The sequence below is a fragment of the Eumetopias jubatus genome, unplaced genomic scaffold, assembly GCF_037043125.1.
Source record: "Eumetopias jubatus isolate StellerSeaLion01/CBP00866 unplaced genomic scaffold, mEumJub1_p1.0 scaffold_8, whole genome shotgun sequence".
Classification (NCBI taxonomy): Eukaryota; Metazoa; Chordata; class Mammalia; order Carnivora; family Otariidae; genus Eumetopias; species Eumetopias jubatus.
This window is the reverse complement of record NW_028274814.1, coordinates 83886545-83958633: the sequence shown is the minus strand read 5'-3', so window position 1 is coordinate 83958633 and position 72089 is coordinate 83886545. Positions and strand designations below refer to the sequence as shown.

Genomic DNA, 72089 nt, shown 5'->3' with positions numbered 1-72089 from the left:
TGGAATTTCCTGATTGCTAAGAATGTCTTTTACTGGGGCTCCTGGGTGGCTCAGTTGGTTAAGTGTCTGCCTTTGGCTCAAGTCGTGATCTCGGGTGTCCTGGGATCGAGCCTCGTGTTGGACTTCCTGCTCAGTGGGGAGTCTGCTTCTCCCTCTCCCTCTGCTCCTCCTCCAGTGTTCATGCTCTCTTTCTCTCTCAAATAAATAAATAAATATAAATAAATAAATAAATAAAATATTAAAAAAAAGGAATGTGTTTTACCTTGAGTTTATCCTAATGAGGTGACTTGGGGGGGCACCCTAGAGAGTCTCAGAACGTGGCTGGTTATCAGAAAGACCACATGTCTAGAGGATTGGAACCTTTAGCTCTATCCACTGTTCACTGGGGAGGACAGCATGGGAGGAGGATGGAGATTAATCACTATTAAAAGGTTAAGCAGGGAGATTTGGGAAGCTTCTGAGTTGGTGAACACATCGAGGTGCTGGGAGGATGGTGTGTCAGGAGAGGGCACGGAAACTCCATGCCTTCCCATTCCCCGTACCTTGCCCCATGAATCTCTTCCATTTGGTTGTTCCTGAGTGGTATCCTTTATAATCAACTGGTAATAGTATGTACATCACTTGCATATTACTATGGACAGTATTTGGAAGGACAAAAACTAAAATAATGTTTATTTCTGGATGTTGCAGTTTCTATGAATTTTTTCACTTTTCATGTCTGTCTTTGAATTTTTTATATTAAATATTTATTACATATGTAATTTTAGATAAGAGGGCTATCCTTTTAAACCCTGCATTGTATACATCATGTGTAAACAAATAATTAAGAACAGATTTCTAATTTCTCAGTGGAATCTTCTTTTTATGCTTGGACTGTGTTGCTATTATTGCATTTTTTTTTCTCTCTAAGGACATTAAACCGGCTGTGCTTGGCTTAGGATTTTCTTTGGCAAAGTAATTACACTTTAAGTTCATTAGAGACTTTTGAATCAGGGCCTCCAAGGACTTTTTAGTTTTCAGCATGCGTGTTGTGGATGGAGGAAATAAACAGGGTTGTAAGTGTAAAAACTTGTTTGTCCAGAGAAAATCAGAGCATCCACTTTTGCAGAACTAGAGAGGCTTCTTAACTTTTCCTTGCTCTTTAAAATTTATTATCTTCCTTTCAGTCTCCCAGCATAGAAATATTTCCTAATTTTAAATTAAAATGATATTTTTTATAAATTCAGAAATCATATGTGTACATATATGGTGAATATAGGTTCTTGGGGGCAAAGGGCTAGGAATATACTTAGTTGATCTTATTAGTATGTTTTTGTTCAACTGTGAGTCTCACTAAGGTCATTTGAGATATAGCTTCCTGGTGGAACAATGAAGAATGTCAAAGGTAAGTACTGGGATGTTTTGCAGCTAACCTTCAGAGATCAAAAATGTGGGCAGGACCATTTTATGCATCATTAAGTAGGTGCAGCCCCATGTACAATGATTTGATTGACACACAGAAACAACTTTCTTTTTATTTTTATATTTTAAAAAGATTTATTTATTTATTTATTAGAGAGAGAGAGAGAGAGAGAATGAACGGGAAGGGCAGAGAGAATCCCAAGCAGACTCCATGCCAAGTGCGGAGTCCAACATGGGGCTTGATCTCATGAGCCTGAGCTTAGGACCTGAGTTGAAACCAAGAGTGGGAGGTTTAACTGACTGTGTCATCCAGGCACCCTTATTTTTTTATTTTTAGATAGGAGAGAGAGAGTGCACGAGTGGGGGGAGGCAGAGGGAAAGGGAGAGAGAATCTTAAGTAGGCTCCACGCTCAGCATGGAGCCCATGGTGGGGATTGATCTCATGACTCTGATATCATGACCTGAGCAGAAATCAAGAGCCAGACACTTAACCAACTGAACCACCCAGGTTCCCCTGAAATAACTTTCTAATCACTCTCTCTAGACCTTTCTGCTCTGCCTATTTCTGTCTCTCATTTATTTATCCAGTGTCTATCTATATATTTATATCCCATATGTCTCAATTACCATTGGTAAACATTCCATTTTATTATTTCCCCCATTTTTCAGTATCACCTATTTGCAAACTATTGGTCTCATAAACCCAGGTTAATTTCCCTTTTTCTATGTTGATATCTGTAACCTGGCAAGGCACCATAGTAAATCTGTACATGATGGGAGTCGATATTACTCATTTAAACCTCACAGTAACCTTATGATGTACTATTCTTGTTAACTCCACTTCATATTAGGAACTGGGAGTGCAGACAGATTAAATGACTTGCCTAAGGTCACTCATCTAGTAGATGACAGAGATCTGACTTGATCCCAGACAAACTGTTCCAAGGTCCATACACTTAATGCCTCTGCATTATTGAAACATGTATCACAGTTCAGTTGTCATGAAGGAGGGAAAGCAAAATATGTCTTGGTATCCTTCAGCTCTTTGTACTTTTTACCCATGGTTTTCAAATTAAATATTTTAACATAATGGCCCTCTCTGCTCAAAGCCCTTTCTGCTGAGCACAGATATGGAAAATAAAGGAATTACAGAGGCACTTAGAAAAAGTCTGGAGAAAGGGCCATTGAAGGACAATTTTCTGGGAGAAATCTAACTTGACCTTTAAATAATGCCTAGTTTACTAGAGGAGGGATCTGGAGAATCTTGGTAGGGCATAACCAACATCCTCCATATATTTTGCATTTTATCAGGTACCACAACTTGAAGCAAAGGAATTGTAGGATTTAGCTTCTGAATACAAAAGTTTTGGATTAAAGAGACTCTATGACCCATCAAAGTATAGCTCAAAAGTGCTCAATTCCTGACCTATTAGGGGAAATCTCAACCAAAGCATGGGCTTAAAAATTGAATTTGGAAACAAGTGCTGTGAATTGGGAGACCCTTGAATATTTAAAAACAATGGCAGTAGCAGTAATTTTCAAGAAAACTGCCCGTAAGCTGAGCTTCCCAGTAGTATATTTCAGTAGAGTTGACAGAATTACTCATTAAAACCCGATTATCAAGTTACAGAGGGAAATGCATGTAACTTGATTTGCTTGGTATTGGTAAACATTGTCTGATCCTGTCATATATTGACATTGCTCCTCAGATCCAATTTCAGTGACTTTTATGTGAAGACTGGGCAGGAATATGAAGTCAGTGATGAGAAACCATTCAGCAGTAACAACGTTCATCATACTGGGTTTGACAAATGACCCACAGCTAGAGATTTTGGTTTTTGTCTTTCTGTTTATCACATATCTGTTAAGTGTAATTGGGAATCTGATCATAATTTCTCTCATCTTCATGGATTCCCATTTAAAAATAGCTATGTATTTTTTTCTTCAGAATTTCTCTTTCTTAGAAATCTCATTCACAACTGCCTGTGTCCCCCCATACCTGTACATCATATCAAGTGGGGACAGAACCATCACCATCAAGGCTTGCTTCAGCCAGATCTTTTTTATTGTCCTCTTCGGAGCTACAGATTTTTTTCTCTTGGCTGTGATGTCTTATGACCGCTACGTGGCCATCTGCAAACCCCTGCATTACGTGACCATCATGGACAGCAGAGTCTGCAGGAGTCTCATCCTCTGTTGTTGGGTATCTGGCTTATTGATTATCCTTCCACCGCTTGGTTTGACCCTCCATCTGGAATTCTGTGACTCTGTTATTGACCATTTTGTCTGTGATGCTTCTCCGATACTGAGGAATTCATGTTCAGATACTTGGTTCATAGAGCAGCTGGTTATAGTCTGTGCTGTGTTGACCTTCATAATGACCCTTGTGTGTATAGTTCTGTCATACATATACATCATTAGGACAATTCTAAGATTACCCTCTGTCCAGCAAAGGAAAAAAGCCTTTTCCACCTGTTCTTCCCACATGACTGTGGTTTCCATCACCTATGGCAGCTGCATATTTATGTACATCAAACCTTCAGCTAAGGATGAAGTGGCCATTAATAAGGCTGTTTCTCTGCTCCCTATATCTGTTGCCCCTTTGCTGAACCTCTTCATTTATACCCTGAGAAATAAACAAGTAAAGCAGTCTTTTCGTGATGTCCTTAAAAGACTTGCATTTCTTTCACAGAAATATTAGATTGTCATATTGGGAATTTAAATTAAAACAAAAAACAATTTCTTTTTTCTTTATCCATTCATCTGTCGATGGACATCTTGGCTCTTTCCACAGTTTGGCTATTGTGGACATTGCTGCTATAAACATTGGGGTGCACGTACCCCTTCGGGTCCCTACATTTGTATCTTTGGGGTAAATACCCAGTAGTGCAATTGCTGGATCGAATGGTAGCTCTAATTTCAACTGTTTGAGGAACCTCCATACTGTTTTCCAGAGGGGAAGATGTGGTATATATACACAATGGAATATTATGCAGCCATCAAAAGGAATGAGATCTTGCCATTTGCAACGACGTGGATGGAACTGGAGGGTGTTATGCTTAGTGAAATAAGTCAATCAGAGAAAGACATGTATCATATGACCTCACTGATATGAGGAATTCTTAATCTCAGGAACAAACTGAGGGTTGCTGGAGTGGTCGGGGGTGGGAGGGATGGGGTGGCTGGGTGATAGACATTGGGGAGGGTATGTGCTACGGTGAGCGCTGTGAATTGTGCAAGACTGTTGAATCACAGATCTGTACTTCTGAAACAAAGAACGCAACATATTTTAAGAAAAAAGAAAAAGAAGAAGATAGCAGGAGAGGAAGAATGAAGGGGAGTAAGTCAGAGGGGGAGAGGAACCAGGAGAGATGATGGACTCTGAAAAACAAACTGAGGGTTCTAGAGGGGAGGAGGGTTGGGGGATGGGTTAGCCTGGTGATGGGTATTAAAGAGGGCACATTCTGCATGGAGCACTGGGTGTTATGAACAAACAATGAATCATGGAACACTACACCAAAACAAATGATGTAATATATGGTGATTAACATAACAATAAAAAATTAAAAAAAACAAAAAACAATTTATCTTATATCAATATGAAATCATATATTACAAACAATATATCAGTTCAGCATATAGGTGGAATGGGAATTGTGTAGTTCTCATAATAAAATGAGGAACAATAAAGAAAATTGAGAAGAAAGTCTGAGGAAAAATTCTGATAGGCCCAGCATTATGCAGATGGATACTTCTAACTTTTCTGGAACTTCTGTGTCTCCCTAATCTACATTTCAATCTGCTCTTTTTAATCTTGTTAGGTATACATTAGTCATTAGTCTTGTGTGTTGAATCTCCATCCATGTCACTGCTTTCCCCTCCTTGCAACATTGCCTCTTTCAAAGTATTTTCTCTTTTAAAGAGGATAAGAACATTGATTTTTAGGAAACGTAAGTTCCCTCTACTTTCAGCTCTGCTTTGTTAATGCTGCCTCACAATAAACGTGGATTTGAACAAAATTCTAATAATCATCCTTGCCTCTTCTAATCTGAACTCATTAAAACATCTGCAAAAAATCATTACATAAACAAAAATGTACCAAATAGTCTTTAATGATAATTGATAGGCTTTCTCTTCTGAGTAATTGTTCCAAAACCAACTACTAAAGCCAGGTAAAACACAAAAATCATTGACTTAATAACATCAGATTTGTGGCTGAAACAATGAGGACCAGAGGGGCTGAGATTATGCAAAGGGCAGAACTGTGGAAAGATGAACTAACTGTAAATAGCTGCTTTAGGTCTTGAGGGCATTTTCAGATTCATGACTCTGGTAGATTAAAGACACTTGCAAGTTCTTTGTATTTTCTGATCTGGAAAGTAACAGTTTCTTTCCTCTGTCCTTTAATCTTGATTATCTTTATGACTTGATTTTGACCAGAAAATGTGGTAGAAGTGAATTTATATCACTTCAGAAATAAGGTATTTGGAGACCTGTAGCTTCCATCTTCTTTTTTGGAACTGATGCTTTGGGGAACCCAGGTGTTAGGTGAGGAATTTGAATACCCTGAGATTACCATGCAGTGAGGAGAGAGACACTTGCAGAGAGGCTGCATAGAGAGCAATACTTGCTCAGCTCCCCATCTCATTCAGCCATCTTAGCTTTGCTGACATCTGATGAGGAAGCCATCTTGGACATCAGCTTTGATGAGCCTTCACATAATTCCAAATCCACTCACCACTGATGACAACTAAATGAACCACCCAGCTGTCCCCTGTCCACTCCTAGAACTGCAAGTGATAAAAACTTCTTTCATCCGCTAAAACTTGGAGTGATATGTTATACAGCAATAAGTATTCAAAAATAGTGTCCAGGGTAAGGGCTTTGCCAGGAAAACAGCAGATCTCTTGGTGGTCTTGTAAGGCGAGAAAAACCATATTGGACACTGGAGAGGCCTTAATGAAAAGTCTTCAAGCTGTAGAATTTTGAGGTTTTTTTTCCCATTCTGTATGTACAATATATCCAAAAAGTGTTAATTAAAAACTTAGGAAAGCTGGCTCTTTAAGCAAGAGCCTGCATCTGGGTTTGGTCCTCTTTCTTAAGGTTATCAGCACTGATTCGGTTCCGTTGTCCACAGCCCCTCTCCGCCAAGGCACTCGATGCATGGCTTTGATGGTATCTGTGAGATATGCCTCTCTCCCTGCTCCTCAGCTGTGCAGATCTCTGCTCCCAGCTCAACAGTGTGGTAACCCTGCAGCCCTACCCTCCTCTTCCTTCCCCAGCCTGAGGTCTGAGGGCTCATATCGGATCCCTGTTTTATATCTCTGAGACCTGGGGCCTATTACACTCTTTCTTTTTTTAAATTTTTTGTGTTATGTTAATCACCATACATTACATCATTAGTTTTTGATGTAGCGTTCCCATTCTGTCGGTTGTCTTTTGGTTTTGTGGACTGTTTCTTTTGCTGTGCAAAAGCTTTTTATCTTGATGAAGTCCCAATAGTTCATTTTTGCCCTTGCTTTCCTTGCCTTTGGCGATGTGTCTAGGAAGAAGTTGCTGCAGCTGAGGTCGAAGAGGTTGCTGTCTGTGTTCTCCTTTAGGATTTTGATGGACTCCTGTCTCACGTTTAGGTCTTTCAACCATTTGGAGTCTATTTTTGTGTGTGGTGTAAGGAAATGGTCCAGTTTCATTCTTCTGCATGTGGCTGTCCAATGTTCCCAACACCATGTGTTGAAGAGACTGTCTTTTTTCCATTGGACATTCTTTCCTGCTTTGTCAAAGATGAGTTGACCATAGAGTTAAGGGTCCATTTCTGGGCTCTCTATTCTGTTCCATTGATCTATGTGTCAGTTTTTGTGCCAGTACCATACTGTCTTTTTTTTTTAAATTTTTTATTGTTATGTTAATCACCATATAGTACATCATTAGTTTTTGATGTAGTGTTCCATGATTCATTGTTTGTTCATAACACCCAGTGCTCCATGCAGAATGTGCCCTCTTTAATACCCATCACCAGGCTAACCCATCCCCCAACCCTCCTCCCCTCTAGAACCCTCAGTTTGTTTTTCAGTGTCCATCATCTCTCATGGTTCGTCTCCCCCTCTGACTTAACTCCCCTTCATTCTTCCTCTCCTGCTATCTTCTTCTTTTTCTTTTTTCTTAAAATATGTTGCGTTCTTTGTTTCAGAAGTACAGATCTGTGATTCAACAGTCTTGCACAATTCACAGCACTCACCGTAGCACATACCCTCCCCAATGTCTATCACCCAGCCACCCCATCCCTCCCACCCCCAACCACTCCAGTAACACTCAGTTTGTTTCCTGAGATTAAGAATTCCTCATATCAGTGAGGTCATATGATACATGTCTTTCTCTGATTGACTTATTTCACTCAGCATAACACCCTCCAGTTCCATCCACGTCGTGGCAAATGGCAAGATCTCATTCCTTTTGATGGCTGCACAATATTCCATTGTGTATATATACCACCTCTTCTTTATCCATTCATCTGTCGATGGACATCTTGGCTCTTTCCACAGTTTGGCTATTGTGGACATTGCTGCTATAAACATTGGGGTGCACGTACCCCTTCGGGTCCCTACATTTGTATCTTTGTGGTAAATACCCAGTAGTGCAATTGATGGATCGAATGGTAGCTCTAATTTCAACTGTTTGAGGAACCTCCATAATGTTTTCCAGAGTGGTTACACCAGCTTGCATTCCCACCAACAGTGTAGGAGGGTTCCCCTTTCTCCACATTCCCACCAACATCTGTCGTTCCCTGACTTGTTAATTTTAGCCATTCTGACGGGTGTGAGGTGGTATCTCATTGAGGTTTTGATTTGGATTTCCCTGAGGCCAAGTGATGTTGAGCACTTTTTCATGTGCCTGTTGGCCATTTGAATGTCTTTGGAAAAATGTCTGTTCATGTCTTCTGCCCATTTCTTAATTGGATTATTTGTTCTTTGGGTGTTGAGTTTGATAAGTTCTTTATAGATTTTGGATACTAGCCCTTTATCTGATATGTCATTTGGAAATATTTTCTCCCATTCTGTCGGTTGTCTTTTGGTTTTGTGGACTGTTTCTTTTGCTGTGCAAAAGCTTTTTATCTGGATGAAATCCCAATAGTTCATTTTTGCCCTGGCTTCCCATGCCTTTGGTGATGTGTCTAGGAAGAAGTTGCTGCAGCTGAGGTCGAAGAGGTTGCTGCCTGTGTTCTCCTTTAGGATTTTGATGGACTCCTGTCTCACGTTTAGGTCTTTCAACCATTTGGAGTCTATTTTTGTGTGTGGTGTAAGGAAATGGTCCAGTTTCATTCTTCTGCATGTGGCTGTCCAATGTTCCCAACACCATGTGTTGAAGAGACTGTCTTTTTTCCATTGGACATTCTTTCCTGCTTTGTCAAAGATGAGTTGACCATAGAGTTGAGGGTCCATTTCTGGGCTCTCTATTCTGTTCCATTGATCTATGTGTCTGTTTTTGTGCCAGTACCATACTGTCTTGATGATGACAGCTTTGTAATAGAGCTGGAAGTCCGGAATTGTGATGCCGCCAGCCTTGCTTTTCTTTTTCAATATTCCTCTGGCTATTCGGGGTCTCTTCTGGTTCCATACAAGTTTTAGGATTATTTGTTCCATTTCTTGGAAAAAAGTGGATGGTATTTTGATGGGGATTGCATTGAATGTGTAGATTGCTCTAGGTAGCATTGACATCCTCACAATGTTTGTTCTTCCAATCCATGAGCATGGAACGTTTTTCCATTTCTTTGTGTCTTCTTCACTTTCTTTCATGAGTATTTTATAGTTTTCTGAGTACAGATCCTTTGCCTCTTTGGTTAGATTTATTCCTAGGTATCTTATGGTTTTGGGTGCAATTGTAAATGGGATCGACTCCTTGATTTATCTCTCTTCTGTCTTGTTGTTGGTGTATAGGAATGCCACTGATTTCTGTGCAATGATTTTGTATCCTGCTACTTTACTGAATCCCTGTATGAGTTCTAGCAGTTTTGGGGTGGAGTCTTTTGGGTTTTCCACATACAGTATCATCTCATCTGCAAAGAGTGAGAGTTTGACTTCCTCTTTGCCGATTTGGATGCCTTTGATTTCTTTTTGTTGTCTGATTGCTGTGACTAGGACTTCTAATACTATGTTGAACAGCAGTAGTGATAGTGGACATCCCTGCCGCGTTCCTGACCTTAGGGGAAAAGCTGAGAGCTTTTCCCCATTGAGAATGATATTCGCTGTAGGTTTTTCAGAGATGGCTTTTATGATATTGAGGTATGTACCCTCTATCCCTATACTCTGAAGAGTTTTGATCAAGAAAGGATGCTGTACTTTGTCAAATGCTTTTTCTGCATCTATTGAGAGGATCCTATGATTCTTGTTCTTTCTTTTGTTAATGTATTGTATCACGTTGATTGATTTGCGGATGTTGAACCAGCCTTGCAAGCCAGGGTTAAATCCCACTTGGTCATGGTGAATAATCCTTTTAATGTACTGTCGGATCCTATTGGCTAGTATTTTGGTGAGAATTTTTGCATCCATGTTCATCAAGGATATCAGTCTGTAATTCTCCTTTTTGATGGGGTCTTTGTCTGGTTTTGTGATCAAGGTAATGGAGGCCTCATAAAATGACTTTGGAAGTTTTCCTTCCATTTCTATTTTTTGGAACAGTTTCAGGAGAATAGGTATTAATTCTTCTTTAAATGTTTGGTAGAATTCCCCTGGGAAGCCATCTGGACCTGGCCTTTTGTTTGTTGGGAGAATTTTGATGACTGCTTCAATTTCCTTAGTGGTTATAGGTCTGTTCAGCTTTTCTATTTCTTCCTGGTTCAGTTTTGGTAGTTGATACATCTCTAGGAATGCACCCATTTCTTCCAGGTATCTAGTTTGCTGGCATAGAGTTGCTCATAATATGTTCTTAGAATTGTTTGTATTTCTTTGGTGTTGGTTATGATCTCTCCTCTTTCATTCATGATTTTGTTGATTTGGGTCCTTTCTCTTTTCTTTTTGATAAGTCTGGCCAGGGGTTTATCAATCTTGTTAATTCTTTCGAAGAAGCACCTCCTAGTTTCGTGGATCTGTTCTACTGTTCTTTTGGTTTCTAGTTCATTGATTTCTGCTCTGATCTTTATTATTTCTCTTCTCCTGCTGGGTTTAGGCTTTATTTGCTGTTTTTTCTCTAGCTCCTTTAGGTGTAGGGTTAGGTTGTGTATTTGAGACCTTTCTTGTTTCTTGAGAAAGGCTTGTATTGCTATATACTTTCCTCTTAGGACTGCCTTTGCTGTATCCCAAAGATTTTGAACAGTTGTGTTTTCATTTTCATTGGTTTCCATGAATTTTTTTAATTCTTTAATTTCCTGGTTGACCCATTCATTCTTTCGTAGGATGCTCTTTAGCCTCCATGTATTTGAGTTCTTTCTGACTTTCCTCTTGTGATTGAGTTCTAGTTTCAAAGCATTGTGGTCTGAAAATATGCAGGGAAGAATCCCCATCTTTTGGTACCAGTTGAGACCTGATTTGTGACCCAGGATGTGATCAGTTCTGGAGAATGTTCCATGGGCACTAGAGAAGAATGTTCATTCCGTTGCTTTAGGATGGAATGTTCTGAATATGTCTGTGAAGTCCATTTGGTCCAGTGTTTCATTTAAAGTCTTTATTTCCTTGTTGATCTTTTGTTTAGATGATCTGTCCATTTCAGTCAGGGGGGTGTTAAAGTCCCCCACTATTATTGTATTGTTGTCAATGTGTTTCTTTGCTTTTGTTATTAATTGCCTTATCAAATTGGCTGCTCCCATGTTAGGGGCATAGATATTTACAATTGTTAGGTCTTCTTGTTGGATAGACCCTTTCAGTAGGATAGAGTGTCCTTCTTCATCTCTTATTACAGTCTTTGGTTTAAATCTAGTTTATCTTATATAAGGATTGCCACCCCAGCTTTCTTTAGGTGTCCATTAGCATGGTAAATTGTTTTCCACCCCCTCACTTTCAATGTGGGGATGTCTTTGGGTCTAAAATGAGTCTCTTGCAGACAGCACATTGATGTGTCTTGTCCCCCCTCTGATACCCAGGAGCTCTGCTGCACTCAGGCACCCCTGGTGTTTCTGTGACTCCAAGGGTCCTGAGACCCCGTGAGGGTTCCACCCCCCACCTTAGCCACTGGAGCGATGTCCCTCAGCGGGGCTGACTTCTAAAAGTTCTGATTTTGTGCTCCGCGGCTCTATCACTTGCCAGAAGCAGCCGACAGAGGCCCACTCCCCCGCCGTCTATCCTCCCGAATATCGCCTCGGATTCACTTCTTCGCACGTCCTACCTTTCAGAAAGTGGTCGCTTTTCTGTTCAGAGAGTTGTTGCTATTCTTTTCTTCGATCTCCTGTTGAGTTTGTAGGTGTTCAGACTGGTTTGATCCCTATTCAGCTGAATTCCTGAGACCAGACGAAATCTAGGTCTCCTACTCCTCCGCCATCTTGCTCCACCCCCCTTTTCCCTCTTTCTTAAAAGGAAAATAATAAAACCTCAGCATTGTTGGGTACAGGTCCCTTTATATATTATAACCTACAGATTATGAACAGCTTAAATGCAGCTGATACTGCTGTGCATTTTGTTCAGTCCCGTAATTTTGAGGTTAAGAAGTTGGAAGTTATTATTATATATATAATAGAGTGGCTATCTTGTTAGTGGCAGGAAAATGAATTTGTCTCCTGTATCCTAATTACTATATCTTTTTAATTATATGGGAAAACATTTAGGCCTATGGAAAAAAATTTCAGGAGTCTATTTTTCTGATCTCCAGATTTTCCAACTCTAATATGTTCTCCAGCTCCTTCAATAAGTAGTCCACCCATTTCTGTCCTTTGGTCTCTATAATTGTTCTGGAAAACTCAGTAAGTGAGAAATTTTCTATATGAAAGTTTAACCACTTAAGTAAACATTTAAGTGTTTTATTATTCAGAAAGCTGCTCTCAGATAGCTTTCTTGTTACTGTAGAACTAGAAAAAAGGATCAATGCTAAGCTTTCCAAAGCTGGCAATGATTTTGAACTATCAATTCTAGAGATATTTATAATTGAAAAATAGACTTTTGATGATGAAATTCAATCATATAAGAGATGCTTCTGGATTGGAAATCCATTTTTGTATCTTCAAATTAATTTTCAAATCTTTCTAGGATAACAGCTAACATTTCTAGAACATTTACTATGTGCTAGATACTGTGCTAAACATTTTACATAGTTTGTCTCAACCAATCTTCACAGCAACTCTCTGAGCAATAGGCAGAGAGGACCCCTCCCAAGATCAAGGAAAACAGGCCAACATCCCAGCATGTAATAGTAAAACTTACAAATTTTAGAACGAAGGAAACCATCTTAAGGGCAGTTAGGGGGAAGAGATTCCTTAAGTACAGAGTGAGGAACATCAGAATAACGTCAGACCTATCCACAGAGACCTGGCAAGCCAGAAAGGGCTGGCAAGACATATTCAGAGAAGAACATGCAGCCAAGAATACTTTATCCAGCAAGGCTGTCATTTAAAATGGATGGAGAGATGCAGAGCTTCCAAGACTGGCAGAAACTGAAAGAATATGTGACCACTAAGCCGGCCATGCAAGAAACATTAAGGGGGGTTCTACAAAAGGAGAAGACCCCAAGAATGATATACAACAGAAATTGACAGAGACAATCTATAGAAACAAGGTCTTCACAGGCAATGTGATGACAATAAATTCATATCTTTCAATAATCTCAACGTGAATGGCCTAAATGCTCCCATAAAACGGCACAGGGTTGTGGATTGGATAAAAAGACAGGACCCATCCATATTCTGTTTACAAGCAACTCATTTTGAACCTAAAGATACATCCAGACTGAAAGTGAAGGGATGGAGATCCATCTTCCATGCCAGCGGACCTCAAAAGAGCTGGGGTAGCAATTCTTATATCAGACAAATTAGATTTTACACTAAAGACTGTAGTTAGAGACACTGAAGGACACTATATCATTCTTAAAGGGTCTATCCAGCAAGAAGGTCTGAAAATTGTAAATATTTATGCCCCCAACATGGGAGCAGCCATCTGTATAAGCCAACTGTTGACCAAAATAAAGAGTCATATTGCTTTAAAACTGGAACGCAATCACAAGAAAAAAATTGGCAGAAATTCAAACACTTGGAAGCTAAAGACTACTCTGCTCAAGAATGTTTGGGTCAACCAGGAAATCAGAGAACTTCAACAATTCATGGAAACCAATGAGAACAAAAACACATTGGTCCAAAACCTATGGGATACCACAAAGGCAGTCCTAAGGGGGAAATACATAGTCATCCAAGCTTCACTCAAAAAACTAGAAAAATCTTGAATTCACCAACTAACTGTACACTTTAAAGGACTAGAGAAAAAGCAACAAATGATGCCTAAGCCATGCATTAGAAGAGAAATAATTAAGATTAGAGCAGAGATCAATGATTTAGAAACCAGAAACACAGTAGATCAGATCAACGAAACTAGAAGCTGGTTCTTTGAAAGAATTAATAAGATCAGTAAACCAGAAAAGATGGTGGAGGAGTAGGAGACCTGGGTTTCGTCTGGTCTCAGGAATTCAGCTGAATAGGGATCAAACCATTCTGAACACCTACGAACTCAACAGGAGATCGAAGAGAAGAATAGCAACAACTCTCTGAACAGAAAAGCTACCACTTACTGGAAGGTAGGACGTGCAGAGAAGTGAATCCGAGGCGATATCCGGGAGGATTGATGGTGGGGGAGGGGGCCTCTGTCGGCTGCTTCTGGCAAGTGATAGAGCCGCGGAGCACAAAATCGGACCTTTTAGAAGTCGGCTCCGCTGAGGGATGTCACTGCAGTGGCTAAGTGGGAGGTGGAACCCTCACGGGACAGTGTCGTCTCAGGACCCTCGGGGTCACAGAAAGACCGGGGGTGCCTGAGTGCAGCAGAGCTCTCAGGTATCAGAGCGGGGAAGCCGGCTGCAGAGACAGAGCCAAGGCACGGGCTCTTAGCTCGGGGTGGCCATAAACTGTGATCCGCGGCCCAGTCGGGCCACTGCTCCTCCAGCAGGGACCCAACAAGCAGCAGAGCTGGGGAGACTCCCCTTCCTCCCCTGGGAGGAGCGGCGCGGGAGCGCACCGCAGGGATCTGCTGGGTTTGGAGACTCCACACAGGATCGGGTGCCAGAGATAGAAACATTCCGTCAGAGGCCGGGTTAGCACAGAGTGCGGCGGGAGACCGGGGACGCGGGAGTGACTGCTTTTCTCTGGGGGCACACTGAGGAGTGGGGCCCCGAGTTCTCAGCTCCTCTGGGTGGAGATTGGGAGGCCACCATTTTCATTCTGGTCCTCCAAACTTGTACCAAGAGCTTGGAGGGAACAACAGCACCGGAGAGCAAACCCGAGCAGCTTGCTTAGCCCGGACCGACAAGGGCGGGGCAATTCCGCCTCCGGCAAAGACATTTGGGAACCACGGCAACAGGCCCCCTCCCCCAGAAGATCAGCACGAACAGCCAGCAAGCCAAGACCAAGTTTACTGATCAAGGAGAATGGGAGAACTCCAGCGCTAGGGAAATACTGCACATAGAATTCATGGCTTTTTTACCATGATTCATTAGTTTTTTCAAAGTTGATTTTTTTAACTGTTTTTTTTTCTTTTTTTTGAATTTTTCTTTTTCCCTTTTTCAACCAACATCTTATCAATCCCTTTTTTAAAAAATAATTTATTTTTCATTTTTTAGAATCATATTTTATCCCTTCTTAGTAGTTACCCTTATTTTTGGCATATATATGTAAGTTCTCTCTTTAAAATTTTGAGATACAGTTTCTTCTAACAGATCAAAATATACCCTAAATCACTAGTGTATGGGTTTGTTCTAGTCTCCTGCCTGATCACATTCTCTCCCTTTTCTTTTTTTCTTTTCTTCTTTGTTTTTTAATCTTCTTCTTTCTTTTTTCAAACTTCTTATCAATTCCTTTTATAAAATCTTTTATAATTTTCATCTTTACAGTCATCTTCCATCCCTTCATTTTATCAACCATTATTTTGTACATATATAAGTCTTTCTTCCTTTAAAATGTTAGGAGGCACTTTCTTCAAACAGACCAAAATATGCCCAAAATCTAGTGTGTGGCCCTGATCTATACACTAGTCTGATCATATTTGATCATATTCTGTTTTTTTTGTTTTGCTCTGTTTTTGTTTGTTTTTATCTTTTTCTTTTTCTTTCTCTTTCTTTTTTCTTTCTTTCCCTTTCTTTTCCCCTGGTTTCAGGTCTTTTTTGATTTATATAGAGTATATTTGCTGGGGACATTGTTAACCTGTTAGCATTTTGTTCTCTCATTCATCTATTCTTCTCTGGACAAAATGACAAGACAAAAAAAATTACCGAAGAAAAAGAACAAGAGGTAGTACCGTCTGCCAGGGACCTACTCAATATGGACATTAGTACGATGTCAGACCTAGAGTTCAGAATCATGACTTTAAAGATACGAGCTGGGCTTGAAAAAAGCGTGGAAGTTATTAGAGAAACCCTTTCTGGAGAAATAAAAGAACTAAAATCTAACCAAGTCGGAATCAAAAAGGCTATTAATGGGGTGCAATAAAAAATGGGGGCACTCACTGCTAGGATAAATGAGGCAGAAGAGAGAATCAGTGATATAGAAGACCAAATGATGGAAAATAAAGAGGCTGAGAAAAAGAGAGATAAACAAATACAAGACCACGAGGGCAGAATTCGAGAGATAAGCGATACGATAAGACAAAACAACATTAGAATAATTGGGATCCCAGAAGAAGAAGAAAGAGAGAGAGGGACAGAAGTTATATTGGAGCAAATAATAGCAGAGAACTTCCCTAATGTGGGGAAGGAAACAGGCATCAAAATCCAGGAGGCATAGAGAACCCCTCTCAAAATCAATAAAAATTGGTCAACACCCTGACATCTAATAGTAAAACTTATGAGACTCAGAGACAGAGAAAATCCTGAAAGCAGCTCGGGAGAGGAGATATGTAACCTACAATGGTAGAAACATTAGATTGGCAACAGACCTATCCACAGAGACCTGGCAGGCCAGAAAGGACTGGCATGATATCTTCAGAGCACTAAACGAGAAAAATATGCAGCCAAGAACACTATATCCAGCTAAGCTGTCATTGAAAATAGAAGGAGAGATGAAAAGCTTCCAGGACAAACAAAAACTAAAGGAATTTGCAAACATGAAACCAGCCCTTCAAGAAATATTGAAAGGGGTCCTCTAAGCAAAGAGAGAGCCTAAAAGCAGCATAGATCAGGAAGGAACACAGACAATAGACAGTAACAGTCACCTTACAGGCAATACAATGGCACTAAATCCATATCTTTCAACAGTTACCCTGAATGTAAATGGGCTACAGGCCCCAATCAAAAGACACAGGCTATCTGATTGGATTAAAAAACAAGACCCATCCATATGCTGTCTGCAAGAGACTCATTTTAGACCCAAAGACACCCCCACATTGAAAGTGAGGGGGTGGAAAACCATTTACCATGCTAATGAACACCTAAAGAAAGCTGGGGTGACAATCCTTACATCAGACAAATTAGATTTTAAAACAAAGACTGTAATAAGAGATGAAGAAGGACACTCTATCCTACTGAAAGGGTCTATCCAACAAGAAGATCTAACAATTGTAAATATCTATGCCCCTAAAATGGGAGCAGCCAATTTTATAAGGCAATTAATAACAAAAGCAAAGAAACACATTGACAACAATACAATAATAGTGGGGGCTTTAACACCCCCCTGACTGAAATGGACAGATCATCTAAACAAAAGATCAACAAGGAAATAAAAACTTTAAATGAAACACTGGACCAAATGGACTTCACAGACATATTCAGAACATTCCATCCCAAAGCAACGGAATGAACATTCTTTTCTAGTGCCCATGGAACATTCTCCAGAATTGATCACATCCTGGGTCACAAATCAGGTCTCAACTGGTACCAAAAGATTGGGATTCTTCCCTGCATATTTTCAGATCACAATGCTTTGAAACTAGAACTCAATCACAAGAGGAAAGTCAGAAAGAACTCAAATACATGGAGGCTAAAGAGCATCCTACTAAAGAATGAATGGGTCAACCAGGAAATTAAAGAAGAATTAAAAAAATTCATGGAAACCAATGAAAATGAAAACACAACTGTTCAAAATCTTTGAGATGCAGCAAAGGCAGTCCTAAGAGGAAAGTATATAGCAATACAAGCTTTTCTCAAGAAAGAAGGAAAGTCTCAAATACACAACCTAACCCTACACGTAAAGGAGCTAGAGAAAAAACAGCAAATAAAGCCTAAACCCAGCAGGAGAAGAGAAATAATAAAGATCAGAGCAGAAATCAATGAAATAGAAACCAAAAGAACAGTAGAACAGAGCAACGAAACTAGGAGCTGGTTCTTTGAAAGAATTAACAAGATTGATAAACCCCTGGCCAGACTTATCAAAAAAAAGAGAAATGACCCAAATCAACAAAATCATGAATGAAAGAGGAGAGATCACAACCAACACCAAAGAAATACAAACAATTCTAAGAACATATTATGAGCAGCTCTATGCCAGGAAATTAGATAACCTGGAAGAAATGGGTGCATTCCTAGAGATGTATCAACTACCAAAACTGAACCAGGAAGAAATAGAAAAGCTGAACAGACCTATAACCACTAAGGAAATTGAAGCAGTCATCAAAAATCTTTCAACAAACAAAAGCCCAGGGCCAGATGGCTTCCCAGGGGAATTCTATCAGACATTTAAAGAAGAATTAATACCTATTCTCCTGAAACTGTTCCAAAAAATAGAAATGGAAGGAAAACTTCCAAAGTCATTTTATGAGGCCACCATTACCTTGATCCCAAAACCAGACAAAGACCCCCATCAAAAAGGAGAATTACAGACCAATATCCTTGATGAACATGGATGCAAAAATTCTCACCAAAATACTAGCCAATAGGATCCAACAGTACATTGAAAGGATTATTCACCATGAGCAAGTGGGATTTATCCCTGGCTTGCAAGGCTGGTTCAACATCCGCAAATCAATCAACGTGATACAATACGTTAACAAAAGAAAGAACAAGAATCATAGGATCCTCTCAATAGATGCAGAAAAAGCATTTGACAAAGTACAGCATCCTTTCTTGATCAAAACTCTTCAGAGTATAGGGATAGAGGGTACATACCTCAATATCATAAAAGCCATCTCTGAAAAACCTACAGCAAATATCATTCTCAATGGGGTAAAGCTGAGAGCTTTTCCCCTAAGGTCAGGAAAGCGGCAGGGATGTCCACTATCACTACTGCTGTTCAACATAGTATTAGAAGTCCTAGCCCCAGCAATCAGACAACAAAAAGAAATCAAAGGCATCCAAATCGGCAAAGAGGAAGTCAAACTCTCACTCTTTGCAGATGATATGATACTGTATGTGGAAAACCCAAAGGACTCCACCCCAAAACTGCTAGAACTCATACAGGGATTCAGTAAAGTAGCAGGATACAAAATCATTGCACAGAAATCAATGGCATTCCTATACACCAACAACAAGACAGAAGAGAGATAAATCAAGGAGTCGATCCCATTTACAATTGCACCCAAAACCATAAGATACCTAGGAATAAATCTAACCAAAGAGGCAAAGGATCTGTACTCAGAAAACTATAAAATACTCATGAAAGAAAGTGAAGAAGACACAAAGAAATGGAAAAACGTTCCATGCTCATGGATTGGAAGAACAAACATTGTGAGGATGTCAATGCTACCTAGAGCAATCTACGCATTCAATGCAATCCCCATCAAAATACCATCCACTTTTTTCCAAGAAATGGAACAGATAATCCTAAAACTTGTATGGAACCAGAAGAGACCCCGAATAGCCAGAGGAATATTGAAAAAGAAAAGCAAGGCTGGCGGCATCACAATTCCGGACTTCCAGCTCTATTACAAAGCTGTCATCATCAAGAGAGTATGGTATTGGCACAAAAACAGACACATAGATCAATGGAACAGAATCGGGAGCCCAGAAATGGACCCTCAACTCTATGGTCAACTCATCTTTGACAAAGCAGGAAAGAATGTCCAATGGAAAAAAGACAGTCTCTTCAACACATGGTGTTGGGAACATTGGACAGCCACATGCAGAAGAATGAAACTGGACCATTTCCTTACACCACACACAAAAATAGACTCCAAATGGTTGAAAGACCTAAACGTGAGACAGGAGTCCATCAAAATTCTAAAGGAGAACACAGGCAGCAACCTCTTCGACCTCAGCCACAGCATCTTCTTCCTAGAAACATCGTCAAAGGCAAGGGAAGCCAGGGCGAAAGTGAGCTATTGGGATTTCATCAAGATAAAAAGCTTTTGCACAGCAAAAGAAAGAGTCCACAAAACTAAAAGACAACTGACAGAATGGGAAAAGATATTTGCAAATGACATAGCAGATAAAGGGCTAGTATCCAAAATCTATAAAGAACTTATCAAACTCAACACCCAAAGAACAAATAATCCAATCAAGAAATGGGCAGAAGACATGAACAGACATTTTTCCAAAGAAGACATCCAAATGGCCAACAGATACATGAAAAGTGCTCAACATCGCTCGGCATCGGGGAAAGCCAAATCAAAACCTCAATGAGATAGCACCTCACACCCGTCAGAATGGCTAAAATTAACATGTCAGGAAACGACAGATGTTGGTGGGGATGCGGAGAAAGGGGAACCCTCCTACACTGTTGGTGGGAATGCAAGCTGGTGCATCCACTCTGGAAAACAGTATGGAGGTTCCTCAAACAGTTGAAATTAGAGCTACCATTTGATCCATCAATTGCACTACTGGGTATTTACCCCAAAGATAGAAATGTAGGTATCCGAAGGGGTATGTGTACCCCAATGTTTATAGCAGCAATGTCCACAATAGCCAAACTGTGGAAAGAGCCAAGATGTCCATCGACAGATGAATGGATAAAGAAGAGGTGGTATATATACACAATGGAATATTATGCAGCCATCAAAAGGAATTAGATCTTGTCATTTGCAACGACGTGGATGGAACTGGAGGGTGTTATGCTGAGTGAAATAAGTCAATCAGAGAAAGACATGTATCATATGACCTCACTGATATGAGGAATTCTTAATCTCAGGGAACAAACTGAGTGTTGCTGGAGTGGTGGGTGTGGGAGGGATTGGGTGGCTGGGTGCTAGACATTGGGGAGGGTATGTGCTATGGTGAGTGCTGTGAATTGTACAAGACTGATGAATCACGGATCTGTACTTCTGAAAGAAATAATGCAATATATGTTAAGGGAAAAAAAAGAAGAAGATAGCAGGAGGGGAAGAATGAAGGGGGAGTAAGTCGGAGGGGGAGACGAACCATGAGAGACGATGGACTCTGACAAAGATACTGAGGGTTCTAGAGGGGAGGGGGGTGGGGGATGGGTTAGCCTGGTGATGGGTATTAAAGAAGGCACATTCTGCGTGGAGCACTGGGTGTTATGCACAAACAATGAATCATGGAACACTACATCAAAAACTAATGTTGTAATATATGGTGATTAACATAACAATAAAAATTATTAAAAAAAAGAAAAGAATGAGAGAAATGAAACAATGGGGTTGAATGGCATCCTTGTGTTGAGTAGCCTGCAAGAGAGGTCTTTAAATTTTCTTTCAAATCCATCACTTAAGTAGCTTTACATTTTTTCAGCATGGAGAAAATAGTTGTCATTGAACTTGAGGACAGTATTTTTTAATAGATCTTATTTTTTTAGAAGAGTTTTAGACTTACAGAAAAATTGAGTAGGTAGTATAGCTGGTTCCCATACATCATATGCCCAGTTTCCCCTATTATTAACATCTCACATTAGTACGGTGCCCTTGTTACAATTAATGAACCATTACTGATATATTATTATTAAATAAAATCCATATTTAATAATTATTAAGATTTTCTGAGTTTTCACCTTTCAGTATCTTTTTTCTATTCCAGGATCTCATTTTAGGATATCATATTTAGTTGTTATATTATCTTAATTTTTTCTATTATCTTTAGTTGTATTACTGTATTTAGTTGTTATATTATCTTTAGGCTCCTCTTGATTGTGACAGTTTCTCAGACCTTCCTTATATTTGAAGACCCTGACAGGGGTTACTGAGGATTATATTATTGAGGATTACTGGCCAGATATTTCATGGAATGCCCCATTATTGGAATTTGTCTGATGCTATTGGGAAGAAGACTACAGAAGCAAAGTGGTATTTTTATCACATCCTGTCAAAGATACATACTGTCAAAATGATTTACGACTGTTGCTATTGACCTGGATCACTTGACTGAGAGATTGTCAGTTTTTCTACTGTAAAGTTTTCCTTTTCTTTAGGATGGAGTATCTACATAAATTATTTGGAAGACTTCTGCAGAGGAGATTTGTCTCTTCTCCCTCATTTATTAATTTATTCAATCATTTATTTATATCAGTACGAATTCTTGGATATTTATTTTATTCTTTGGGTTATTATCTACTACTATTTTATTTATTTTGTTACCCAAATTGTTCCAACTTTGGCCATTGGAAACTCTTTCAGTTGCTTTCTCTGTTCCTTGGACATACCTCATCAATATAATTGTATTTATTTTTATTTTCCAAGAAGGCCATACTTAAAGAAGGGTTCTAGAGACCAAGGGAAGGAGTGAATCTGGGAGGTCCTGTTTATTTATAAGCATTGTCTTTTTCCTTCTTGAGGGTGGAATACAAGTTCCATGAGGCCAGAAACCTTGTCCTATCTGTTCATAAAGAGTATCTGGCACATAGTAGTTACTCAGTAATTGTTGAATGAATAAATGAAAGAATGATGATATGTGTTGGATGCAAGCAGGAGAAATAGTGTGAACAACTATAGTGTGTGGTTTAAGTGATACAGATCAGATTATGTCTAATCAGGAAGGGAGAATTTGGTTTCATTAGAATTGTCGGAGCAAAGTTAAGGCAAACAATGAGGAAATAATTTAAAAATATTAAAAAATCCACTGTCCTATATTATTGAACTATGTGAGACTTCTTTAAAAAAGAGTTCAGTTCAGGCAGTCAGATCTGTACAACCAACACCTAGTGTAGAGGTGATAAACTGGCATTTATTATTAAGAAAATTTTAAAATACTTCCTTTGTCAAAGATGTTTGCCCTTGGAGAATTATAGAGACAAGATGAAACATATAGAACATAAACAATGCAAACCAATTGGGGAATAATGACAAAATATGTGGAATTAACAAGAATTCCTATGGGGTGTATGGAAATAGAAAATCATTTTGGGAAGAAAGGATGAGAGGAGGGAAATGGAAGATGGATTTGAACTGGGTTCTTAAAAATCACTTATGTTTGAATAGGATATAAATAGGTTTGAATAAGGGAAAATGAAGGATATTTCAGGTAAGTGAGTATTCTGTGAAAAGCTTAGATTTTGGTTTAGGGTTAATGTTGACGGGTTGCAGAAAATGTTTGGATTAGTGAGGTTGAACGTAGATGGCAACTATGAACATAGTTTGGCAACTCTGGATTGCTAAGAGAATGAGTTTCAAAATTAAGTACTAAAAGGCTTTAGAAGATTTAAAGGAAGAAGTACACTAATTAAAATAGTGTTTAAGGAAAATACATATTGTGATATTGCTTAGGCTGACTAATACAGAGAAGAGATTAGAAATAGGATATCATTAGGCAGTTGTCAAGATAATTCTGGTTGAAAGATACAATTTTAGATTAGAAGTATGGCAGGAATATGAGATGTAAACAAGAACTTTTTGATGGAAGAAACTGATAACACTGAATGACTGAAATAGGGGATCTAGAAGAAAGAGCTGAGGGAGAGCAGGCTGGTGTAAAAATTTGTCCCTTCTATGTCAAGGGAACGTACACATAAAATTAAGTTCAACAAAGTTCTGAATATTTTCATTGTTGAAGCTGGGAAAATGAAAAGCCATGATCAATTTCAGTAATATTTGAGTTATGTTTAGGAACTGGAGTTGGGTCCAAGTGTGACCTGTTATTTGATGCACTACCTCCAGCTCCAAAGACCTGACACAAGGCAACCCTTTTCCATTTCCTCTTACTGAGTCAGTGAAGAAGAGGAGACTATCTCATCATCTAAATCAGAAGGAGAGGATTACCTTTTATGAGCCTACTGAATTTCCAGTATTGGACCTATCCAGATGCACTTGATTGTTGAATGGCAAATTAGGAAGGATATTTTTTTGAATCTACAATATTCTTAACTTTCCTGTCATCATCTGAAACAAGCAATGAGATTCCTAGACAAACTCTGTTTGCTAAGGATTCACAATTCAGGTGAAGTAATCAACCCAACTACTAAGTAAAAACATACAACATATAGATGCATGCTTAAATTAATTATCAGAAGAGAAGCTTTTGAACATGTAGTGGGATTTTGTAGGTTTTTAGAAATTTTAAGTGAAAAAAGAAGAAAGGCCTTGGAGAATAGAATTCTATTTTCCCTGAATATTTTTTATTTTATTTATTAAAAAAATTTTTTTAGATTTTCTTTATTTATTTGAGAGAGAGAGACAGAGATAGTGAGAGAGAAAGCACAGTGGGGAGGAGAGGGAGAAGCAGGCTCCCCGCAGAGCAAGGAGCCCAATGCGGGACTCGATCCCAGGACCCCGGGATCATGACCTGAGCCGAAGGCAGACGCTTAACCGACTGAGCCACCCAGGTAACCCTGAATATTTTTGAAGTATAAAAGAAACTTATATGATGGCCATTACCTTGTATGAACAATTAAAGAGTACAAAATAAAAAATACATTTGAGCAACTGGATGATGTTTAATAAGCATAGATAATGGTTGTATATGTGCTATGAAAGCACACAACTTTACTTCCACAATTACTGTTTCTACATTTAATAGAAAAAAATTCCAATTATTTGGTCCAACATTCCTGAATGACTGTTACTTTTTTCCCACGTCTCTCCCTTTTTTCTATTATTTTTTTTCCCAACTATACCTGGATTTTGTCTTCAGTAGTCAGTCTGTGCTAACCAGTTGCCCCTTCTCAAATTAGTAACATTTTTGATGTTTTGATCAAGACTCCTAATCTCTAACATTCTTCTTTTTTAAAAAAATTGAGGTAAAATTGGTGTATAACATTATATAAGTTTTAGGTATATTGCATTATGATTGACATCTGTATATGTTACAAAGGGATCAGTACCACAAATCTAGTTACCATCCACCACCATGCACCTGACCCCCTTCACGGATTTCGCCCATCTCTCATTAACATTCTTCTTAAATTAAAGGATAATATAAGTCTGGATATTGAAGAAGTTATCTATGCAGGACTTAGTTGTTCTACCCCTAAATTCAGTCTTGTTCTCCTTGAGTCTATGTTTAAACACCATCAATGGCGATGTCAGTAGAACACATTCAGTACTTGGAAGTCTTGTTCTTTCTCTTCTGTAGTCATATTGTATTTCAGGATACAGTACACTCAAAAAATTGCCAGAATGGGCAGTAGAAACATTTCTGTGGGTAAATTGGCTTAAAGGAAAGAATACAGTTAATTTAAACCACTTATTTGGCATATTCATGAATGTTGCTCATGGGTTATTCAGATTTAAATTTAACTTAGCCTCAAAAAACATAAATGGTCTCTTACTTCTTTGTGAGAAATACAGTGCATTTTACTGTGTCTTTGAAGGCATTTTTCACTTGTTTGTTTTGAAGTGGATAAATGAATGGATTAAGCAAAGGGGCAACTGAAGTAATGATCACAGACACTATTAATAGCTACTCCTTCCTTTGCTGAAGGTTTGGTGTAGATGAAGATACAGCTGCCATAAGTGATGGAAACCACAATCATATGGGAAGAGCAGGTGGAAAAGGCCCTTCTCCTCTGTTGAGCAGAAGGGCAGAATGGTCTTAATGATGTAGGTATAGGAGAGGACTACACACACTAAGGCAATAATGAGCATCAGCACGGCAAAACTCAAAACAACTCTCTCTATTAACACTGTGTCCAAGCAGGCTATCTGTAAAATAGGAGATGCATCACAGTTGAAATGATCAGTCACATTGGAGTCACAGAATTCCAGCTGGAGGCCCATGCCAAGAGGTGGGAAGATGATTAACAGGCCGGCAAACCAGCAGCAGAGAATGAGGGCAGTGCAGACTCTGCTGTTCATGATGGTCGTGTAATGCAGAGGCTTACAAATGGCCACATAGTGGTCATAGGACATGGCAGCAAGGAGAAAAAATTCTCTTGCTCCAAAGAGGACAACAAAAAATAATTTGGTGGCACAAGCATTATAGGTAATGGTATTATCTCGAGTTGTCATAGTATATGGGATTCTGGGAATAAAGACAGTGGTGAATGAGACTTCTAAGAAAGACATTTCGGAGGAAAGAATACATGGGAGTTTAAGATGGGAATCCAAAAGTGTGAGGGTGGTAATGATGAGGTTTCCAGTCACACTCAACATGTGAGAAAGAAAAAGAAAAAGCAGAACTTGTATTTTTGGGTCATCTGTCAATCCCAGCAGGATGAATGTTGTTACTGTGGTGTGATTTCTCATCACTGCCTTGCACCAAGTCAAGAGGGATTCTGCCTGGAGACAGAAGTATCATAAAAAGCTAGTATTGGGCGCCTGGGTGGTCAGTCGTTAAGCGTCTGCTTCGGCTCAGGTCATGATCCCAGGGTCCTGGGATCGAGCCCCGCATCGGGCTCCCTGCTCAGCGGGAGGCCTGCTTCTCCCTCTCCCACTCCCCCTGCTTGTGTTCCCTCTCTCGCTGTGTCTCTCTCTGTCAAATAAATAAAATCTTTAAAAAAAATTAAAAAAAAGAAACACAAGCTTATTAAAACAAACAAACAAACAAAAAGCTAGTATTGGAACCTGAAGAAAAACATCCTGGCAAGCCGGCTCACATGCACTTTCTTCTTTTACTTAATTCCATTTGTTAACATAGAGACATCTATAGGAAATATCTAGTATGGATCTTGTGCTTTTAACTAACTAGAAAGCATATTTATGAAGATATCAAATAAGAACAAAACATAAATCATATGTCTGATTTGCCGTTTCTCAGCAATATTGCCTTATTGTACAGATTTTATTTGTCCTTATCCTGGAGATAGTTGTGTCAGTTTTCGATTCCCCCCATCCTTACTTTCCTTTGTTTTTCCACACCGTACTGAAATGGTCCATTTTCAAAACCAAGAAGGATCTGTTAATTAGTATTTTTGGTGTGTTTTTTGGTGTGTTTTAAAATTAAAACTTATTTTTTTTTGGGTAATCTTAGGATCACAGCAAAATTGAAGGGGAAGGTACAGATATATCCCATATACCTCCTGCCTTTACAAATGCATAGTCTCCTGTATTATCAACATCCCCCACCAGAGTGTTACCTTTGTTAGAAATGATGAGCCTACATTGACACATCAGAGTACATAATTTATATTATGGTTCACTCTTGTACATTCTATGGGTTTGGACAGATGTTTAACTAGTATTTTATGTTGATCATCTTATGTTGTTAAGCTGAATCTTAACAGCACATTCATTTATGTTAGTTCTGCTCTTTTCACTTTGAATTATTTCTAAATAGGGAGATAAAAAGTTTAAAACACAAAGATGTAGTTTTGTTTTTCACCCTATGTTTAGGCAAATGAGAGTATTTTTAAGCCAGTTTGGGACTGCCTAGGCAGAGGTTTCCTGAAGCGATATAAAGAAATGTTTTTCTGGAACTTGACTATAAACCCAATTTATATATACTTTAAATATAAGTCCTGTTGTGGTGCTTTGGGTCATGGATGGTGTCCAGAGGGAGTGATCTGTGGTATTTGTTTCTTTGCCAGCCTGATCAGCCTGACCAGCCCTGTGTTCTTCATAGCACTTAACCTTCGGAATCTGTCTTAGGGTTTATCTTAGTGACCTCTTTGAACAACTTCTGCTGCTTCCCACTTCAAATCAACTTTCCTCACTAATAAACCAGCTCCCTACCCTGCTGCTTATGTTTTCTGGCTTTTGACATATGTAACTTGGCCAAGCAACATCCAGAAACAAATGGACACATATGAGCCAATCTTCATAAGTGTATTATGAAGTACCTTACCTTTCTCAATGACATTTGTCACTGTCTACTTCTGCACCTCCCATGAGTGTTAAGCCTCCCTGTACTCCAATTTACATTCCCCACCCCCTGAAATCCCATTAGATAGGTGCTAAGGAAATTCCCTCGCTCCTTCATGTCAAAACAGCCTCACTGAGATTCGTATTTCAAGCAGCTGCTTTCAGGTATCCATCCTGTAAAAGAAGATTCAGTAAATGCATTCTCATTGGAGATATCAATGGTTAATAATAACTTAATATATTAGCCTATAGTAGGGTTTTATTAGGGGGAATTGATTGTTACATGAGCAAATTTAGGCATAACTCTAGTGTTTGTAGGGAAATCCTATACACTTCCACACGAGAGTAAAAACTAATCTCTTATGTTTTAAACAATTGTCCCTGTTTGTATCCAATGTATGTTTTCTGAATAGAGAATCAAAATTACATTAAGTTACTCTTGTATTGCTCAAGTAAATAATCGACATTTATTCATTCAACTAAATATCTAATAAGCCTGTTATTTAAAGAACATAATATCAGAGCCTGGAGCTCCTGTCCTTAACAAATTGCTCCCTCAAGGAGCTTTCAGGCTACCAGTAGGAGATAATATTGCATTTTGATGCACAAGATTAACAGTGAAAATAGAGCTGAGCATTTTGGGTGATAACTACTCCATGCTTGTTCCTTGGCCATCACTCTTAGTTATTAGATATTTATTAGTTATTAATAGCTATTTATATTTCCCTATATTTATTCAGTTTCTCTAGGTTTTTTTCTTTTTACTACCATTGGCTGTGAATCTGTAAGAGATTCACAGCCAAATAAACTGAGTCAGCAAGGTGTACTGCTCAAGGTTCGCAGACGTGATCTGGGAACAGAGACAGCTCCCTCCCCCCTTAGCTCATGGGAGAAATGACTTACTGGAGAAATAGTGTCTTGCCACCTACTTGCCAGGGGAAAGACTCTGATAGGCCAAACTGAATGATGGGTCAGATTCATTTCTTCCCTCTCTCCCTTCCACTGTAGAAGAGTGTAAATCCTTGTACTGGTTATTGACAATGTAACTCCATTTCTCTCTCTCTCTTATGAAGTTCTTAGGATCTAAAATTATTTCTTTCTCTTATCAAAACATGAATTCTTCTATATTGATAGGAAAGACTGATGAACTCAGTCATACTAGTATTTGATCATGAATTTAATGTTTAAAATGCTTAATATAATATGTGTTAACCTTCAGCGACACTGTGTTTTTAATTCAGGAAGCTTGTAAATAAACGCTACTTTTGATAATGCAGTTAAGCCTGTGGGGGCAGATCCTTTGGATATAAGACTGCTTCGTCTTGGCTTTTACCAGCAATCATACTGATGTTCTCTGTTATACTGGGAAAATTTCTCTGGGGGACTAAAACTTATTTAAGTTTGAATTCAGATCAATTAAAATTTGAAACAATTTAATCAAATAAATAATAAAATTTACCACCCTCTTCCTGTAAGTAGTGTTTTCAATTACCGTTCACAGATAGGCCTTGAAGACTTACCTATACAAAACCACTTACTTTCACTGGCACTTTGGGAGTTAGATGAGTGACTGTGAGTCAGTTTATTCTTTCAACGACTTCCTATGTAGTGAATATATTTGGGACACTTTGACCCTCCTTAATTTTGGAACAAACCTCATTTAGTCTTCATTTGGGTCAGAGGCTGTCCATGGACTAGATGGAAGAGATTCAAGAAGAGTAAATTCTGCCACCACTACCACCCTTCTCCCCTCCAAAGAAAAGTGGTGAAAAGGACCTAAATAACAGAGAATAAGGGGAGGTTCCTTGAAAGGTAATTTGTAATACTGATATTATTTGATTTCTGTGACACTAGTGGATATTATTGGGTGGCAGTGTCTTTTCTGTTGCCCTTTATTTTTCTATCTTTTAAGCTTCCTCAGCTTGGGGTGCCTGGGTGGCCCAGTTGGCTGAGACTGTAATTCTTGGTTTCCACTTGGGTCATGATCTCAGAGTTGTGAGATGGAGCCCCGTGTTGGGCTCTGCACTGGGTGTGGAGCCTGCTTAAGGTTATCTCTCTCCCACTCTTAATCTCAGGAAACAAACTGAGGGTTGCTGGAGTGGTGGGGGGTGGGAGGGATGGGGTGGCTGGGTGATGGACACTAAGGAGGGTATATGCTATGGTGAGTGCTGTGAATTGTGTAAGACTGTTGAATCACGGACCTGTACCCCTGAAACAAATAATACATTATATGTTAATAATAATAAAAAAGATTCTCTCTCTCCCTCTCCTTCTGCCCCCTGCTTCTAAAAAAAAAAATACAATAAAAAAAGAGCTTCCTTAACTCATAGTTGTAAAATAACCATGGCAGAAAATTCTAATTTCATATCCTTCAGAATAACAACCTATCAGAAATGATTCCTAAATACTTTTCTGCAGTATCAATTATAACGAACTGAATTCCAGATTTTAAAAATTGACTGTGTTCACCCGCTGCCTATGTTTGGAGAATTTGGAAAAATATGTCATGACAATTACTTACTTTTCTGACAGTTCTTTATCAGAGGCCCTTCAGAGAATCACAATTTGAGCAGCTTTCAGTTGGTGAGGAGTTGTGTGTGTACTTCTGTTCCCACTCTCATATTCCACCTATCACAGCCCCCAGCCTTACCCTCCACACAATCGTGTGTGCCCACACATACCCTCTCACAGGCAAGCCTGACAACTGACCTTTCCTAAATGTCCACGGCTCCTGATACAATGAGCCCAGGTTTAGTCTCCGCTTCTCTCACCAAGGCTATAAAATGGCACTGATACTAGATTTCACAGTTGCTGTGTTCATTTAAAGGAAAAAAAGCTGCAGAGGTAAGGAACTTTCTCTCTAGGTTTGTCAGAGGGGTATATCTGATCTTCTTGGGCAGGGAGGCAAGCTTCCCTGCAAATTCTATAATAGCAACATTTCTTTTATATGTTTAGTTTGTTACCAGTGCACAGGGAACATCTGAGTGAACAACAAAATAGTCCTTGGTGACCCAGTTTCAAAAGTTACTAATGAATTGGTCGCAGTCTAATCAACAATGTAAAAACGCATGTAGCAGTGGGAACAATGTCTTCAGAGACACTGAGGATGGTCTGATGCCATCTGAATTCTGTTTGGATTTCTCTGTTGAATCTCTATATTTCTCCTAGAATTAGACGTTCTGGCACTTTGGATATATTATGTATTACTTATCTTTGACATAAATCTTAAATTAAAAAAAAAATCCCAAACTATCCTGATTTTACAGAAGAAGTAACTGAGGAGCAGAGAAATGAGTGTTCAGAATGCCCTACAGAGTTGGTGCAGGGTTTGGGTAAAGGTTTATTCAAATATCAAGATTCTTCTTCTTCCTCCATGCTACCCTAGCTACTTGTCCCCATATTTAAGAGACTTACCCACATTTAATTTTCAAACTTGATGTTCTTTTAGTGCTACCTGGCCTTTATTTTCATAATTTCTCCTTCTACTTAAGACTTTTCGGCTAGGCAGTGAAACTACTTTTGGTATTTGAAGCAATGGAGTTTTGCCTCCCAAATACTGAATAAAAAAATTGCCTGGTTCTGGGATATGTTTCTGGTTTTGCTATGGTTTATTACTGCCCAGTGAACTTGAATAGAGCTTTTTCTTTGACTATCTCTGCTGTCATTTCTGGAGATTCTTACTCTTGCTGCTCATATTGATCCCGGTGTCAAGTGACAGAGTAGAGGTGTGTTCCTGCTGCCCCCACTGAAGCAGATGTCTTTACTGCCCCTGTACTCAGTCCAGCCGGTGCTCCTGTGCTGAGGTTTCTCACCCTGACCAGCCACATCACATCACACTTCTGTCATCCCATTGTTGGCAGAGAGTGATTGAAAGTCTTCCCTGGCAGAGGGGGTAGGCTGGGGGAAAGGAGATCTCTCTATTTAGAGTAAATTTTTGAAGAATGTCTTGATGGGCTATGGCAGGGACTGGTAATGTCCTGTCTGGTATTTCTCTTCCCTTATCCATAGCAACTGAACCTCTATTTTATACAGGGTGCAAACTGCCCAGATAAAATACTACTCAGTCTCTCTTATACCTGGTATGGCTATGTGACTAAAATTATGGCCAATGATACACATTACAATTATTTTAATCACTATTATTGCTACAGAGCCATTAATTTCCCTACAAATAGTGTTTTAGCTGCATCCCACAAATTTTGATATTTGTTTCCCAGTCATGGGTGTCTCTCAGGAAAATTTGTCAGTGATTTCTAATTTAATTCCATGTGGCCAGATAACATACTTTGTGTAATTTAAATCATTTAAAATTTAACAATGCTTGTTTCAGAGCCCTGAATATTGCCTAACTTGATAAATATCATTTGTGAAACTTACAACAGTTCTGCCCTTTGTTTTTGTCCTTGAAGTGTTCTGTAAATGTCAGATCATGGTGATAGATAATGTCTTCTGTATACTTAATGGATTTCTGGATAATGATTCAGTTAATTATTGAGACAGGCATGTTGACATTTTTTTATTATAATTGTGTGTTTTTTTCTTTTTCTTCTTGCTGTTTTATCAGATTTTGTGGCATGTATTTTGAAGTTCTTTATTATATGCATAAGCATTTACAGTAGTTAAGGTTTCTTTTTTTTCTCTTAAAGATTTTATTTATTTATTTGAGAGAGAGAGAGAAAGAGAGAGAGAGAGAAGGAGCAGAGGTAGAGGGAGAAGCAGACTCCCCAGTGAGCAGGGAGCCTGATGTGGGACTTGATATCCGGACTCTGGGATCATGACCTAAGCCAACGGCAGACACTTAACCGACTGAGCCATGCAGGCACCCAGTAGTTAAGGTTTCTTGAAGAATAAATAGGGTAGTTAAAGTTTCTTGAAGAATAAACCCCTTTGTCATTGAAAAATGATGTTTTTATCCCAATTAATATTTTTTGCTTTAATCTACTTTGATGTTAATATGGCCACTCCGACTTTTTTTGATTAGTGTTATTATTGTGTATATTTTTCCATTTTTAAACGTTCCCTCCCTTATTTCTGCCTTTAAGTTTTTAAAATTGTCTATGTGGTTTATTTATTTATTTAGTTTTAGGTGTAGAATTTAATGATTCAACACTTACATACAACACCCAGTGCTCATCATAGCAAGTGCCCTCCTTAATACCCATCACCCATCTAGCCCACTCCGTGTCCACCTCCCTTCTGGTAACCCTTAGTTTGTTCTGTGTAGTTAAGAGTCTGTTTCCTGGTTTGCCCCCCCCCTTTTTTTTTTGCTTACTTTTCTTTAGGCAGCAGAGTTGCCTCTCTTTTCCCTCCCAATGTGACAATTTTCTTCTTTTTCTTTTTTCCAGTCAAGAAACATTTATTTGGATAAGAAAGGAATCTGTAAGGCTAGGGGCTGGGAGTCTGGCCTGGGTTTCAGGCCTGGGACCCAGCAGCCGAACAGGCTGGGAGGGGCATGTCGTCTTGCTGAGAGTGGGGAGAATCTGGTCCTGGTTGGGCCGGTAGAGAACCACGAAGCCCTTTGGAGGAAGGATAGGACTTCTGTTGTCTTCTGCATGGCCTATCATCAGATAAATGGATTCTTTCTTCTGGGGAGGCACTGCTGGCAGGGCCTGTAAAACTTCAGGGGGTGTCAGTGAGTGGAGAGGGCAGGTCCAGGCTTCCGGTTTTGTAAGCACCAGTGAGACTGACAGTGACATCGGAGGCTTCCCCTGGGCCCGGAACCACAGACTTCACTGTTGCGGGCACCACCAGGTTGCTGGTACGGATGTTGGTCTCCAAGGTGCCTATTCATTGGCACTGCTTTGGGCAGGGGACACTGGGCACATTAGGGCCCCCCAGAGTTGCCTGGGCCTCAGAGGAGGCCTTTGGTTTCTCTGCAGATGGGAGTCCGGACTTGGGGCCTGGGTTGAGGAGGGGCGTACCCGACCGAGCATCTTCCCCGGGGCCCTGGACCTGCCCTTTTTTGGTGGTGCACTGGCAGGGTCTTGTAGGAGGTGGAGAAGCTATCGGCATGCCGTGATACTGAGGTCAGAGACGAGCTGATCCAAGAGCTCATTCCCTTCGGAGGAGATGGGACCCAGGGTTGTGTCGCCACAGAACTTCCCCAGCCACTTGGTGTCCTCGCTCACGGCTCTGTGGACCGAGTTATAGCTGCAATATGTGTCAGACTCCAGGGCAAACTTCCTGAAGGTCAGTGAGATCACCTCACTTTCAGTAAGACTTGTCACAGGTGTAATTTTACCTTTTTTGTTTGAGTGCAAGCAGTTCTGGGTCTATTTTTGCTCCGCACCAGGTTTTCAGTTCTTAGGACATAGCAATTGGTCAGTAAGTATTTGCTGGCTTCATGCTGGAGGACATTGCCTAGGTTCCTGAGGGCATCCCTGGCATGGGTTGGTACCTGGTCCCAGGGCTCAATGATGTCCAAATGTGACAATTTCTGACTTTTAAGTTTGCTGTTCAAATAATTTACATTTGATATGATTGTTGATATGCTTAGATTTGAATCTAATATACTATCTGTTCCCTATTATTTGTGTTCTTTCTTAGTTTCTTTTTTCTTCTTTTTCTACTTTCTTTGAGATTAATTCCATTTGATTCCCTTTTTTGACCTATATGCTATAAACTTCTGTTATTTTTGGATTTATTTATAGCATACATATTAAACTTATCACAATCTATCTTCAATTGATGATATATCCCTTCATATATATAATTAAGAACCATACAAGTGTGACTTCTATGTTTATCCTCCTGGCCTTTGCCCTCATACACTTAACATTTATGTATGTTTTAAACCCCGCAAAATAGTGGAGAAATTTTAATCTGCATTTCTGGGTGCAACGTAAAATGGTGCAACCATTGTGGAAAACAGCATAGAGATTCCTCAGAAAATTAAACATTGAATTGCCCATATGATCCAATAATTCCCCTTCTCAGTATATACCTAAAAAAATTGAAAGCTGCAGATTGAACTAATATTGGTACACCAGTACTCATAGCAGCATTCTTCACCATAACCAAAAGATAGAAGCAACAAAATGTCCACTGACAAATGAGTGGGTAAAGAAAATGTAGTATATACATGCAAGGGAATGTTATTCAGCCTTAAAAAGGAATGGAATTCTGACACATGCTACAACATGGATGAAACTTGAAGACATTAGGCTAAGTGAAATAAGCTGGGGGAAAGGAGCAGATATTGTCCCAAATGCAAGTCAAATGTCTTCTGAATATATTTCAAGTTTTCAAATGCAGAAGAATGAGGAAGGGGATATAGAGCTAAAAGAAACTTTCAATATATTCCAAATCAACACAAGATGCATGGTAGCCAATCTCCAAAAATGGGGGCAGTCTAACAGGATAGAGAAAAATCTTCTAGGATCCAGAAAGCTGGGAATGGGCTGAAAAGCAAAGAAAACTCACCAGTATGAAGACAATGGAATGGCATCTTTGTAATGCTGAAAGGGCAACAACAACAACAACAAACTAAGATTCTTATTCAGCAAAAAGCTCATCAGATGTGAAAACAAAATAAGACATTTTTACACAGAAAAAGCTGAGGTAAGCTATTTCCAGTAGAGTTCCACTTAAAAGAATGCTAAAAGTTTTGTTTCTTTTTGTTTTTTTTTTGTTGTTTTTTTTTTTGTTTTTTTAGAGAGAGAGAAAGAGAGTGTGTGAGCGTGGATGTGGGGGAGGGCAGATGGAAACGGAAAGAGATAATTTTTTTTAACAGATTTTTTAAAAAATTTAAATACTTTTATTTATTTGAGAGAGAGAGAGAGAGAGAGAGAGAGAGAGAAACAGCATGAGAGGGGAGAAGGTCAGAGGGAGAAGCAGGCTCCCTGCTGAGCCAGGAGTCCAATGTGGGACTCAATCCCAGGACCCTGGGATCATGACCTAAACCGAAAGCAGACGCTTAACCAAATGAGCCACCCAGGCGCCCGGGAAAGAGAGAATCTTAAGCAGGCTCCACACCCAGCACAGAGCCTGATGTAGGGCTCAATTTCAAGACCCTGAGATTGTGACCTGAGCTGAAATCAAGAGTCAGACGATTAACCAACAGAGCCACCCAGGCACTCCAGAATGCAAAAGTTCTTTGTGCCAAAAATGTATGATATCAAATGGAAACTAAGTACACAGAAACAAAAAATACCAGAAATCTTGATTTTTGGCTCAGGACATGATCTCAGTGTTATTAGATTGTGCCCCACATCGGGCTCCATGCTGAGCCTGGAGACTGCTTCTCTCCCTCTGCCCCTTGCCCTGTTTGTGCACTCTCTTTCTCTCAAATAAATAAATAAATAAAATCTTAATAAAAAGTATTGTAACATCACTTGCATTTATACCCAGAAATCTTCTCTATTCACTAATTGACTCTAAACTTCATAATCAGTTTTATGTTTTTGCTGGAAGTTTTGGAACTTGATAAAATGAAGCTGCATTGTCATTAAACAGGCTTTCTAGATCTGTTTTTGAAGTAAGGTTTCTGTTTAACCTACTGTTACCAAAAGTAGTTTTTATTTCTGTTTTGTGTGTGCGTTTTGAAAAGGAACTCCAATTTTCAGGCTCCCTCCTCTGACTCTTTCTAATGTTTCTCTGACAGTATACATAGACACAGAAATCATTTTATTACATAATTTACTTCAGATGATGTATATTGAGTGCACTGGCTTAGTGAAGAGCAAAAACTGCCTACTTCTTTCTAAGTTCTTCTTCAATAATTGCTAAAGTTTCCCTTTGGTTGATTTTTTAAAAATTTTTTTATTGTTATGTTAATCACCATAGATTACATAATTTGTTTTGGTGTACTGCTCCATGATTCATTGTTTGTTCATAACACCCAGTGCTCCATGCAGAATGTGCCCTCCTCAATACCCATCACCAGGCGAACCCATCCCCCCACCCTCCTCCCCTCTAGAACCCTCAGTTTGTTTTTCAGAGTCCATCATCTCTCCTGGTTCGTCTCCCCCTCTGACTTACTCCCCTTCATTCTTCCTCTTCTGCTATCTTCTTCTTTTCCTTTTTTCTTAAAATATGTTGCGTTATTTGTTTCAGAAGTACAGATCTGTGATTCAACAGTCTTACACAATTCACAGCGCTCACCGTAGCACATATCTTCCCCAATGTCCATCACCCACCCACCCCATCCCTCCCACCCCCAACCACTCCAGCAACCCTCAGTTTGTTCCTGAGATTAAGAATTCCTCATATCAGTGAGGTCATATGATACATGTCTTTCTCTGATTGACTTATTTCACTCAGCATAACACCCTCCAGTTCCATCCACGTCGTGGCAAATGGCAAGATCTCATTCCTTTTGATGGCTGCATAATATGCCATTGTGTATATATACCACCTCTTCTTTATCCATTCATCCGTCGATGGACATCTTGGCTCTTTCCACAGTTTGGCTATTGTGGACATTGCTGCTATAAACATTGGGGTGCACATACCCCTTCGGGTCCCTACATTTGTATCTTTGGGGTAAATACCCAGTAGTGCAATTGCTGGATCGAATGGTAGCTCTAATTTCAACTGTTTGAGGAACCTCCATACTGTTTTCCAGAGGGGTCGCACGAGCTTGCATTCCCACCAACAGTGTAGGAGGGTTCCCCTTTCTCCACATCCCCGCCAACATCTGTCATTCCCTGACTTGTTAATTTTAGCCATTCTGACGGGTGTGAGGTGGTATCTCATTGAGGTTTTGATTTGGATTTCCCTGATGCCGAGCGATGTTGAGCACTTTTTCATGTGCCTGTTGGCCATTTGGATGTCTTCTTTGGAAAAATGTCTGTTCATGTCTTCTGCCCATTTCTTTTTTTTTTTTTATTAATTTTTTTATTGTTATGTTAATCACCATATATTACATCATTAGTTTTTGGTGCAGTGTTCCATGATTCATTGTTTGTTCATAACACCCAGTGCTCCATGCAGAACGTGCCCTCCTCAATACCCATCACCAGGCTAACCCATCCCCCTACCCCCTCCCCTCTAGAACCCTCAGTTTGTTTTTCAGAGTCCATCATCTCTCATGGTTCGTCTCCCCCTCTGACATACTCCCCTTTTCTTCCTCTCCTGTTATCTTCTTCTTTTTCTTTTTTCTTAAAATATGTTGCATTATTTGTTTCAGAAGTACAGATCTGTGATTCAACAGTCTTGCACAATTCACAGCGCTCACCGTAGCACATACCCTCCCCAATGTCTATCACCCAGCCACCCCATCCCTCCCACCCCCAACCACTCCAGTAATACTCAGTTTCTTTCCTGAGATTAAGAATTCCTCATATCAGTGAGGTCATGTGATACATGTCTTTCTCTGATTGGCTTATTTCACTCAGCATAACACCCTCCAGTTCCATCCACGTCATTGCAAATGGCAAGATCTCATTCCTTTTGATGGCTGCATAATATTCCATTGTGTATATATACCACCTCTTCTTTATCCATTCATCTGTCGATGGACATCTTGGCTCTTTCCACCGTTTGGCTATTGTGGACATTGCTGCTATAAACATTGGGGTACACGTACCCCTTCGGGTCCCTACATTTGTATCTTTGTGGTAAATGCCCAGTAGTGCAATTGCTGGATCGAATGGTAGCTCTAATTTCAACTGTTTGAGGAACCTCCATACTGTTTTCCAGAGGGGTTGCACCAGCTTGCATTCCCACCAACAGTGTAGGAGGGTTCCCCTTTCTCCACATCCCCGCCAACATCTGTTGTTTCCTGCCTCGTTAATTTTAGCCATTCTGACGGGTGTGAGGTGGTATCTCATTGAGGTTTTGATTTGGATTTCCCTGATGCCGAGCGATGTGGAGCACTTTTTCATGTGCCTGTTGGCCATTTGGATGTCTTCTTTGGAAAAATGTCTGTTCATGTCTTCTGCCCATTTCTTGATTGGATTATTTGTTCTTTGGGTGTTGAGTTTGATAAGTTCTTTATAGATTTTGGATACTAGCCCTTTATCTGATATGTCATTTGGAAATATTTTCTCCCATTCTGTCGGTTGTCTTTTGGTTTTGTGGACTGTTTCTTTTGCTGTGCAAAAGCTTTTTATCTTGATGAAATCCCAATAGTTCATTTTTGCCCTGGCTTCCTGTGCCTTTGGTGATGTTTCTAGGAAGAAGTTGCTGCGGCTGAGGTCGAAGAGGTTGCTACCTGTGTTCTCCTTTAGGATTTGGATGGACTCCTGTCTCACGTTTAGGTCTTTCAACCATTTGGAGTCTATTTTTGTGTGTGGTGTAAGGAAATGGTCCAGTTTCATTCTTCTGCATGTGGCTGTCCAATTTTCCCAACACCATTTGTTGAAGAGACTGTCTTTTTTCCACTGGATATTCTTTCCTGCTTTGTCAAAGATAAGTTGACCAGAGAGTTGAGGGTCCATTTCTGGGCTCTCGATTCTGTTCCATTGATCTATGTGTCTGTTTTTGTGCCAGTACCATACTGTCTTGATGATGACAGCTTTGTAATAGAGCTGGAAGTCCGGAATTGTGATGCCGCCAGCTTTGCTTTTCTTTTTCAATATTCCTCTGGCTATTCGGGGTCTCTTCTGGTTCCATACAAATTTTAGGATTATTTGTTCCATTTCTTGGAAAAAAGTGGATGGTATTTTGATGGGGATTGCATTGAATGTGTAGATTGCTCTAGGTAGCATTGACATCTTCACAATGTTGGTTCTTCCAATCCATGAGCATGGAACGTTTTTCCATTTCTTGGTGTCTTCTTCAATTTCTTTCATGAGTATTTTATAGTTTTCTGAGTACAGATCTTTTGCCTCTTTGGTTAAATTTATTCCTAGGTATCTTATGGTTTTGGGTGCAATTGTGAATGGGATCGACTCCTTGATTGGTCTCTCTTCTGTCTTGTTGTTGGTGTATAGGAATGCCACTGATTTCTGTGCATTGATTTTATAGCCTGCTACTTGACTGAATTCCTGTATGAGTTCTAGCAGTTTTGGGGTGGAGTCTTTTGGGTTTTCCACATACAGTATCATATCATCTGCAAAGAGTGAGAGTTTGACTTCTTCTATGCTGATTCAGATGCCTTTTATTTCTTTTTGTTGTCTGATTGCTGTGGCTAGGACTTCTAATACTATGTTGAATAGCAGTGGTGAGAGTGGACATCCCTGCCACGTTCCTGACCTTAGGGGAAAAGCTGAGAGCTTTTCCCCATTGAGAATGATATTCGCTGTAGGTTTTTCGTAGATGGCTTTTATGATATTGAGGTATGTACCCTCTATCCCTATACTCTGAAGAGTTTTGATCAAGAAAGGATGCTGTACTTTGTCAAATGCTTTTTCTGCATCTATTGAGAGGATCATATGATTCTTGTTCTTTCTTTTGTTAATGTATTGTATCACGTTGATTGATTTGCGGATGTTGAACCACCCTTGCAGCCCAGGGATAAATCCCACTTGGTCGTGGTGAATAATCCTTTTAATGTACTGTTGGATCCTATTGGCTAGTATTTTGGTGAGAATTTTTGCATCCATGTTCATCAAGGATATTGGTCTGTAATTCTCCTTTTTGATGGGATCTTTGTCTGGTTTTGGGATCAAGGTAATGGTGGCCTCATAAAATGAATTTGGAAGTTTTCCTTCCATTTCTATTTTTTGGAACAGTTTCAGGAGAATAGGTATTAATTCTTCTTTAAATGTCTGATAGAATTCCCCTGGGAAGCCATCTGGCCCTGGGCTTTTGTTTCTTGGGAGATTTTTGATGACTGCTTCAATTTCCTTAGTGGTTATAGGTCTGTTCAGGTTTTCTATTTCTTTCTGGTTCAGTTTTGGTAGTTGATACATCTCTAGGAATGCACCCATTTCTTCCAGGTTATCTAATTTGCTGGCATAGAGTTGCTCGTAATATGTTCTTATAATTGTTTGTATTTCTTTGGTGTTGGTTGTGATCTCTCCTCTCTCATTCATGATTTTGTTGATTTGGGTCATTTCTCTTTTCTTTTTGATCAGTCTGGCCAGGGGTTTATCAATCTTGTTAATTCTTTCAAAGAACCAGCTCCTAGTTTCGTTGATCTGTTCTACTGTTCTTTTGGTTTCTATTTCATTGATTTCTGCTCTGATCTTTATTATTTCTCTTCTCCTGCTGGGTTTAGGCTTTATTTGCTGTTCTTTCTCCAGCTCCTTTAGGTGTAGTGTTAGATTGTGTATTTGAGACCTTTCTTGTTTCTTGAGAAAGGCTTGTATTGCTATATACTTTCCTCTCAGGACTGCCTTTGCTGTATCCCAAAGATTTTGGACAGTTGTGTTTTCATTTTCATTGGTTTCCATGAATTTTTTTAATTCTTCTTTAATTTCCTGGTTGACCCATTCCTTCTTTAGTAGGATGCTCTTTAGCCTCCATGTATTTGAGTTCTTTCCGACTTTCCTCTTGTGATTGAGTTCTAGTTTCAAAGCATTGTGGTCTGAAAATATGCAGGGAATGATCCCAATCTTTTGGTACCGATTGAGACCTGATTTGTGACCTAGGATGTGATCAATTCTGGAGAATGTTCCATGGGCCCTAGAGAAGAATGTGTATTCCGTTGCTTTGGGATGGAATGTTCTGAATATGTCTGTGAAGTCCATTTGGTCCAGTGTGTCATTTAAAGTCTTTATTTCCTTGTTGATCTTTTGCTTAGAGGATCTGTCCATTTCAGTCAGGGGGGTGTTAAAGTCCCCCACTATTATTGTATTGTTGTTGATGTGTTTCTTTGCTTTTTTTATTAATTGCCTTATATAATTGGCTGCTCCCATGTTCGGGGCATAGATATTTACAATTGTTAGATCTTCTTGTTGGATAGACCCTTTAAGTAGGATATAGTGTCCTTCTTCATCTCTTATTACAGTCTTTGTTTTAAAATCTAGTTTGTCTGATATAAGGATTGCCACTCCAGCTTTCTTTTGGTGTCCATTAGCATGGTAAATGGTTTTCCACCCCCTCACTTTCAATGTGGGGGTGTCTTTGGGTCTAAAATGAGTCTCTTGCAGACAGCATATGGATGGGTCTTGTTTTTTAATCCAATATGATAGCCTGTGTCTTTTGATTGGGGCATTTAGCCCATTTACATTCAGGGTAACTATTGAAAGGTATGAATTTAGTGCCATTGTATTGCCTGTAAGGTGACTGTTACTGTATGTTGTCTGTGTTCCTTTCTGATCTTTGCTGCTTTTAGGCTCTCTCTTTGCTTAGAGGACCCCCCTCAATATTTCTTGGAGGGCTGGTTTCGTGTTTGCAAATTCCTTTAGTTTTTGTTTGTTCTGGAAGCTTTTTATCTCTCCTTCTATTTTCAATGACAGCGTAGCTGGATATAGTATTCTTGGCTGCATATTTTTCTCGTTTAGTGCTCTGAAGATATCTTGCCAGTCCTTTCTGGCCTGCCAGGTCTCTGTGGATAGGTCTGTTGCCAATCTAATATTTTTACCATTGTAGGTTACATATCTCTTCTCCCGAGCTGCTTTCAGGATTTTCTCTTTGTCTCTGAGACTCGTAAGTTTTACTATTAGATGTCGGGGTGTTGACCTATTTTTATTGATTTTGAGAGGGGTTCTCTGTGCCTCCTGGATTTTGATGCCTGTTTCCTTCCTCACATTAGGGAAGTTCTCTGCTATTATTTGCTCCAATATACCTTCTGCCCCTCTCTCTCTTTCTTCTTCTTCTGGGATCCCAATTATTCTAATGTTGTTTTGTCTTATCGAATCACTTATCTCTCGAATTCTGCCCTCGTGATCCTGTAGTTGTTTCTCCCTCTTTTTCTCAGCCTCTTTACTTTCCATCATTTCGTCTTCTATATCACTGATTCTCTCTTCTGCCTCATTTATCCTAGCATTTAGTGCCCCCATTTTTGATTGCACCTCATCAATAGCCTTTTTGATTTCGATTTGGTTAGATTTTAGTTCTTTTATTTCTCCAGAAAGGGTTTCTCTAATAACATCCACGCTTTTTTCAAGCCCAGGTAGTATCTTTAAAGTCATGATTCTGAACTCTAGGTCCGACATCGTACTAATGTCCGTATTGAGTAGGTCCCTGGCTGACGGTACTACCTCTTGTTCTTTTTGCTGAGGTGATTTTTTTCGTCTTGTCATTTTGTCCAGAGGAGACTAGATGAATGAGAGAACAAAATGCTAACAGGTTTACAACGTCCCCAGCAAATATACTGTATACAAATCAGAAAAGACCTGAAAGCAGGGGAAAAGAAAGGGAAAGAAAGAAAAAAGAAAGAGAAAAAAAAAAGAAAAAAAGATAAAAACAAAAACAGAACAATACAAAAAAAGGCAGAATGTGATCAAATATGATCAGGCTAGTGCATAGATCAGTGCCACACACTAGATTTTGGGCGTATTTTGGTCTGTTAGAAAAAAGTGCCTCCTAAAATTTTAAAGGAAGAAAGACATATATGTACAAAATAAGGGTTGATACAATGAAGGGATAGAAGATGACTGTAAAGATGAAAATTATAAAAGATTTTATAAAAGGACTTGATAAGATAAGAAGTTGTTTGAAAAAAGAAAGAAGATTTAAAAAAAAAAAAGAAAAAAGGGAGAGAATGTGATCAGGCAGGAGACTAGAACAGAACCATACACTAGTGATTTAGGGTATATTTTTATCTGTTAGAAGAAACTGTATCTCAAAATTTTAAAGAGAGAACAACTTATATATGTATATGCCAAAAATAAGGGTAACTACTATGAAGGGATAAAATATGACTCTAAAAATGAAAAATAAAAAAAAATTTTTTTTTAAAAAAGAGATTGATAAGATGTTGGTTGAAAAAGGGAAAAAGAAAAAGAAAAAAAATTAACAAAAATTAACTTTGATGAACTAATGAATCATGGTAAAAAAAAGCCATGAATTCTATGTGCAGTATTCCCCTAGCGCTGGAGTTCTCCCGTTCTCCTTGATCGGTAAACTTGGTCTTGGCTTGCTGGCTGTTCGTGCTGATCTTATGGGGGAGGGGCCTGTTGCTGTGGTTTCCAAATGTCTTTGCCGGAGGCGGAATTGCCCCGCCCTTGTCGGTCCGGGCTAAGCAAGCTCCTCGGGTTTGATCTCAGGAGCTTTTGTTCCCTGCAAGCTCTCGGTACAGCCTTGGAGGACCAGGGCAGAAATGGTGGCCTCCCAAATCTCCACCCGGAGGAGCTGAGAACTCGGGGCCCCGCTCCTCAGTGCGCCGCCAGAGAAAAGCAGTCACTCCTTTGTCCCCGGTCTCCGGCCGCACTCCGTGCTCACCCGGCCTGTGACCGAGCGTTTGTATCTCTGGCACCCGACCCCGTGTGGAGTCTCCAAACCCAGCAGATCCTTGCGGTGCGTTCCCGTGCCTCTCCTCCCTGGGAAGGAAGGGGAGTCTCCCCGGATCTGCCGCCTGTTGAGTCCCTGCTGCAGGAGCAGTGGCCCGACTGGGCCGCGGATCACAGTTTATGGCAACCCCAAGCTGAGAGCCCGCGCCTCGGCTCCATCTCTGCAGCCGGCTTCCCTGCTCCGATACCTGGGAGCTCTGGCGCACTCAGGCTCCCCCGGTCTTTCTGTGACCCCAAGGGTCCTGAGACCCCACTGTCCCGCGAGGGTTCCACCCCCGCTTAGCCACTGGAGCGACGTCCCTCAGCGGAGCCGACTTCTAAAAGGTCCGATTTTGTGCTCCGCGGCTCTAGCACTTGCCAGAAGCGGCCGGCGGAGGCCCCTCCCTCGCCGTCTATCCTCCCGAATATCGCCTCGGATTCACTTCTCCGCACGTCCTACCTTCCAGTAAGTGGTCGCTTCTCTGTTCAGAGACATGTTGCTACTCTCCTCTTTGATCTCCTGTTGAGTTTGTAGGTGTTCAGAATGGTTTGATCCCTATTCAGCTGAATTCCTGAGACCAGACGAAATCTAGGTCTCCTACTCCTCCGCCATCTTGCCTCCCTTTGGTTGATTTTGTGCAATTATAGTGAATAAATATTTTCTTACACTGTTCATCATTTAAAAGAATGTCTCTTTCAAAGGGCTTATAAACATCATAAGATCTCTTGACTTATAAATATTGATATTCTTACAGTATCAAATTTAACATTTGTTTTGTTTGCTAAATATGCAAATAAATTAATAAAATTATTTCATTTATATGTCTTTGGAGACACAGGTACCAAAGACATGATGAAACTTTTCTGTGTGTGTGTTTTTTTTAAAGATTTTGTTTATTTATTTGACGGAGAGAGACACAGAGAGAGAGGGAACACAAGCAGGGGGAGTGGGAGAGAGAGAAGCAGGCCTCCCACCGAGCAGGGAGCCCGATGCGGGGCTCGATCCCAGGCCCCTGGGATCATGACCTGAGCCAAAGGCAGACGCTTAACGACTGACCCATCCAGGTGCCCTGAAATTTTGTGTTTTGCAAGAAACAATGTTGGAAACAAGTTTTCAGATATAAGAGGGTGCAATGGAGATAGAAGACAGACACAAGTTGCTGGGCCAAAAAATAGGACCATATTTTAAGGTAAAAGTCTATATTATTCTTTCTACCATGTGAAGTATTTGGAAAATTACAAGGCATCTTTTTTCTTCTTTATTATGATTTTATTAAAGAAATAATGTGCATTATTGAAAAGCTTTAATCTGATAAGCCAAAAGAAAAAAATGTAAAATCACATAGGGTAGAAATAACTAATCCAATTATTTGGGAGTATATTTTTCCCAACTTTGCCCTCTGTGATTGTACCTAGAAATATTATATACTAATGTGATTAGTAAATGCGTGACATATAATTGAATACATCACTTGTCACATATCCTATTATCCTTAAAACATTTTGTGTGCCTATTTACATCTCAATAATTAGAGATATGCATCTATTTAATTTCAGGTTTTTGTGAATATGTGTCATCATATTTTAAATCTCATCTCTTTTGTCAAGATTTTATGGTTTTTCTCTAAGAATTCTCCATTTTTAATGTGACAATATACCTCATTTATTATTTTTAAATTTTTTAAAAATTTTAAAGATTTTTATTTATGTATTTGTCAGAGAGAGAGATATAGAGCACAAACAAGGGAGTGGCAGATAGAGGGAGAAGCAGGTTCCCTGCTGAGCAAGGAGCTTGATGCAGGGCTCGATCCCAGGACTTTGGGATCATGACCTAAGCCGAAGGCAGATGCTTAATGGACTGAGCCACCCAGGCATCCCACACCTCATGTTTAAACCATGACTAAATACAGTATTTAGATTCTCCTTAGTTTTTGTTTCTAAAAATTATACAAGGTTTGTCAATAGCATCCTTGTAGAAACATCACATTTGTTATTAATAATATCACTGAAATTTCTAGGACAAGGATGTGCTTATTTTTTAAATGCTTTTGAATGTCACCAAAGTGACATCCATAATGTTTTTTATCAATATTACACTTCCAGGCCACTGCATGAATATTTGCCTTTGCTTACATGAAAATCAGTATTGCATTCTATTTTTTAAAAAAGTTTTAGGGTCTTCCGGGTTGCTCAATCAGTTAAGCATCTGCCTTCAGCTCAAGTCATGATCTCAGGATCCTGGGTTGGAGCCCCGTGTTGGGGAGGGGGGTTCCTGCTCAGTGGGGAGTCTGCTTGCCCCTCTCCCCTTGCCCCTCCCCCCTCGTGCTCTCTCTTTCTCTCTGAAATAAATAAATGAAGTCTTTAAAAAAAGTTGTAAAGGATATTGGTACTTTGGTGTAGTAATTTTCAGTGGCTCTGAAATCACCCATATAATGGTTACCTATTCAGCCTGTATGTAAAACTATCACATAAAACAAAACAAAACAAAACAAAAAATTTTCTCCTCCCTGCCTTCTGCAGATAAAGAGCGGTGCCTGGCTGGCTCAGTGGTAGAGCATGTGACTCTCATCTTGGGGTTGTGAGTTTGAGTCCCACATGGGATATGGAGAGTTTTAAAAAAATCTTTTTTCTTTAAAAAAAGTTTTTCCTAGAGAGTTTTCTCTTTGTTGTTGCCAATTATACCTTATCAACTCATATTTCTGTAGGATACTAACAAAAAAAGCTTAAGGGCTTTGTAAATCTGGGTTTTGGACCATAGCTACTCCATAATAGTTCCTAAATTATCACTAATTTTTTCCACCAATTATTTATAATAGCAGCTAGTCCATAATTTTAGTTTTGAATAATTATCTCCAGGGGTTACAGGTTTCTTAAATTGATGAGTTTAAAGAAAAATCTCCCTGGAGATCTCATTTAATTTATTATGTGAATGGTTTTAATTGATTCCTTTAAAACATTACCTTTCAATTGATATTGGCTCTGACAACCCCCACTCTGTGTCCAGTTCCCACAGCTAAAACTGCTGTCATATTATGGAGGGAGGACTGACCTAGGGCCATGGTTTTCTGCTGAGTGTTACACTCACCAGCCGCTCAGTGTGTATATTTGAAAGCATTTGCTCTACAAGCCACCCACATTCTCTTCATTGTCCTATCCTCAACCTAGAAGTTCCTAGAGCATCTCATAGTAATGTTCTCAGACCTGAGTAGTCTGGGCAATATCCACCAAGTCTTTCTTTTCCTTTTCTCTTATTCTGTTTTATTTTCAAATTTATTAAGAGGCAATGTTCGGGAAAATAACTGACCCTGAACTGTAACTGATAGAGTTATATTTGCTTTATTGGCTTTCAGAGATTTTTTTTTTTCCATTCTAAAAGAGTGCATGGGTTACTAAATAAATCAGTGTCAGGTAATATGTCGTTCACTATCTATATCTAATCTACATATATCATCTATATTTATCTAATAAAATTATAATATTTTGGTGACTACACAAATATCATACAGCCTTGATGAAAACATTTCAATCAGTAAAGATCTCATGACTCACTTTACAATTATTTAAATAGCTTTTCATCACAACATTGGTAAAAATAGATCTTATCTGTTACTCAGAGGAAATTGTCATCTAAATCTCTCAAAGGGAAATCACAAATTTTACTTACTTTTCTGTGTGTCAATAATTACTCCAGCTGACTGATAGCCCTGAAGGTTAAAAAGATGAAGAGGAAAATGTTAATGGGGGGCTTGTGTGTGGGTTTCTGGCCACTCTTATTCATGGCCTATCATATTCATTGGTGCTCTGAGATGGCCTACATCTCTGGATTTCTTATTTCCAACACATTGCAAATATTTTCTTACTTAGACCTTTTCATTTCTAATGTAGGAAATATCTTCTAGTTTTCTCTCCACTTGAAAGTAGAATACTATTCAGGGACTTTCAGACTATGAGGAACTCTATTTGGTTTGAAGAGTTGGTAATTCTCATCACTCTGATATTGCACCAATAAGATTGCCCCCCCTTTTGAAGAATGCCCCTTTTTTGGGAAAGGGCGTTGTTGACAAGATAGAAGCTAAGCTTATAAACAAAAGGGTTCTTGGTGTCTAGATTAAAAAATCACTAATGAATTCCTTGTGTAAGGTACTTGAGCAAGACTCCTGAAAGATGCATTGGTGAGGATGGTTCCTTAGAGACTGGAAGACTCAACAGTAATGTCAGACACAGTCTAACACAAAACAGTGACAATCAGTTGGTAAGGAACCAGACAGACTTTTAAAAATTTTGTTTTCATCATTTATAGCAGCTAAATGATCATGAAACACCATTTTCTTCTTTATTATTTTTATTATATTTACTTGTAAGGTAAAATACAGATAATCAAAAAAGGAAAAATATAAATCAATGTAAGTTTATACTTGTAATATTCTTTTTTTTTAAAGATTTTATTTATTTATTTGACAGAGAGACACAGCGAGAGAGGGAACACAAGTAGGGGGAGAGGGAAAGGGAGAAGCAGGCTTCCCGCCGAGCAGGGAGCCTGATGTGGGGCTTGATCCCAGGTCGCTGGGATCATGACTTGAGCCAAAGGCAGACACTTAACGACTGAGCCACCCAGGTGCCCCATATACTTTTAATATTCTTGAATATATCTTTTCAATAATTTTTTTGTGATATAACACTGCTTTATATGAATAAGTTCAAAAAATATAATTGCCTTTCTTTAAGGAGAAAGACAGCCAACCACTGAGATTTCATATGGTTCAATGTAATATATTTCTACATTTATATTGGGAAATATAGAATATGTATATAAGTCAAATATTTATATAAATATTATATAGAATGTAAATATATAATCAATTTCATATATTTATAGAAATAATAAATATAAAAATACATTTTACATGTTATATAACTTGCATTTTTCCTTAAAAATATGACATATACTTACTTTGATGAAGAATTTATGAATATTCATCATTTTGAGTGTTTTGTTTTATGTGTTTTTGATTAGTCCCTCACATTTTAAAATAATTCTAAATCTGAAAATTTAATGGTAATTTCTCTATTATTAAAAGGGCTTTATAATAGCTAATGGTATGGCTATACAAAGTTTTAAAATGGATCTTTTTCTAATTGAAAAATTATTTAAAAAGTCACAAGAAGCATTGTTATGAAATACACATTTATGAAAATCCAAATTCCCAGAAGTAGAATTTCAGTTAAAATATACTCTGAGGCTTGTGAATTATATTATCAATATGCCCTCTAAAATGTAACATATTCCTTCATATACACAACTGTAGTTCATGGGTTATGTACTTTTCTATTATATATTTCTAGTCATTATATTAAATAAATAAATAAATAAATAAATTTATATTTATTTATTTAAGAGAGAGAGTGAGTGGGAGGAGGGGCAGAGGGAGAGGGAGAGGAAAGAATCTCAAGCAGACCGTGGGGAGCCCAACACAGGGCTTGATCTCATGACCCTGAGACCATGACCAGGGCCAGAAGCAAGAGTTGGATGCTTAACCAACTGAGCCACCCAGGCACCCCACAAATCTCAAGTACATAATTCAATAAATATTACAGTGAAAACAACATGTAACTATCAGGTAAAAGGAAAGTGATATAGATAGAAGATCTACACAAAGGAATGAAGAGCACCAGAAATGACAACATCGATAAAAATGATGTTTTTATTACTTAAAACTTTAAAAAGATTATTGATTGCTTAAATAACAACAAAAATAATAATAATGTAAAGTAAATAACAGCAATAGCACAAATGCTAAATTGGAAGAAATGGGATTATGTTGTTAGGTTCTTATATTGCATGGGAAGTGCTATAATATTACTTGGAAGTTATACTGTGGTAAATTGAAGATGTATACTATAAATTCTAAATATACTCCTGAAACAACAATACAAAATGTTACAGCTAGTAACCCATCGAAGAGTAGTGTCTCTCTGTCATCCCCAAAGGTGCCCATGTCCTAATCCCATAACCCATGAGTATATTATGTTAAGTGTCAAAGAAAAATTAAGGTTAAGGTGAAATTAAGGTTGCTAATTATCTGCCTTTAAAATAGGAAAATTATCCTGGATTATTCAGGTGGGCCCAAAGCAATAACAAGGATCCTACTGGGAGAGGGAAGCATAGGAAAAGAGTTAGAGGGATATTCGACCATAGAAAAATGTTCAGGGTGATACAGTGTTGCTGACTTTGAAGATGGAAGGTGTCCATTAGTTAAACAATGTGGGCAGTTTCTAGAGGCTCAAGATTCAAGGAAATGGATTCTCCCTGGAGCCACCAGAAAGGAACACCTTGATTTCTAACCCAGTGAGACTCATATTGTACTTTTGACCTAAAGGATGCTTAGATAATAAATTTGTGTTGTTTCAAGCCACTACACGCTATTTGTTAAGCAGCAGTAAGAATCTAATATAGGAGATAAAATCAAAACATTAAAAAAATTCACTTAAACCAAGTAAGCATACAAAAGAGAGAAAATGAAACCAGTAACAGATGATACAAAAGAAAACAATTAGCAGATGATAGATTTAAATGACATGTAAAAATTGCATTAAATATAAATGTGTAAATACCTAATTAAAAGTCAGATATTATTGTATTGAATAAACAAAACCCAACTACATGCTGTGTACAATAAATCCATTTTAAATATAAAGAGACAAACAGATTAAAAGAATGGAAATGAATATAACTTTCTAGCACTAATCAAAAGAAATCTGAAATGGCCATAGTAATATTAGACAACTAGATTTTATTTTATTTTACTATTTTTTAAAGATGTATTTATTTGAGAGAGAGAAAGAGAGAGTGGGGGTAGGGGCAGAGGGAGAGGGAGAGAGAGAATCTCAAGCAGACTCCCCAGTGAGCACAGGGCCCAACATGATTCTTGATCTCAAGACCCTGAGATCATGACCTGAGCCAAAACTAAGAGTTGGACACTTAACCGATTGCACCACCCATGCACCCCTAGACAACTAGATTTTAGAGCAAAGTTTAATATCAGAAATAAGGAAGTCATTTCAAAATGATGAAAGAGGTCAGTTTATTAAAATGGCATACAGATTCCCAAATTTTATGCTCTTAATAACAGAGTTTCAAAGTACCAGAAACAAAAACTGATAGAATGTAGGGAGAAATGGACAAATACATTATAGTAGGATATTTCAATACTCCTCTCAATAATTGGCAGAACTAATAGGCAGAAAATCAGTAAGGATATGGAGGACTTGAACAATGCTATCAACTAATGACTAATGGATAGAACAACTAAGCAGAAGATTAACAAGAAAATGAGGACTTGAAAAACTCTATGAACCAGTGAGATTTAACCAACATCTATAGAATCTTTCACCTAATAAGATAAGAATATATTCTTTTAAAATGTACACTGAACATTTGTCAAGATAAACTGTATTCTGAGCCATAAAACGAATCTTAATAAATGCAAAAACATTCAACTTTCACAAAGTGTATTCTTTGACAAAAGTGGAATAAAATTGTGAATCAAAGGAGGGATCTCCAGAAAACCCACAAATATCTAGAAACTAAATAGCACACTTAAAAATAATTCATGTTTCAAAAAATAAAGCTAAGGGAAAATTGTAAATATGGCTTCACTGGTGAATTTTACCAAACATTCAAAGAATTAATGCCAGTCCTTTTCAAAGTCTTCCAAAAATTTGAAGACAGGGACACTTCCAATTCATTTATATCAGGTCAATTTACCCCGATTCCCAAGTCAGATATGTTACTACAGTAAAAAAAACTATAGATTAATATTTCTTTCTTTTTTTAATTATGTATGTTAATCACCATACATTATATCATAGTTTTTGATGTAGTGTTCCATGATTCATTGTTTGCGTATAACACCAGGTGCTCCTGCAGTACATGCCCTCTTTAATACCCATCACCAGACTAACCCATCCCCGCACCCCTCTCCCCTCTAGAACCCTCAGTTTGTTTCTCAGAGTCCATCATCTCTCATGGTTCGTCTCCCCCTCCGAATTCCCCCCCTTCATTTTTCCCTTCCTGCTATCTTTCTTCTTCTTCTTTTTTTTTTTTTTTAACATATAATGTATTATTTGTTTCAGAGGTACAGATCTGTGATTCAACAGTCTTACACAATACACAGTGCTCACCATAGCACATACCCTCCCTAATGTCTATCACCCAGCCACCCCATCTCTCTCAACCCCCACCACTCCAGCAACACTCACTTTGTTTCCTGAGATTAAGAATTCCTCATATCAGTGAGGTCATATGATACATGTCTTTCTCTGATTGACTTATTTCACTCAGCATAATACCCTCCAGTTCCATCCATGTATTTGCAAATGGCAAGATTTCATTCCTTTTGATGGTTGTATATTATTCCATTGTATATATATACCACTTCTTCTTTATCCATTCAAATTTAGATGGATATATTGGCTCTTTCCACAGTTTGGCTATTGTGGACATTGCTGCTATAAACATTGGTATGCATGTACCCCTTCGGATCCCTACATTTCTATCTTTGGGGTAAATACCCAGTAATGCAATTGATGGATCGTATGGTAGCTCTATTTTCAACTGTTTGAGGAACCTCCATACTGTTTTCAAAGTGGCTGCACCAGCTTGCATTCCCACCAACAGTGTAGGAGGGTTCCCCTTTCTCCGCATCCCCGCCAACATCTGTCATTTCCTGACTTGTTAATTTTAGCCATTCTGACGGGTGTGAGGTGGTATCTCATTGAGGTTTTGATTTGGATTTCCCTGATGCCGAGCGACGTTGAGCACTTTTCCATGTGTCTGTTGGCCATTTGGATGTCTTCTTTGGAAAAATGTCTGTTCACATCTTCTGCCCATTTCTTGATAGGATCATTTGTTCTTTGGGTGTTGAGTTTAATAAGTTCTTTATAGATTTTGAATACTAGCCCTTTATCTGATATGTTATTTGCAAATATCTTCTCCCATTCTGATGGTTGTCTTTTGGTTTTGTGGACTGTTTCTTTTGCTGTGCAAAAGCTTTTTATCTTGAGGAAATCCCAATAGTTCTTTTTTGCTCTTGCTTCCCTTGCCTTTGGCGATGTTTCTAGGAAGAAGTTGCTGTGGCTAAGGTTGAAGCTGCCTGTGTTCTCCTTTAGGATTTTGATGGACTCCGGTCTCACATTTAGGTCTTTCAACCATTTGGAGTCTATTTTTGTGTGTGGTGTAAGGAAATGGTCGAGTTTCATTCTTCTGCATGTGGCTGTCCAATGTTCCCAACACCATTTGTTGAAGAGACTGTCTTTTTGCCATTGGACATTCTTTCCTGCTTTGTCAAAGATGAGTTCACCATAGAGTTGAGGGTCCATTTCTGGGCTCTCTATTCTGTTTTTGTGCCAGTACCATACTGTCTTGATGATGACAGCTTTGTAATAGAGCTTGAAGTCCAGAATTGTGACGCCACCAGCTTTGCTTTTCTTTTTCAACATTCCTCTGGCTATTCGGGGTCTTTTCTGGTTCCGTACAAATTTTAGGATTATTTGTTCCATTTCTTTGAAAAAAGTGGATGTTATTGATAGGGATGATTGCATTGAGTGTGTAGATTGCTCTAGGTAGCATTGACATCTTCACAATATTTGTTCTTCCAATCCATGAGCATGGAACGTTTTTCCATTTCTTTGTGTCTTCCTCAATTTCTTTCATGAATATTTTATAGTTTTCTGAGTACAGAATTTATGCCTCTTTGGTTAGATTTATTCCTAGGTATCTTATGGTTTTTGTTGCAATTGTAAATGGGATCGACTCCTTAATTTCTCTTTCTTCTGTCTTGTTGTTGGTGTATAGGAATGCCACTGATTTCTGTGCACTGATTTTATATCCTGCCACTTTACTGAATTCCTATATGAGTTCTAGCAGTTTGGGGGTGGAGTCTTTTGGGTTTTCCACATAAAGTATCATATCATCTGCAAAGGGTAAGAGTTTGACTTCTTTGTTGATTCGAATGCCTTTGATTTCTTTTTGTTGTCTGATTGCTATGGCTAGGACTTCTAGTACTATGTTAAATAGCAGGGGTGATAGTGGACATCCCTGCCGTGTTCCTGACCTTAGGGGGAAAGCTCTCAGTTTTTCCCCATTGAGAATGATATTGGCTGTGGGTTTTTCATAGATGGCTTTTATGATATTGAGGTATGTATCCTCTATCCTTATACTCTGAAGAGTTTAATCAAGAAAGGATGCTGTACTTTGTCAAATGCTTTTTCTGCATCTATTGAGAGGATCCTATGGTTGTTGTTCTTTCTTTTATTAATGTATTGTATCACATTGATTGATTTGCAGATGTTGAACCAACCTTGCAGCCCAGGAATATATCCCACTTGGTCGTGGTGTATAATCCTTTTAATGTACTGTTGGATCCTATTGGCTAGTATTTTGGTGAGAATTTTTGCATCCATGTTCATCAAGGATATTGGTCTGTAATTCTCCTTTTTGATGGGGTCTTTGGTTTTGGGATCAAGGTAATGGTGGCCTCATAAAATGAGTTTGGAAGTTTTCCTTCCATTTCTATTTTTTGGAGCAGTTTCAGAAGAATAGGTATTAATTCTTCTTTAAATGTTTGGTAGAATTCCTCTGGGGAGCCATCTGGCCCTGGGCTTTTGTTTGTTGGGAGATTTTTGATGAGTGCTTCCATTTCCTTAGTGGTTATAGGTCTGTTCAGGTTTTCTATTTCTTCCTGGTTCAGTTTTGGTAGTTGATACATCTCTAGGAATGCATCCGTTTCTTCACGATTATCTAAGTTGCTGGCATATCGTTGCTCATAATATGTTCTTATAATTGTTTGTATTTCTTTGGTGTTGGTTGTGATCTCTCCTCTTTCATTCATGATTTTGTTGATTTGGGTTCTTTCTCTTTTCTTTTTGATAAGTCTGGCCAGGAGTTTATCAATTTTGTTAATTCTTTCAAAGAACCAGCTCCTAGTTTTGTTGATCTGTTCTATTGTTCTTTTGGTTTCTATTTCATTGATTTCTGCTGTGATCTTTATTATTTCTCTTCTCCTGTTGGGTTTAGGCTTTATTTGCTGTTCTTTCTCTAGCTCCTTTAGGTGTAGGGTTAGGTTGTTAAGACCTTTGTATTTATTTAATGTATTTAAGACCTTTTTTGTTTCTTGAGAAAGGCTTGTATTCCTATATACTTTCCTCTCAGAACTGCCTTTGCTGCATCCCAAAGATTTGGAACAGTTCTGTTTTTATTTTCATTGGTTTCCATGAATTTTTTAAATTCTTCTTTAATTTCCTGGTTGACCCATTCATTCTTTAGTAGGATGCTCTTTAGCCTCCATGTATTTGAGTTCTTTCTGACTTTCCACTTGTGATTGAATTCTAGTTTCAAAGAACTGTGGCCTGAAAATATGCAGGGAATGATCCCAATCTTTTGGTACCAGTTGAGACCTGATTTGTGACCTAGGATGTGATCTATTTTGGAGAATATTCCATGGGCACTAGAGAAGAATGTGTATTCTGTTGCTTTGGGATGGAATGTTCTGAATATATCGGTGAATTCCATTTGGTCCAGTGTATCATTTAAAGTCTTTATTTCCTTGTTGATCTTTTGCTTAGACGATCTGTCCATTTCAGTGAGGGGGGTGTTAAAGTCCCCCACTATTATTGTATTGCTGTTAATGTGTTTCTTTGCTTTTATTATTAATTGCCTTATATAATTGGCTGCTCCCATGTTAGGGGCATAGATATTTACAATTGTTAGATCTTCTTGTTGGATGGCTCTTTAAGTATGGTATGGTTTCCTTCCTCATCTCTTATTATAGTCTTTGGTTTAAAATCTAATTTGTCTGATATAAGGATTGCTGCCTTAGCTTTCTTTTGGTGTCCATTAGCATGGTAAGTGGCTTTCCATCCCCTCACTTTCAATCTGGGGGTGACTTTGTGTTTAAAATGAGTCTCTTGCAGACAGCATATCAATGAGTCTTGTTTTTTAATCCAATCTGATAGCCTGTGTCTTTTGATTGGGGCATTGAGCCCATTTACATTCAGGGTAACTATTGAAAGGTATGAATTTAGTGCCATTGTATTGCCTGTAAGGTGACTGTTACTGTATATTGTCTGTGTCCCTTTCTGGTCTGTGTTACTTTTAGGCTCTCTCTTTGCTTAGAGGACCCCTTTCAATACTTCTTTTAGGGCTGGTTTTGTGTTTGCAAATTCCTTTATTTTTTTTTGTCTTGGAAACTTTTTGTTTCTCCTATTGTCAATGACAGCCTAGCTGGATATAGTATTTCTGACTTCATGTTTTTCTCATTTAGTGCTCTGAAGATATCATGCCAGTCCTTTCTGGCCTGCCAGGTCTCTGTGGATAGGCCTGTTGCCAATCTAATGTTTCTACCAATAGGTTAGAACATATCTCTTCCCGAGCTGCTTTCAGGATTTTCTCTTTTCTCTGAAACTTGTAAGTTTTACTATTAGATGTCGGGGTGTTGACCTATTTTTATTGATTTTGAGGGGATTCTCTTTCCCTCCTGGATTTTGATGCCTGTTTCCTTTCCCAAATTAGGGAAGTTCTCTGCTATAATTTGCTCCAATATAGTTTCTGCCCCTCTGTCTCTTTCTTCTTCTTTTGGGATCCCAATTATTCTAATGTTGTTTCATCTTGTCGTATTATTTATCTCTCGAATTCTGCCCTCGTGATCCAGTAGTTGTTTATCTCTCTTTTTCTCAGCTTTTTTATTTTCCATCATTTGGTCTATATTGCTGATTCTCTCTTCTGCCTCATTTATTGTAGCAGTTAGTGCCCCCATTTTTGATTGCACCTCATGAATAGCCTTGTTGATTTTGACTCGGTTAGATTTTAGTTCTTTTATTTCTCCAGAAAGTGTTTCTCTAATAACTTCCATGCTTTTTTCAAGCCCAGCTAGTATCTTTAAAATCGTCATTCTGAACTCTAGGTCCAACATTGTATTAATGTCCGTATTGAGTAGGTCCCTTGCAGATGGTACTATGTCTTGTTCTTTTTGTTGAGGTGATTTTTTTTGTCTTGTCATTTTGTCCAGAGGAGAATAGATGAATGAGAGAACAAAATGCTAACAGGTTAATAATGTCACTAGAAAATATACCCCAAACAAATCAGAAAAGACCTGAAACCAGTGGAAAAGAAAGGGAAAGAAAGAAAAAAGAAAGGAAAAAAAAAAAAAGAAAAAGATAAAAACAAACAAAAACAGAACAAAACAAAAAAAGCAGAATATGATCAAATATGATCAGGCTGGTGCATAGATCAGTGCCACACACTAGATTTTGGGTGTATTTTGGTCTGTTAGAAGAAAGTGCCTCCTAAAATTTTAAAGAAAGAAAGACTTAAATATGTACAAAATAAGGGTTGATACGATGAAGGGATGGAATATGATTGTATAGATGAAAATTATAAAAAATTTTAAAAAAGGAATTGATAAGAAAGTTTTTGAAAAATGAAAGAGGATTAAAAAAATAAAGAAATAAATAAAGAAAAAAAAAGGGGGAAAGAGAATGTGATCAGGAAGGAGACCAGAACAAAGCCATACACTAGAGGTTTAGGGTATATTTTGAATGTTAGAAAAAACTGTATCTCAAAATTTTAAAGAGAGAACAGCTTATATATATATGCCAAAAATAAGGGTAACTACTATGAAGGGATAGAATATGACTCTAAACATGAAAAAAAATTTTTTAAAAAAGGGATTAATAAGATGTTGGTTGAAAAAGGGGAAAAGAAAAATTAAAAAAAAAGACAGTTAAAAAAATTAACTTTGAAAGACTAATGAATCATGGTAAAAAAAGCCATGAATTCTATGTGCAGTATTCCCCTAGGGCTGGAGTTCTCCCGTTCTCCTTGATCGGTAAACTTGGTCTTGGCTTGCTGGCTCTTCGTGCTGATCTTCTGGGGGAGGGGCCTGTTGCCATGGTTCCCAAATGTCTTTGCTGGAGGCGGAATTGCCCCGCCCTTGTCGGTCCGGGCTAAGCAAGCTGCTCGGGTTTACTCTCAGGAGCTTTTGTTCCCTGCAAGCTCTCAGCACAGCTTTGGAGGATGAGAATGAAAATGGTGGTCTCCCAGTCTCCGCCCCGGAGGAGCTGAGAACTTGGGGCCCCACTCCTCAGTGCGCCCCCAGAGAAAAGCAGTCACTCCCGTCTCCCCAGTCTCTGGCCGCACTCTGTGCTCACCCGGCCTGTGACCGAGCATTTCTATCTCCAGCACCCGAACCCGTGTGGAGTCTCCAAACCCATCAGATCCTTGCGGTGCACTCCTGCGCCACTCCTCCTGGAGGAGGAAGGGGAGTCACCCCAGATCTGCCGCTTTTTGGGTCCCTGCTGGAGGAACAGTGGCCCGACTGTCACCGATCACAGTTTATGGCAACCCCGAGCTGAGAGCCCACGTCTTGGCTCCGTCTCTGCAGCTGGCTTCCCTGCTGTGATACCCAGGAGCTCTGCTGCACTCAGGCACCCCCAGTCTTTCTGTGACCCCGAGGGTCCTGAGACCATACCATCCTGTGAGAGTTCCCCCCCAGCTTAGCCACTGGAGCGATGTCCCTCAGCGGAGCTGCCTTCTAAAAGTTCCGATTTTGTGCTCTGCGGCTCTATCACTTGCCAGAAGTGGCCGACGGAGACCCCTCCCCGCCATCTATCCTCCTGAATATCACCTCGGTTTTACTTCTCTGCACGTCCTCCTTCCAGAAAGTGGTTGCTTTTCTGTTCAGAGAGTTGTTGCTATTCTTTTCTTCGATCTCCTGTTGAGTTCGTAGGTGTTCAGAATGGTTTGATCCCTATCCAGCTGAATTCCTGAGACCAGACGAAATCCAGGTCTCCTACTCCTCCGCCACTTGCTCCCTTCTCTGGGTAGTTAAATCTTGATTTAAAGTTCTTTAAAATTGTATAGCATATTTTACCCATTTTTCCATTTGATTCTTTTATGAATTTTCTTGACAGAAGTTAGCACTTTTCTTTAATAAGTAATTTTTTTTCAGTACTTGTGAGGCTTTTTCACTAGTATATTTGGAAGCTAACATATTTAATATCATTTACTTACTAGGTTTTATATATATATAGTAAAGTATGCATAAAAAGTAAAGTGCTTGACTTTCTAGAAGATTTTAGATACACAATATAAACAAAATTTTAGAAATTGGTATTAAAGAACAGAAAGTTTAGGTCAAAACAGCAGATGGGATACACAGTTTCTCCAGATTTAGTTTGTATGTTTGTGTGGTGGGCAAGGAAGTAACAGCCTGTAGGTGGATGACGTTTACAATGAGACCTGAATGAAAAATAGAGAAAATAGAATGGAAGAATGAGTTTTTTTTTTTTTTTTTTTTTTTAAGATTTTATTTATTTATTTGACAGAGAGAGAAACAGCAAGGGAGGGAACACAAGCAGGGGGAGTGGGAGAGGGAAAAGCAGGCTTTCCACTGAGCAGGGAGTCTGACACAGGGCTCGAACCCAGGACCTTGGGATCATGACCTGAGCTGAAGGCAGATGCTTAACGCTGAGCCACCCAGGCACCCCCCCCTTTTTTTTTTTTAACAGAGTCAACTGTAAGTGCCATATCCAAGAGATACCAGGAGAGAGTCCAAAAGGATGGCCATTAGGCCTGGATGCCAGAAAGCCAGGAGAAAACTTACCAATATGATAATTTACGTAGTAGTTTTATGAGCTCTTTTAAGAAAAATTGGTATACAATTTGTGGTCTTCTAATCTATATGCCATTTACTTCATGAAAAAATTTAACTATTACTTTAATTATAACTTCATTTAGAATTCCTTTTAGACTTCCATGTATATTGATGGTTTGTTTTTTAGATTTCTTTTGAAATTCTCTTTTCATGATATACAAAAATTTATTTGTTAATTTAGCTACATTTTGAATTTAGATATTCATATTGCATTTAAACAACTGAATATTTTTCATAATTTTAACTTCTTTAATTCCTCAATAACAATTAGCATTTTGACACTGAACTTATAATATCATATCCTTTCAGAAAAGAGTTTTTCCTCACATTTAAAATATCATGTATTTTATATAGTTTGTGAATGTTTTACTTTTAAAATTTCAGCATTTTATATGAGTGTGCACGTGTGTGTGTGTGTGTGTGTGTGTGTGTGTGTGTGTGTATTTACAAATACACCCCAGGATCCTAGATATCAAATTCTACTTTCATTTAAGACACATTTATTTGGATATGTATTTACTTTTATTTTCTTTACTTTTCAATTATATCATATTACTCTTTGCCAATGGTGCTTTTTTTTTCTTTTTCAAGTTTTTATTTAAATTCCAGTTAGTTAACATACAGTGTAATATTAGTTTCAGGTGTAGAACTTAGTGATTCATCACTTACATATAACACCCAGTGCTTATCAGAAGTGCCCTCCTTAATACCCATCACCCATTTAACCCCTTCCCCTGCCCACCTACCCCCAATGGTGCTTTAAAAAAATTAGTAATACAGGATTATTAGTGAGTTAAGTATAATCAGGGATATTACTAATTAAAAATTTCTGCCTAGAGCAGTGCCTGGGTGGCAGAGTTGGTTAAGCCCCTAACTCTTGATCTCAGTTCAGGTCTTGATCTCAAGATCGAGTTCAAACCCTATGTTTGGTTCTACATTGCACATGGAGCCTAGTTAAAAATTTTTTTGCTTAGAACTTGACCTGCCAGGACTAGGTACTCAATACATTTTAATTTAATCAATTAACATTCAGCAACATTTAGATTAGAAGATTAGAAGAGCACTTTAAATCCATTATTTTTTACAAGATCAAGAAAATATAAGATAAGCTATTTATTTCCTCATTTGGTTCTCATTTGTTTTATTTTTCTGCATTTCAATTTTGTTTGTGAGATTAGAAGTAAAATCGGGCTTATGTTTAATAGAAAATTATTATCATGTCCTCTGATTGGGATCTTGGGTTGGTTTGCAGGGTGGGAAGTTAAAGGAGTGAATTCATGTGGTGAAGGGTATTCATTCTGGATGCAATAAATGTTTGAGAAAGTTAACCTAAATAGAGATCAGATTAAAAAGAGACAAACAGATTTAGAGCTTCATGGTTTATGCTTAGCTTGTTATTTTATTTCTGGACTTGAGCATTCTCTTACTTTTTTGATAGCAATGCAATTTTTTTTAAGAACTCACTGAAGGCTTGTCTCACTTGTTTGTTTCTTAGAGCGTAAATGAATGGGTTCAACATGGGAGCGATGGATGATAATAGCACTGCCACACCCTTATTAATAGTCACTGATTCCTTTGCTGAAGGTTTAACATAGATGAAGATACAACTTCCATAGGTGATGGAAACAACAGTCATGTGAGAAGAACAAGTAGAAAACGCTCTTTTCCTTTGTTGGGCAGAGGGGAATTGTAGAATGGTCTTGATGATGTGAATGTAAGACAGAAGAACACACACAAGGGTCAGAATGAAGGTCAGCACAGCACAGACCATAACCAACTGCTCTATGAGCCATGTGTCCGAGCATGAAATCTTCAAGATTGGAGATGCATCACAGAAAAAATAATCAATCACATTTGAATCACAGAATTTCAAATTTAGGGACAGAGTAAGTGGTGGGACTATGATCAACAAGCCAGCCATCCAACAGCAGAGGACAAGCCTCTTGCAGACACTGCTGTTTATGATGGTCACATAATGCAGGGGTTTGCAGATGGCCACATAGCGGTCATAGGACATCGTAGCCAGGAGAAAAAATTCTGTTACTCCAAAGACATCGATAAAAAACACTTGAATAATGCAAATATTATATGCAATTGACCTGTCACCTGTTGCTATGTTGTATAAATATCTAGGGATACACGCAGATGTGAATGAAATTTCTAATAAAGCAAAATTCTGTAGGAAGAAGTACATTGGTGTTTTAAGATGAGAGTCAACTAAAGTGAGGAATATGATGGTCAGGTTCCCAGTTATACTCAACATGTAAGTAAGAAATAGAAACATAAAAATTGGAATCTGAAGTTGAGGGTCATCTGTCAGTCCCAATAAGATGAAGGTTGTTACTGTGTGGTTTTTCATCACTGACTACTGAATTTTATTTAATTTCACGTAAAATTTAAAGATATTTTATTTGAATAGAGTGGTGTCAAAGCTAGATGGGAATAAACAGTGACTACCAGAGACAGCATACAAAGGAACCTGTGGTTTCTTCTATAAATTAGTAATTGATATTGCCAATGCTCTGGCTACTCAATTGTTTATTTTATTTTATTCTTTTGGCAGTTTTGTGAGAGATTTTTTAAACTTTTTTTTTTTAGTGAGTGGCTACTACTATTTCCTTTTTTTTATTATGTTCTGTTAATCACTATACATTACATCATTAGTTAAAAAAATTTTTTATTGTTATGTTAATCACCATAATTACATCATTAGTTTTTGATGTAGTGTTCCATGATTCATTGTTTGTGCATAACACCCAGTGCTCCATGCAGAACGTGCCCTCTTTAATACCCATCACCAGGCTAACCCATCCTCCCACCCTGCTCCCCTCTAGAATATTAAACATATTTTTAAAAATGTTCTACCATCTCATTTTCCACTTTTCTTTCACAGTTTTAATCTATACCCAAGAATGTATTTTCTCATGTGATTAGATATGACCTACATTGTGGTGTGTGATTCAACAAAATTATAATTTCTTCTTATATCTAACATTTCTTTATTTCAAAAGTGAATATCTTGATTTAGTTTGTTTTATGTCTTTTCTTGAAGATATGGTCATGATAAAATGTACATATATAAAAACTGATCTGGGCTCCATCAGGCTCTGCTGATCCATCTGTGACTTGTATTTTGCATCGTGCCACAGTGACCAAGCATGTGTTTATGTTTTTTGTGTTTTAACATGCAACTTCCATATTGTTGGATCACTCTTCTGACTCTCATGTTTCTCTGGTAGTATGTAATTCACACTCAGTGTCCACTGGATACATGATACAGAGAGTATTTTAATGCACAGTTTATCTGCTACATATGAAGAAATGTTGGGATCAATGATACACAGCTGGAAAAAAACCCACATATTTCAGCCTGTTTAGTTAAGTACGGAAAACACTGTAATACCTCATTATCACTAAGTTGAAAATCAAATTAAAAATACTAAATATACTCTCCACACACCTGTCTTTACTCTCTTTCTCACTCTAAGTTGTGGTGGCAGCATCATGCTGATTAAGAGCACACCTTTACAGTGAGATCTCCATCGCACTATACCTGGCTTTCCTGCCCACCTCTGTATGACCTTGGGCGAGTTTCCCAACCTCTAAGGCCTTCAGTTTTTTAATCTATAAAATGGAGATAATAAGAGTATCTACCATATACAGTTAAAATAATTAGACGACATAATATATTTATAATAAAAGCTGATGCATAGTATATGCTTCATATATGTCAGCTAGTATTATCTGGACTCCTACAGATAATTCATGTGCCATGAGCTCAAAACCACAAAATCCTAAGTGGGATTTATGCTCTGTGTAAGTCCTATCTTCTTTCTATTCCACATTTCTTATAGTAAGAAGAATAGATTATATTTACTGAAAATTTACCATGTGATAGGTAAACAAACAAACAACCCCCCCCATCGCTCCCTCTGTCCTTCCACAGTGCATCTTTACTTCCCAGTCTACCCAGGTAAAACTACTTATTTGTGATTTTCACATGGAACATCACTTCTATTGAGAAGTCTTCTAAACTCTATGTATTGACTGGTCCTTATTTGTGCTCTCATAACAAATAATTGTTAACTGCCATCTTAGCACTTTAAGTGAGAAAGTAAGTTTGTTGAAATTAGGGACTCTTGTCTTTTTTACTGGAATAGCTCTAAAACTAACAATCCTAGACTTAGAGTCAATGGTAAGACATTGTTGTATAAGGGCGCCTGGGTGGCTCAGTCTTTAAGCGTCTGCCTTTGGCTGGGGTCATGATTCCAGGGTCCTGGGACTGAGCCCCACATCAGGCTCCCTGCTCAGCAGGAAGCCTGCTTCTCCCTCTCCCACTCCCCCTGCTTGTGTTCCCTCTCTCGCTGTCTCTCTCTCTCTGTCAAATAAATAAAAAAGAAAAAGACAAAAAAAAAAAAAGACATTGTTGTATATATACATACACGTATATATCTTATTCATTTGCCTACATATTCAAAGCTATCTTCTGTCCTATTTGGGTTTCATCTTGAAACTGCTTTCTGAGGCGCCTGGGTGGTGCAGTCAGTTAAGTGTCCAACTCTTGGTTTTGGCTCAGGTCTGATCTTGGGGTCGTGGGATCAAGCACCACTTTGGGCTGTGCACTCATTGGGAAGTCTGCTTGAGATTCTCTTTCTCTCCCTCTCCCTCTGCCTCCCCCTCCCGCTCTCTTTCTCTCAAATAAATAAATGAATCTTAAAAAAAAGAAACTGCTTTGTCACTAATTTTAATTATTAAAATTTTATATGTCCCAGTATTTAACGTTAATAGTTCAGCCAGCATGAAAGGTAGTAACATAGCATGAAACTATCATGATATGCATGAATGTTACTACCTTTCATGCTGGCTGAACTATTAACTGGCATCTCTGACTTCCTTTAGCTGTCAAACAGTTAAATAGTTATATTTTTCTTGGTAGTTGTTTTGCTTTCTTGAGGAATCTGTCAGTAAGATATTCAAACTGGAGGTCCAAGTATTTACATATTTGAATAATAATTTTCACATGCTATTTATCTTAAAATATAAATATTTTTACATTTCTATAATAAAATACACTTAATTTAATTCTATTTAATTTCAATCCACTCACTGTATTTGTGTCATTCCAGTTTTTAAATTCTTCTTTATTTTTGTAAATTCTTATTATTTCATAAATTTATCTATATGGAAATAGCTTTATGAGTACACTAGAAATTTTGAATCCATTTCCAACACCCTTTTATGAATCTCTTTGTTTTCTACAAAGGTTAAAATGTCTGCAAAAAGCAGCTTTTTATGAACATTATTGCATGATTTTATAATAATTCCTGTAAATGAAATTTCAAGGAAAAAGATACTCATTTAGAACTTTTGTATACATTTACCAAGGTATCATCTATAAACTTTGTTCCTATCATGGTTTCCTTCAACTCACTGTGGGACTTACTTGTATCCATGCTGAAATTACTACAATATATCATGTACCTTTTTTTCAAGATTATTGACACATATTTTATAAAGGCCAGTGCCATTGGGTATTAATTCACACAATTTACACCATGAAATAGTCATCTGTTCAGTTTACTTTCATTCTTGTCTTCTGCAGAGAAAGATTTTTTCCCTCTTAAATTTCCATTTATGTCTCTTCAATGCATATTTTCGTATTTTAAAACTGCAGTTTAAGAACTCTCTAATTTTTGCATTGGCTTAATAGTTGTTCTATAGTTTTTCCTCAGCTATTACACTTAGTTTTACTAACATACTCAAAAACTTTTTTTAGTTTTGAACTAATATCTCCAGGATTTGAGTGTCTCATATAAATGAATAGAAGACAATATGCTTTTCAATTTCCTGGCAAAAATCAATTAGCTTGTGCTGTGATTGGCTGTCATTTTTTCCATAAAATATTCACTTTCTCCAGATGTGAGGGCAGGATCATCTCTCACTGTCTGCTCAGTTACTACAATTAAAGCCCAAGGTTTACTGTCACCTTCATTCCACAGGAGAGATGACAATGATTTTTTTGAAGAACTTTGACATTCCTAGGAACTAAAGGGGCACACCATAATAACTATAATAGATAATTTTAATGAAGTGGAAAGATACTCTTTTCAGCCTGCCTAACTTCCTCAATCCATTATTTCTCACTCCAGTGGCTCCTAGAGCTTTACATGGTAACATGCTTTTTCCTGCACCTTCTAGGTGGTGGCTCTTGTTCCAAAATATTTTTCATTTATTCCATTCATTAATGCTGTTTTTAAGAGACAAGGTTTAAGATGAAAGAAAAGTTACCATTACAACCCACATCTCAAAAAGTACTAGAGCATAAACTATAGTTTTTTTTCCCAAGTGCACAGGATTAATCCAAGGAAATAATATGAAAATGAAAAGCAGTAGTGAATGCCCAAACCAGGTGTTTATTGTGTAAATATAGTAGCTTGATGTGAAAACTATATGATAATATGCACAATTAAGTATATTGTAAAAAGAAAATATATATTTACAAGAGTTTAAAAAAACTATATGGGATGCCTGGGTGGCGTATATATATATTTATATATATATATAATGTTTTAAGTTTCTAAGTTTTATATATATACATATATATAATGTTTTAAGTTTCTCTCTCTATATACATATATACATAATGTTTTAAGTTTCTAAGTTTTTTTTAAAGATTTTATTTATTTGAGAGAGAGAGAGAGTGAAGAGAGAGAGAGAGAGAGCGGGAGTGGGGAGAGAGGCAGAGGGAGAGGGAGAAGCAGGCTCCAAACTGAGCAGGGAGCCTGATGTGCTGCTGGATCCCAGGACCCTGGGATCATGACCTGAGCCCAAGGCAGATGCTTAACTGACTGAGCTACCCAGGCATCCCCAAAGAGTTTTATATTTTAAAAAAGATCTAGGAAAACTAACTTTGCCAATATTATGTAAATTGTCATATCAGTGATTTTTAACGTAGATAGACATTTTCTCTTTAAAGAGGAAAATGAGTGTGTGGCCAAGATAACTTCTCACTGCATATAACTCCACATTACCTTTATGTAAACTATAAAAAGCAGCATTCAAAAAATACATCTCAGAAAGATCTGTGCATCTTTATATAATAATTCAAATATTACTTACATCTGATTTTGGTAAATCTTGTCAAATTTGCTTCTTAGAGAAAAATTGACATGTAGATTTACCAAAGATGAAAGTAAATGAAATGGCCTCTGTATGTACTCTTCTGAGAGTTATTTTTAGCTTCAGTTGATTATTTAACAATGAGCCCTAAAAGCTAATTTGATGAAGAGGATCTATTAGAAAATGTTTGTGTGGGATTTACTTGGTCTCAGTTTATGACTCTACTTACCCTGACTGATGCTTTGGGAGAGCCTAGAACTCCTTGTATTTTTCATCTTCAACACACTGAGAAGATTTTCAGACCAAGAATTTTGGTCCTCTTTATGTCTAGGAAATATTTTCTAGCTCTCTCTTGGTTGAAAGTAAAATATAGTTAAAATATTTTCTCCTCTTGTTTTGAAGTCACTGTTATGACTTCTCTGGAAAGGATAAGAGGCTTTTACATTATTAAGATTTATATTTGATTTATTTGCTAAATTTCAAACTAAATAATAAACAACTTAGTCCTTGGTGACCCAGGTTCAAACATCCCTAATTAGCCTTTGTAATGGATCTGGGCAAAAATCCTAAAAGATGCAGCAGTGGGGACAGTGTCCTTAGAGACACAAAGATAAACAATAGCATCAGGCACAGATCAAGATGCAACAGTAATAAAACAGATGGTCAAGAAGTAGTCTGCGTTTCTTGCCTTTCTTCCCTAAAATATATGGAAGTTGAAAGATCACAACTCTATTCCATTAATCATTTTTTCTCAATCATTAAAAAGGATAAAATAGGAAAATATTAGAAAACTCAAAGCAACTAAATCTTTTTAATATTTTAAGGAAATGTATGAATATATATGAATATTTAAAAAAATAAAAATACTTTTTCCATCTTCCCCTTTCAGCACTTCCTAAGATTGGTCATATATAGATTCATATATAGTTTTTTTTTTTTTGGTTAAAGATTTTATTTATTTGTTTATTTACTTGAAAGAGAGAGAGAGAGAGAGCACATGAGAGGGGGGAGGGTCAGAGGGAGAGGCAGACTTCCTGCTGAGCAGGGAGCCTGATGCGGGACTCGATCCCGGGACTCCAGGATCATGACCTGAGCCAAGGCAGTCGCTTAACCAACTGAGCCACCCAGGCGCCCTAAAGATTTTATTTATTTGTCAGAGAAGGAGAGAGAGCACAAGCAGGGGGAGTTGCAGGCAGAAGGAGAAGCAGGTTCCCTGCTGAGCAAGGAGCCCAATGCAGAACTCGATCCCAGGACCTCTGGGATCATGACCTGAGCCGATGGCAGACGCTTAACCGACTGAGCCACACAGGCATCCCATAAAGATAGTTTTTTTAAACTCATCTAAATATTTATTTTCTTTTTACAATATACTTAATTGTGCATATTATCATATATAGTTTTCACATCAAGCTACTATATTTACACAATAAACATCTGGTTTGGGCATTCACTACTGCTTTTCATTTTCATACTATTTCCTTGGATTAATCCTGTGCACTTGGGAAAAAAAACTATAGTTTATGCTCTAGTAATTTCTTGAGATGTGGGTTGTAATGGTAAATTTTCTTTCATCTTGCAATAATATATAACATATCAAAATGTGTGCAGTATAGCAACAACATTGTTTAGAGGGAAATTTTTATTTAAAATGTAATATATTGAAAAACCAGTGACCTAAGCGTTCATTTTAAGAGATTACGAGAACAAGCTAAAAGAGAATAAATAGAAGGAAGAATAATAAAAGTAGAAATCAGTTATATAGAGAATAAATATAAGATTAAAGAAATAAATGCAACTATTAAATGATTTCTTTAAAAAAGGTAAATTTGTAGATATAGTCAAGAAGAAGCAAAAGGGAAAAAATAAGAAATTATCCAAAATGAAATTATCCAAATGAAAAACAGGAGGATCAATGCAGATGCAACAAATATTAAAAGAATAATAAAGCACATCATAAAGAACACTAGGCCAATAAAATAGTTTACATAAAATATTAGTTTATGTTAAAAACACAACAAAAAAAAAGACAGAAAAAGAAAATATAAATATTCCAATGTAAGTTAAACTTACTGAATCCATAATTACTAATATTCTCACAAAGAAAATTCAGGACCAAATGGCTTCACTAGTAAATTATTCCAAATATTTAAAGAAAAAATTATACTAATTTTATGTAAACCAATCCAGAGAAGAGTAAAAGGAAGAATAATTCTCAACTTGGTTATGGGGGTAGTATAATTTTCATGCCAAAATTGGAAATGATTTTGCAAGAAGTTAAGTTACAGGTTGATTTTTGTCATAATAATCATAAAAATCCTTAAATATGAATTATCAACTTAAATAGAGTGTTAGAAAAGGATATGTGTAACCATAAAGTGAGGTTTATTACAGAAATTCTAGGTTGGTTTAACCTTTGAAAATCAATAAATGTAATCCACCACATTAGTAGAATGAAGGGAAAAAATATCATCTCAATAATGCAGAAAAAAGCATTTTATAACTACAATTCCCACACATTATTAAACATTCTCAGCAAATTAGGAATAGAAACAAAGTTTGTTAGTCTGATGAAGGGAATCTAGAAAACATGTTTTTCTTTTAGTGAAGATTAATTGTCATTCAATATCTTATTATTTTCAGGTGTATATTACAGTGAATCAATATTTTTATACATACAAAATGATCCCCACGATAAGTCTAGTTACCATGTGACACTGTACAAAATTATTATAATATTGTTGGCTATATTCTCTGTGTTGTACATTACATCCCCATGATTTATTTTATCATTGGAAATTTGTACCTCTTAATTTTCTTCACCTATTTCACCTGCCACCCAACCCCTAGCTCCTCTGGAAACCAACAGTTTCTTCTATCAATGAGTCTGTTTCTGTTTTTGTTTTGTTTTTTAAGATTTATTTATTTATTTTAGAGAGAGAGCATAGGGGGCAGGGGCAGAGAGAGAGGGAGAGAGAGTCTCAAGCAGACTCTGTGCTGAGCCCCGATGTGGGGCTTGATCTCATGATCCTGAGATCACACCCTGAGCCGAGACCAAGAGTCAGACACTCAACAAACTGTGCCACCTCGGCACTTCCTGTTTTGTTTTTTTGTTCATTTGTTTTAGATTCCACATATAAGTGAAATTATATGGTATTTGTCCTCCTCTGTCTTTTTTTAAAATTTTTTATTGTTATGTTAATCACCATATATTACATAATTTGTTTTGGTGTAGTGTTCCATGATTCATTGTTTGTTCATAACACCCAGTGCTCCATGCAGAATGTGCCCTCTTTAATACCCATCACCAGGCGAACCCATCCCCCTACCCTCCTCCCCTCTAGAAACCTCAGTTTGTTTTTCAGAGTCCATCATCTCTCCTGGTTCGTCTCCCCCTCTGACTTATTCCCCTTCATTCTTCCTCTCCTGCTATCTTCTTTTTCTTTTTTTTTTCTTAAAATATGTTGCATTATTTGTTTCAGAAGTACAGATCTGTGATTCAACAGTCTTACACAATTCACAGCGCTCACCGTAGCACATATCTTCCCCAATGTCTATCACCCAGCCACCCCATCCCTCCCACCCCCGACCACTCCAGCAACCCTCAGTTTGTTCCTGAGATTAAGAATTTCTCATATCAGTGAGGTCATATGATACATGTCTTTCTCTGATTGACTTATTTCACTCAGCATAACCCTCTCCAGTTCCATCCACGTCGTTGCAAATGGCAAGATCTCATTCCTTTTGATGGCTGCATAATATTCCATTGTGTATATATACCACCTCTTCTTTATCCATTCATCTGTCGATGGACATCTTGGCTCTTTCCACCGTTTGGCTATTGTGGACATTGCTGCTATAAACATTGGGGTGCACGTACCCCTTCGGGTCCCTACATTTGTATCTTTGGGGTAAATACCCAGTAGTGCAATTGCTGGATCGAATGGTAGCTCTAATTTCAACTGTTTGAGGAACCTCCATACTGTTTCCCAGAGGGGTTGCACCAGCTTGCATTCCCACCAACAGTGTAGGAGGGTTCCCCTTTCTCCACATCCCCGCCAATATCTGTCGTTCCCTGACTTGTTAATTTTAGCTATTCTGACGGGTGTGAGGTGGTATCTCATTGAGGTTTTGATTTGGATTTCCCTGATGCCAAGCGATGTGGAGCACTTTTTCATGTGCCTGTTGGCCATTTGGATGTCTTCTTTGGAAAAATGTCTGTTCATGTCTTCTGCCCATTTCTTGATTGGATTATTTGTTCTTTGGGTGTTGAGTTTGATAAGTTCTTTATAGATTTTGGATACTAGCCCTTTATCTGATATGTCATTTGCAAATATTTTCTCCCATTCTGTCGGTTGTCTTTTGGTTTTGTGGACTGTTTCTTTTGCTGTGCAAAAGCTTTTTATCTGGATGAAATCCCAATAGTTCATTTTTGCCCTGGCTTCCTGTGCCTTTGGCGATGTTTCTAGGAAGAAGTTGCTGCGGCTGAGGTCGAAGAGGTTGCTACCTGTGTTCTCCTTTAGGATTTGGATGGACTCCTGTCTGACGTTTAGGTCTTTCAACCATTTGGAGTCTATTTTTGTGTGTGGTGTAAGGAAATGGTCCAGTTTCATTCTTCTGCATGTGGCTGTCCAATTTTCCCAACACCATTTGTTGAAGAGACTGTCTTTTTTCCACTGGATATTCTTTCCTGCTTTGTCAAAGATAAGTTGACCATAGTGTTGAGGGTCCATTTCTGGGCTCTCGATTCTGTTCCATTGATCTATGTGTCTGTTTTTGTGCCAGTACCATACTGTCTTGATGATGACAGCTTTGTAATAGAGCTGGAAGTCCGGAATTGTGATGCCGGCAGCTTTGCTTTTCTTTTTCAATATTCCTCTGGCTATTCGGGGTCTCTTCTGGTTCCATACAAATTTTAGGATTATTTGTTCCATTTCTTTGAAAAAAGTGGATGGTATTTTGATGGGGATTGCATTGAATGTGTAGATTGCTCTAGGCAGCATTGACATCTTCACAATGTTGGTTCTTCCAATCCATGAGCATGGAACGTTTTTCCATTTCTTGGTGTCTTCTTCAATTTCTTTCATGAGTATTTTATAGTTTTCTGAGTACAGATCCTTTGCCTCTTTGGTTAAATTTATTCCTAGGTATCTTATGGTTTTGGGTGCAATTGTGAATGGGATCGACTCCTTGATTGGTCTCTCTTCTGTCTTGTTGTTGGTGTATAGGAATGCCACTGATTTCTGTGCATTGATTTTATAGCCTGCTACTTGACTGAATTCCTGTATGAGTTCTAGCAGTTTTGGGGTGGAGTCTTTTGGGTTTTCCACATACAGTATCATCTCATCTGCAAAGAGTGAGAGTTTGACTTCCTCTTTGCCGATTTGGATGCCTTTGATTTCTTTTTGTTGTCTGATTGCTGGGGCTAGGACTTCTAA

The 72089-nt window shown here is 38.3% G+C and overlaps 2 protein-coding genes and 2 pseudogenes across 2 annotated transcripts; 1 reads left to right on the top strand and 3 right to left on the bottom strand.

Annotated features, from left to right (window-relative positions):
* Positions 1-3121: 3121 nt before the first annotated feature.
* Positions 3122-4102, top strand: LOC114215030 (olfactory receptor 6C2-like). The gene has a single exon (XM_028110935.2). It carries the CDS (start codon positions 3152-3154, stop codon positions 4100-4102), a length of 951 nt encoding a protein of 316 aa, XP_027966736.1. The 5' UTR covers positions 3122-3151.
* A 20987-nt stretch (positions 4103-25089) lies between these two features.
* LOC114215015 (olfactory receptor 6C2-like) lies at positions 25090-35366 on the bottom strand (annotated as a pseudogene).
* Positions 32909-35010, bottom strand: LOC114214867 (procollagen C-endopeptidase enhancer 1 pseudogene; annotated as a pseudogene).
* A 25592-nt stretch (positions 35367-60958) lies between the features above and the next one.
* Positions 60959-61915, bottom strand: LOC114215005 (olfactory receptor 6C2-like). Its single transcript, XM_028110902.2, has one exon. The coding sequence runs from the start codon at positions 61892-61894 to the stop codon at positions 60959-60961; it is 936 nt and encodes a 311-aa protein (XP_027966703.1). The 5' UTR covers positions 61895-61915.
* Positions 61916-72089: the final 10174 nt, after the last annotated feature.

Coding starts and splice junctions, on each gene's coding strand:
- LOC114215030 (XM_028110935.2), top strand. CDS start 3,152: ATGAAGTCAGTGATGAGAAACCATTCAGCAGTAACAACGTTCATCATA.
- LOC114215005 (XM_028110902.2), bottom strand. CDS start 61,894: ATGAAAAACCACACAGTAACAACCTTCATCTTATTGGGACTGACAGAT.